Source organism: Erpetoichthys calabaricus, chromosome 3 (genome assembly GCF_900747795.2).
Source record: "Erpetoichthys calabaricus chromosome 3, fErpCal1.3, whole genome shotgun sequence".
Taxonomy (NCBI): Eukaryota; Metazoa; Chordata; class Cladistia; order Polypteriformes; family Polypteridae; genus Erpetoichthys; species Erpetoichthys calabaricus.
The window spans coordinates 270,802,150-270,874,238 of NC_041396.2; the positions used below are offsets into that span (position 1 = coordinate 270,802,150).

Consider the following 72,089-nt stretch of genomic DNA (forward strand, 5'->3'; position numbering starts at 1 on the left):
CGTAGCAGAGCAACGGGCACTCAAGAGGCTCCTATCAATTATGGAGAATCCACTACATCCATTAAACAATGTCATCTCCAGACAGAGGAGTAGTTTCAGCGACAGACTGCTGTCACTGTCCTGCTCCACTGACAGACTGAGACGATCATTCCTCCCCCAAACTATGCGACTCTTCAATTCCACCAGAGGGGGTAAACGTTGAACATTATTCAAGTTATTGTCTGTTTTTTACCTGCATTTTTTTTTATTACTCTTTAATTTAATATTTCTTGCTGCTGGAGTATGTGAATTTCCCCCTGGGATTAATAAAGTATCTATCTATCTATCTATCTATCTATCTATCTATCTATCTATCTATCTATCTATCTATCTATCTATCTATCTATCTATCTATCTATCTATCTATCTATCTATCTATCTATCTATCTATCTATCTATCTATCTATCTATCTATCTATCTATCTATCTATCTATCTATCTATCTATCTATCTATCTATCTGTAGACCTCTGAGACAGGATTGTCTCGAGGCACAAATCTGGGGAAGGTTACAGAAAAATTTCTGCTGCTTTGAAGGTCCCAATGAGCACAGTGGCCTCCATCATCCGTAAGTGGAAGAACTTCAAAACCACCAGGACTCTTCCTAGAGCTGGCCGGCCATTTAAACTGAGCGATCAGGGGAGAAGGGCCTTGGTCAGGGAGGTGGCCAAGAACCCGATGGTCACTCTTTCAGAGCTCCAGAGGTCCTCTGTGGAGAGAGGAGAACCTTCCAGAAGGACAACCATCTCTGCAGCAATCCACCAATCAGGCCTGTATGGTAGAGTGGCCAGACGGAAGCCTCTCCTTAGTAAAAGGCACATGGCAGCCCGCCTGGAGTTTGCCAAAAGGCACCTGAAGGACTCTCAGACCATGAGAAAGAAAATTCTCTGGTCTGATGAGACAAAGATTGAACTCTTTGGTGTGAATGCCAGGCGTCACATTTGGAGGAAACCAGGCACCGCTCATCACCAGGCCAATACCATCCCTATATTGAAGCATGGTGGTGGCAGCATCATGCTGTGGGAATGTTTTTCAGTGGCAGGCACTGGGAGACAAGTCAGGATAAAGGGAAAGATGACTGCAGCAATGTACAGAGACATCCTGGATGAAAACCTGCTCCAGAGCGCTCGACCTCTGACTGGGGCGACGGTTCATCTTTCAGCAGGACAACGACCCTAAGCACACAGCCAAGATATCAAAGGAGTGGCTTCAGGACAACTCTGTGAATGTCCTTGAGTGGCCCAGCCAGAGCCCAGACTTGAATCCGATTGAACATCGCAGGAGAGATCTTAAAATGGCTGTGCACCGACACTTCCCATCCAACCTGATGGAGCTTGAGAGGTGCTACAAAGAGGAATGGGCGAAACTGGCCAAGGATAGGTGTGCCAAGCTTGTGGCATCATATTCAAAAAGACTTGAGGCTGTAATTGCTGCCAAAGGTGCATCGACAAAGTATTGAGCAAAGGCTGTGAATACTTATGTACATGGGATTTCTCAGTTTTTTATTTTTAATAAATTTGCAAAAAACCTCAAGTAAACTTTTTTCATACTGTCATTATGGGGTGTTGTGTGTAGAATTCTGAGGAAAAAATGAATTTAATCCATTTTGGAATAAGGCTGTAACATAACAAAATGTGGAAAAAGTGATGCGTTGTGAATACTTTCCAGATGCACTGTATATGTGTGTTTGTATATATATATGTATTTGTATATTTTCTTTATTTACATACAATCATTAAGTACAGCTTACGATGTAATAACAATCTTAAATCATAAAGAACCAGTCATGCCTCTTATTAAATTGTCTTCTTTTTTATGTAAGTTACAAAAATTTAATATTAGAAAATACATAAGGGTAAGTGAACTCTTAATTATCCATTAAACTGTATTCCTTAATTAAATGTACCAGTTTTTCAGCAGCTTTTTTCCCACATTCTTCAAGGCAGACAAATAGTAATTTAAAAAATGAGAAAGGAGGAGTAATTCCAAAAAGCTTAAGTTTATTAATAAATTTACCTAAAATAATAACATTAATTAAAAGTTAATCTTTTTTTGTATATTTATTTTTTGAAAACGATCTCTAGAAAAACTGTCAAGATAGGAGTTTTTTTTTTTATATAACTATTTATATAGGTCATACTAGAACTGGTTGAGTACAAAAGAAAAAATAAATGATCAGCTGTTCCAGTATCATTGTAAAATTCAATTTTACTACAATCGGAATCACTGTCTTAAAAAATGTAAATGATCAAAACCCTTCTAAGGAACTTTTAAGTGAATTTCTTTAGATTTTGAAGGAACCAAAAGATTCTAATATTTGGTACTTAAATGGTGGACAGTGTTCTCTGGATAACTTTGTGAGATAGAATTCTTATATAAAGTTGGATGTAATAAGTTATTAAAAGATGTACATATGAGTTTGTTTGAAAGAACATCTTTAATAATCCATTACTTGAATTAAAAATGAAAGAAGATGACCAGTTACTTCAACAGAATTTGACAAAATATTCTGTGGAAGAAATGAAATTCTTTTTTTATTAACATTCAGTGCATCGTTTGAACAGAAATCTGGGATAAAACAAGATTTACTTTGTTTTCCAGTTAATGCACTTTAGACCAAGTTCTCAGTTCCATCCAAATGTTACTGCATGGTGACTTGTTTCTGATTAAAACCTATTATTCCACATTGGAGTATTGTGTGGTGTAAAACTGTGAACATGACAAGTTTCCACTCTAATATGTTCTGGTGAAGAGAAGACTATTTAAAGTGCAGCTTGTGTATATTAATGTCACAAGATAGAAGAAGCTAATCCAGTTTTGGCAAATATTACTCTAGGAATATAATGTGAGAAATGATTACTAGTTAAAAAAATTATTCAAACACTTTGATCTTAATAGTACAGTTCAAGCATTTAAAAATCTATAGCTTGATGACCACTATCTTTAAAATCTTTGATTAATTTGTCTTTTCTCATGTAATATTTTTCCCTCCAAATAAAGTCTAAGTTTACTTGATTAATTTTTTGATGTAGTTTTTGTGTGAAATAGCTGAGTAAGCTGGATGGATACAACTTGACGCTTTCCATTTTTGCTAAATAAACTTGGCCCAATATTGAAATATCCCTCTGCAGCCATATATTAAGCTTAGATTTACATTTGTCAAGCGTACCGCAAATATTTAACATTTCACTTGAATCACTGTCTTTTGTAATTTGTGTTCCCAAATATTTTACAATAGATTTAATTAGAATGTTTTAAGCATTGATTACAGGACAACCATGAATTGGCATTAGTTCACATTTCTTCAAATTTAAAGTTAACCAAATGCTTTTCAGTAAAAATCTAATAATTGTACAAGTTTTCAGGTTGTTTTTTTTTTTTTAAAGAGATAACATTGTCCTCTGCAAATTGACTAATAGTGTATGGTTTTCCAAGTACATTAAGTTTAGCAATGTCTGAATTTTTAATATAAATGGCAAGATTTTTGTTACGATAATAAATTAAAGGGGAGAAGCGGCAACCTTGTTTTATCTCACAATTACCTTTGAATCTGTGAAGTCCTTTAAGGACTTGTGAAAATGTATATTTGTAAATGTATTTCTAAATTCTAGCATTTGTAATGAACGTTAAATGAATGGATGCTGTACTTAATCAAAGGCCTTGTAAAAGTCTAAGGTAAAAATCAAACAATCTTCTATTAAATCTCTATAATCGGGAATGTCACTAATCAAATGAATATCGTACGTATATACGTCCTTCATAAAACTTGATTGTGTTTCACTTATGATCTTGGAGAGTCCGGACTTCAATCTATTTACAAGGATCATTTATGCAGTGTTTAACAATGTAATAGGTAACAATGTAATTATTTAACAATCTGGAGTCATTGCCAGGTTTTGGAGTAAGTATTATAATGCCTTGTCTCATTGTTTGGGAAATACTTGGTTTTTTTTTAAATAAATCACAAATTTAATTCTTCCCAAAAGTTTTTATAAAAATTGGCTGTTATGCCTTCTGAAGCTGGAGATTTATCTATGGATAAACACTGTATAGCTAATGGTAGCTCTTTATGTGTAATATCTCATCACAGAGTTCAATATAATCTTTATTGAGATAAGGAAGAAATATTTGTAATATTTTTAATAAATTTTCAGAATCATGAGTAGAATAGGCTGAAGATGATAATTTACTGTTAAAGGGAAATATTTAGCTTTCTTATGAGAGTTGATACATTCTTGATTGCTAATAATACTTTTCTGTAGATCGTATAAATGCACCTTTTACTGTTACTGGATTTAGGAAGTAACTTATTACAGCTAAAAATTATCCTTTACAAGGTTATTAATTACCTTCCAGTTAAAGTGACCATAATACATTAGCTGGTTTTATGCCATCTATTAAGTTACAATTAATCCATGAGGGGAAGCTGTCTTTTTGCATGTCCTTTGGAGGTCAGCTTGCAGAGTCCTCCATTGTACAGCACCCCCGGAGTAATTTTCAGGTGAAGGGCTTTGCTCAAATGCCTAAAGTATTCCTTCAGGAAGTACCAGGATTTAAATCTTCAGCCTTCTAGATGCCAGTGCAGATCCTTAACAACACAGCTATTAGAAGATCTAGGGTTATGACTTGGAATGGAGGAGGACAGGCACTCCAAAATATAGGAAGCTATAAGATTATTTATTTAATGCTTTATATACCATTTACTAGTATTTTATAGTCAATTCTAAAAGGCATGAGTAACAAATGTAACATCACTAAAACTTAGATCTTCAGATTTTATTTTCCTGGCTAAGATTTTTGCTGCTTAGGTAGACCAGTTAGGGTTGCTTTATGGTAATCTAACCAACTAAATACAAAAGCGTGAATTAATTTCTCAGCATCTTGTAACGATATAAGAGTTCTGTTTTGCAGTGTTCCATAAATGGAAAAATTCAATCATAGTAATGTGATTTAAAGTGTAGGTCAGAATCCATGAATACACCTAAATTCTTTACTTCCACTTTGACTTTTAATTCTAAGGGATTGTTTACTTCTACTGTCCCCATTATTTCCATTTTTACTAACAACTAATATTCCATTTTTTTTCCCTTATTTTTCTTGTTGAAATTACTACTCATCCATTCAGAAATACAAGACAGACATTGGGTCAGAGAGCCCGGATCGTCCGGGTCATCGGTATAGCTGTGGCAGTTAACCTTGTTTTGAGATAATCTGGCCTAATGGGAGCATTTAAACTTATGAATTGTGAGCTTTCAATTCATGGGGTCAAGATCTTCAGCTGGTTATTAAGCCCCTGTTGCTTACGCCATGGAGTTAATTTGATCACAGGTAGTCTACACCGGCTTATCTTCCTCTGACATAGAATTTCTGTGTGTGCATGTGTGAGTTGCTGTTTGGCAATTTGTTACTGGATTTAGGAAGTAATATATTACAGCTAGAACTTATCCTTTACAAGGTTATTAATTACCTTCCAGTTACAGTGATACCAGTACCATAATACATTAGCTGGTTTTATGCCATCTATTAAGTTACAATTAATTGTTCTTGGAATCAGAGCAGGTGTACTTATGATTTGATGTAAACGTTTTTGTCTTTCTGTGGTCAGGTTTCTTCATACACATGCAACAATCTTCAGGGTGCGCGCTTTCTTTGTTCAGGAGCTCTTCTTCACCTCCTTGGTTGTACCTTCTGATTGCAAGCTGTACTGCAGTTTCTCTGAGGTTCAGACACACTGTCACTCCTCTTGTTGCTAGAAAAATCACATCTGCTGGGTCAGTGGGTGATAAGTTGGGTACAGTTTTCAGCAAGACAGATGTGTGGCCTTACAAACAGCCTTCCTGTGCTTGGGCACTTGGCAAAGTCTGGATTAAATGCACCTCTCGTCCTATTGCTTTTATTCTTGTATACAGTATAGATGATATTGATCTTAAACACACTGAACACATCAGTGAAGTAGTTTAAAGCTTGTGTCAAAACATTTTTATATTTAAGTTTGAGATTTTCCATAACACTTTTAAGTGTTGCTTTGGCTTACATGATTTGATATAATAAATTCACCATGGATTTGACAAAAAAGCAGTTTTGAAATGACAGATCCCAAATTTCACTTTTTTTAACTCATAAACATAAGTGCAATAGTTTAGCCTTTTAATACTCAACCTCCTTAGCATTATTCAAGCATTACTTGGGCTGTGAAAATCGTGCTAAAAGCGTTGGTCCCAAGTATCACTTGGGCATCTGTACTGATGCGTCTTGTGTAAGCATTAAAACCGAGAAGCACTCGGGCTGTAAAAGTGCTGTCAGTGCTGCCATTCTTTGGAGAAATTATCTGAGTGCAGGTTTTCCGTAATTATGAAATATCTGTACTTTACCAACAATGAAGACTTTGATGTGAATACCCATCCAACACGCAAACTGAAGAAAATTTAGGAGATATACCAGGCCATTGTAGCAAAATTTCGGAGTGTTTACATTCAGCATCGATAAGATTGTCATGAGTTATAAGGGCAGACTGGCGTGGATACAGTACATCGCATCAAAAAGAGCAACATTTGTGAATCTAAAACAAGATACATTTGGAATTTGGCTTTGTACATAGGGAAAGGGACAGTCAGTACGGTGTTGTTATGTCATCGGTGCTAACTTTGATAGATGCTCTGCTGGATCAAGGTTACTGTGTAACCATGGACAAGTTTTATACTTCGTCAGAGCTATTTGACATCTTGCTCTAAAGAAAGATTGATGCATATGGAACAGTGTGTCCCAACCGTCATGGCATGCCTGAGCTAAATTACAGCAAGTTGCGCTAGTGGCTTAGCATAAGTGTAAAGTGCTTGGAAAGACACGAAAGATGTTTGCCTCAGCACTGTACAGGCAAAAGGCAATAAGCAGGTTACAAAGCCTTGTGCTGTGGTCGTCTACAATAGCACAGTGGTCAGCGTAGATCGCATGGATCAAGAATTGACTTTCTATCCTGTTATGCGGAGGCAGCAGAAGAAATACTACAAAAAGATTTCATCATCTGGTGGAACAGTGCCTTTGGAATGAATTCGTGTTACACAAACAAAAAGCTGGCAAAACTGTATCTCATGCAAACTTTACACCAATCATTGCCACACACTACCGCAGTGTTTCTCAGCTTTGGTCCTGGGGACCCACTGTGGCTGAATGTTTTTGTTCCAACCAGCTTCTGTTTTTAATTGGACTCCTGGGCTAATTAAGTGAACTGTTATTTCCCAAGTTCTGTATTTTGGGAACAATATAGAAATTAGAAAACTAAGTTTGGTTAAAAAGAAAATATATATATATATATATATATATATATATATATATATATATATATATATATATATATATATATATATTAAAATGTACCAAGAAGTTATATGGGAATAATGTATTTTTTTCTTTTTAACAATATTTTCATCTTGATTTTCATTCTACTTTTCTAGGCGTTCTAATTGTTTAATTAATCCATTATTTACTAATTAGTGGATCTGATGCTAAAGTAGTTGCAGCCTTTGCTTATTCAGTGTTGTTTGCCAGCGTGTCTGCTCTCCTCATTTTTAATTCTCATTAATAAGATACAACAAAGGGGAAAAACTGCACACAGAGAGGGCAAAATATGATGAAATCAACAAAAGAGAATTAAGCATTTAAATCTATAGCAAAAGCAGACATATTTCTAAATGTCTAATAAATGTAAAAATCATGTTGCTGTGCTTTTCTGAATGTAGGATAAAAGAAAAAATAATCCCAGCTAATTAAATGAGATCAGTGCTATCAGGTGTTCTCACTGATTAGGAATCTGGTTGGAACAAAAACCTGCAGCCACAGGGGGTCCCCAGGACCGAAGTTGAGAAACACTGCACTACCGCTAAAGAAACATGGTCGACCCAGCACATCACGGATCAATCCAGAGTGTCTCATTGATAGATATTTTATTGATTATATACCTCCAGTATAAAATCCAGAAAGAATATCCGAAAAGAAATGCACTATTATTGTCCTGACTGTGACATTGGATTGTGTCTTTCATTGTGCTTTAAGACTTACCACACAAAGGACTCATTGCGTACTGTTTTGGCATCATTATTATTATTTTTCATTTCATATTTTCATTGTTGCTATTATGATTTGTATCATTATTATACTTTTGAAATTTAAAAAAAAATGCAATTTTTCATGACAAAAAATGCAATGCTTTTTACACATTTTTTTGGAATAAAATGCAATGCTAAGGAGGTTAAGCAAGACATTAACTTGGTGTTATGAAACACACTAGACCTTTGATTTAATGAAAAAAAAAATTGCTCATATTTGTCTTGTACAGAAAATTCCTTATAACCAAACGTAGCAGGAGGGAAATAAAGTGAATTAAATAAATAAAGGGAAAAAAGAAAACCTGTTTACAGATACATAAGAGTGTTATGCCAAATCAACATTGATAAATACATGCATTGTCAAGGTTTGAAACATAGTTCTTTAAAATTTATAAAAGGGAGTTGTGGTTGTAGAATAACTTTAGTGCAGACAGTAATATGTTTATAAAGAAGGTAGTGCTCAGTGGGCAGCCTTCACAATCATAAAGACTAACCCACTGCAGATGTCTGGTCAGAAACCAGGGGACATGAGAATACTTTTGGAATAATCATATTCCACCCTGTCAACATTAAATCAGAACTGGCAAAGGAATCCCTTCCTTCTTTATATGCATACAAAGTTAGGGATGTGTGCTTTTTCTGAAAGACAGGTGATGCACTTCTATAAACCATCAGGTACAGTGCCCTCCATAATGTCTGTGCCTTGATTTACCCCTCTACACCACACTTTAAAATTACAAATCAAACAATCAAGATGTGATAAAAGTGCATAGTGCAGACATTTTAAGGATATTTGCATGCATTTCAAGCACTGCATGTAAAGATGACAGACTTTATCTAAATGGTACCCCCATAATGTCTGGGACACAGCAATGGTCTGTATATTAAAGCTGTTGTATTTAGTACTTTGTTGCATATCCCTTGCTTGCAATAACTGTGTACCATACTGTAATTACGTGAAAGAAATAGCACTTTGTATATTTAGAATATCAACATGTTGATATGGAACGTAACAACTGCCCTTCCAAATTAATACTGTGAAATGTAACTAGAATCAAGTTCAAATGAAATAATATCATTTACAAAGGTCGTATGTTGCACATAAATAATATTCACTAGTTGCTCTTAAACAGTAGCTATCATGTTGCCATCTTGGAATCAACAAACAAGCAGCCTTTAACATAACAGGTGTTCGTAACAACAAAATGAACCTTAAATATGCATTACAACACTGATACCATCCCAAAACATTGTATCCTCTATTAACCTGAAGCAAAATCACTTGCTTTATATTTACGCACACTTCAAAAGAAACCAACTATAAACGCATCAGTTTTCTGCTTGCCATATTGCAAGACACCATACTTGTCACCTTGTAAGTGGGAACAATTAGACAGCATTGACTTCCGGCAGTGGCAAAATGGTGCTGCTCACTCTTTTATTGTAATGAATTGAAAAGCAATGTTGGTAAAGTTTTAGGCCCTGTTATTGCCTGTACAGTATTTTGTAGATTCATTACACAGATACGTTTCTTCTGCTGTTTGCTGCTGATTTTTTACCTACTGCGTAGTTAGAAACCAATCATCTATGGCCATTCACTGTACTTTGTATGCTAGTTGCTGTTCCAGTTAACACAGCCAATTGATAAATGGCTCATAAACTTCATTTGCTCAAAACAAGTGACCCAGTAGTAATTTAAGGCAATATTCTCCCTACAATATTTGTTCAACAGCATTGTGGCACACTGGCTTCAAAGATGGCATCGGAGGCTGCAAAACCAGTGACTGACTCTGCATGTTTAAATGTAGTACAGTGCCAAGTAACAGCTTTGCTGGACATAATGTTTGGTTCTAAACTGTTGATCTGATTTACAGTAGTGTACCAGGTTTGATAACGTAGTGCACCACGGCAGCACCTCCACATCCCCAGTGCTTCCAGTTTTTGAGTGCCATTCTGCTCCTCTGGTTTTCTGTCTACTGGCGGTAGCTGACAGTGCCATGGCACTTATATTGGCAACGCTGAGCACAAGGCAGAAAACAAGTCTGGGTGTCCATTTGAAGCTGCTCCTCTCATGGTTGCATGAATTAGAAACATTTACAATCACAGCCTGTCTTTGTATCTTTTCATGGTCATAGTATTTGCAAAAAACCCACACTAATTCTTATTTCCTTTATGCTAAATTTTGTAAGAAGTGAAATTGACCCTTGTGTATTAATAAAACACACAACTGCCTTTTGATTTTCCAAAACCTTCTTGCTGCCATTTGGGTTTTCTTTTGATGAAGTATAGTCTGGTCTCCCAGTGTACTAACACACATTCTCCAAAAGCAGATTCAGTTCCTAAAAGCACAAAAACATCTAAAAGCTGACCATGTGCCGTGATACGAATTCTGAGTGAATTCCTTGAATTCCCTAATATCACTCTTTTTAAACTATAAAAGCGAATGGCATACCAAGGCCTTGCATCCTAAGTTGTTAGTTTCTGTTTTCAATGTTGGGTCTACTTTTTAGTGACCAAAATGTATAAATGCTTCCCAGCTTAAAGAGTTGAGGGAATCTAGAGCAAACTACCATGACGTGTAGTTGAAGCAGAAACCTTGACAACCTTCAAGATGTATGGAAGACACATTGGGACAGCTTAGCCATTAGTGAAACAAACCTGTCTAATGGACTGAATGGTCTCCTCTTGTTTGTCAAATCTCTTATGTTCATTCTCTGAGATTATGCATCTTTTTAAGTACAATTGTTATGGATTTTTATATAAAGGGTGCTTGTCGTATTGTAAAAAGAATGTTAACTGATGGGTTAAATACATGTAGGCTGGAGCATGAATGGAATCTATCAGGCTGGTGTAAGTTAGAGGTTTGTAGAAACTGTAATCCACCACTTCCTACTTCACCAAGAGAGGTTCAGCGATCACATCCAAGGTTCAAAAGACATGCTCAACAAAGCCAAACAAATCATTTTAAAAGAAAAAAAAATTAAATTAAGTAATAATTAGGGGCTCATGCCAGTTTAAAAACTGTACTCCCTGGATTTAATGTGAACTGTGCAGCAGTGTAGATAGAAGAAATGGAAGTGCCTTGCTGACTGTTTCAGTCTATGTTGTCTCATAGGGCTTCCAAAAAAAACACCGAAGAAGCGAAGCTCGTTCTAAGCCTGGGATCACACATCTCTACGGGTCATGATCGGCTAACTGTTTAATCCCTCACTTCATCTCCTCTAATTGCAGCTTTTCGGGCCTACTCTCTCTCGTTTCAGTCCTTTAATCTGTGCTGGCTTTACTACTCTTTCCACTCCTATTTATATTACCTACCTTTTCCTCTTCAGTGACACACCTGATGAAGGTTATACAGCCAAAACATTACGCCTCTTACCTTTTTTTTTTTTTTTTTGCTGTACATGCACCGCTGATGCACCCCTTAACTTTTTTTTTTTTTTTAATTTATCCATGTACATACTGTGTAGTTACAGTGCCTTCAGAAAGTATTTGGACTCCTTCACTTTCTGATGTTTTGTTATTAGATCAGATAAACTTTATTCATCCCATGAGAAAATGTAGATGCATACAGCAGCAGAAACATAAAAAACAAAGATACGGACTCCCAGGACAGGTTCAAATAATAATAAGGGGAGGACCCGGGACACAAACCCATGATCTCCTTGGTGCAGTGGTAGCGCTGCTGCCTTGCAGTATCAGCAGCCTATCGAATAATAAGTCTCTCTATTATAAAAAAAATCTTGGGACGAGACACAGAGAGATACTTTCACGTCCTGAGAGACAGACAAGTCACGTCATACTTACAACCTTTGGAAGCAACTCCCGTGATGCACATGCAAAGCAGGTTAGAGATAATGGAAGTAGGAAAATTTGAAAGTCTCAAAAAAATGAGAGTAAACGGAAAATATTACTCAGTGAAATAACAGAACATCGAAAAAAGATTGAATAGTGTTTGAGGATGTCTGGGGGAGAAGAGAGACGAGGCAGTGAGACAAAAGGACAGCTGCTGTACAGGCTTTTAAACGTTTGAAGTGTTGCACGGAATGCAGATTATGTGGCATGGCTGCAGCAGCCACCCAGCAGCTGATCAAGCAAAGGGGAGTTTAAAAAAAAAAAAAAAAAAAAAAAACAACTGTTATTTGATTCCCATTGTATCACCGTTTAAGAGGGGTTTCGGAGGAGCGGCCATGTCTCCTTGGGGTGCGTTCAGCCCCCCTCTTCACAACAGAGCTGGCGTTTGGGAAGGGGTTGGTAAGCGAAGCTAAATAAACTTAACAAATGTCCTAAAACCATGTACATTTGTTTTTGTTGTCCTCCTTAAACAGCATTCAACACCTCAGACTTTTAAAAATTTGTGCAAATTCAATAAAAAAAATGAAATATCCCATTTCTCATTCCGGTGTACTAAGAGTCACTTGATGAAGGTGGAAAAAATGAATTTAAATAGTTTTATCACAAAGCTGCAACATCACAAAAAGTGGAAGGGTCTGATTACTGCATAAAGGGACTGTATAAACCACACAGCTAACTGCTACACTGCACAATATATAATTTGTCAGTAATTTCACAAATTCACAATAATACTAATATGAATTAATATAAAACGGGCATAAAATATAGTATTAAATATGAAATTGAAGATATGCCAATATAGTATTTACCTTATATAATGCATTACATCCATAATGATGCTGGGACATCTGAAATAAGACGCTTTGCTATTCTCATAAATGTGTACTAAATCATCTGCACTTACAGAAAACGATCATTTAGACTTCTAAATTAAGGAGATAAAAAAGGTTATTAGAGTTTTTAAGATTTACTGCATTTGTACACAGAGTGCTATGTTGCCAGATTTGACAATCAGTAGTAGGGTGTTATGCTGTGTTAGCCATTATGAATGCATTGAGAAATGAAGCAAAATGGCACATTTTATTGGCTAACTCAATAGATTACATTATGTAAGCTTTCAAGTCAACTCAGGCCCCATCTTCAGGCAACTTGCCCCTCCATGTTTTCAGTGCTTGATGGAGTTGGTGCTCCGTGGCTTACATGGGAGCACAGGTTTGATATATCATGATGACATTTTCATTTACAATAAGAAGTTCCCTCAATGCCTTCAGCATTTACGTGAGGTTTTCCAACGTTTCTTTGAATCTGGGCTCAAGCTCAAACGCACTAAGTGCCATCTGGCTCACTGCTCTGTCACATTTTTAGGCCACCGCATTTCCAGTGAAGGCATTCAGCCAGATTTTGCAAGCACAGACAAGGTTGCATCATGGCCTTTCCCACGATCGCCCACTCAGGTCAGAACCTTTGTAGCCCTTTGTTCCTATTAAAGGCAATTCATTTACAGGTAATAATTTGCCCACACTGCTGAGCCCTTGCTTCACCTCACACACAAAGATGTGTCAGTCATCTGGACAGTTGAAGCCTTTCGCACACTAAAGCAAGCTTTAATGTCCCCACCAATTATGGCATTTCCCACGCTGTCTGTTCCTTATTTTTCTATACATGGATGCCTGTCTCCATGCTATTGGGTCTGTCTTTGCAGAACACACTGATGGTAAATAGCATGTAGATGCATGTTCTAGTTATTTCCTCTCAGCTTCAGAAAGAAAGTGGTTAATATTTAACCATGAGTTCTTGCTATTGTCTGGTCCGCCTGTCACTTCCGCCATTATTTAGCTTTCTGTCCTTTCACCACCATCACAGACCACAAACCCCTGGTTGGTCTTAAAAAGCTTCCTTTAGTTTAAGATCCCACAGGATCAAGGGCCCGATGGTCTATTCAGTTAGATCTCCTATGACTGGCATGTTATCCATCACGATGAAGCTAAGCATCTTAATGCTGATGCTCTGTCTCGGCGCCCACCTGACCCTTCCCAGATTGCTCTGTCACCATTACGCATCACTTCAGCAACTCCAACTGTAACATCTTCAGCCCAGGCAGATGTTGCCTCAGCACTCAATCATCTCCAGTCAGTACTTCTGAAAGTCCTACATCACAGCCAATTTCAACCACTAGTCTTGTGCACATTCAAGGATATTGGAACATTGTTGAGCAGCAACAGAAGGACCCTGATATCACAACTGTCCTCTCTTGGCTGGAGAAGGGACACTGACCCCCTCCCTGGAGACTGCTTGATGCATCCCCTCATCTAAGGAAACTATGGTAAAAGTTTGGTCATCTTCTAATAGATAATGGACTGTTGTATCAGCACCTGTGCCAACCCTCTCACAGAGCAGTTAAACAAATTAGAATTCCTACATCACTGATTCCCCACATACTCCATTATGTTCTGGGACACCCTGCAGCTGGTCATTCTGGAATGGCCAAGACAATGGATGGAGCAACACAGTCCTTTTACCTGGCCCTACATGTCTTCAGACATTGCTAATTACTGCCAACAATGTGCTGCTTGTCAGTCCAGGTGGTCCCCTGTACCTCGCCCACAAGCTGCTTTGGTTTCTATCTCACCTGAGTGGCCATTCCAGATTGTTGATGCTGATATAATAGAGCTTCCAGCTTTCACAAAAGGTCACCGCTATGTTTTAGTGCTGATGGATCTTTATGCTGAATTTGTCAGTCTTCATCTGTAAAAGGATCAGACTGCTGTCTCGGTTGCACATTGCATTTTTGAACTGTTTATCTAACAACATGGAATTCCTGAAGCTCTGCACTGAGGCCAAGGTCATCAATTTGGGTAGGACCTCATAAAACACCTTTGAAACTTGTCAGTTTGTAAGCTTTGCTCTTCTCCCTGTCACACACAGTGTGATGGAGCAGTGGAACCGCACCTTAAAAGAGGAACTGGCTAAACATCTGTTTGACTTTCAGTAGGTCAAGAATGGCATTCTTGGCATTGGCATGTAACACAACAACCCATGCCAGCATAGGTTTCACACCTTTATTTTTGGCTCATGGGCAGGAGGCCTGATGTCCACTTAACATATTTAATCATGAAATCGGCTGGCACCCCTGCAGCATATGCAGCCAAACTGAAGGCACGACTGACAAATGCTTACAGATCTGCAACTGCCTTTAGAAAGAAAGCACAACAATAACAGCTTTTCTACTACAATTGCCGTGCAACATACTGTACATGGGCGCCCATAGAGTGCAGGTTAGTGTGGGGGCACAACAAGATTGCCAGAATCGGAGAACCTTAGTAGACGAACAGGAGCAGAGTGATGAAGAAGGTCACTGATGTAGTCTGGTGCAAGGCCATTTAAAGCTTTGAGGCTGTAAAGAGAATTTTATACTCGATCCTGTAAGACACAGGGAGCCAGTGAGGGCAAAGGATGATGGGTGGTATGTGCTCGCTGTTGGTGGTTAGTGTAAAGACTCTTGCAACAGGGTTTTGAATTAGAAGATTTGAAGGGACATCTGCCAGTAGGGAGTTGTAATAATCGATGCAAGATGTGATAAAAGCTTGGACAAGTTTCTCTGCATTAGAAAAGGAGAGGAATGAGCAAACATGGGATATGTTACAGAGGTGCAATTAAGAAAGTTTCTTAATGTGGTTAATGTGGGCAGAATAAGAAAGAGAGGAATCAAAAATGACAGATTCCTTGCATTAGAAGAAGGTCTGATGAGATCACCATCAAGAGTGACTGAAAAGAAGTTCATTTTCTTGAGTTGTGTTTCAGTGCCAATTTGCAGGAGTTCAGTTTTGTTGCAGATTAATTTTAAAGAGTTGTGCTCCATCCAGATTTTAATTTCGCAGAGGCAAGTTGTGAGCTGAGAAAGCCTGATGAAGTTTCATTTTTAACATTGAAATAGAGTTGAGTATCATCTGCATAAAAATGATAACCCAGTCCAAAGCTACAAATAATATGGCCAAAGTAAAGCATATACTGTAGATACAGAAGAATAGAGGGCCGAGGACAGAGCCCTGAGGAAGTCCTTGTGTGACTGGTGCTGAGCTGGAGCTGCTGGTGCCAAGACTAATAAACTCTTCCCTATCAGTCAGATAGGACTTAAACCACTGGAGGACAGTGCCAGAGATACCCAGCATGTTCTCCATTCTGGACGGTAGAATGTCATGTCTGACAGTGTCAAATGCTGCACTGAGGTCTAACAGAGTTAATATGCTGGTTTGTCCAGAGTCTGCTGCCATAGCAAATCATTGGTTACCCGAATGTCCATCCATCCATCCATTTCCCGCTGAATCCGAACACAGGGTCACGGGGGGTCTGCTGGAGCCAATCCCAGCCAACACAGGGCACAAGGCAGGAACCAATCCCGGGCAGGGTGCCAACCCACCGCAGGACACACACAAACACACCCACACATCAAGCACACACTAGGGCCAATTTAGAATCGCCAATCCACCTAACCAGCATGTCTTTGGACTGTGGGAGGAAACCCACGCAGACATGGGGAGAACATGCAAACTCCACGCAGGGAGGACCCGGGAAGTGTACCCAGGTCCCCAGATCTCCCAACTGCGAGGCAGCAGCACTACCCACTGAGCCACCGTGCCACCCGTTACCCGAATGTGACTGGTGAAAATTTAGAAAAGGAACTGGATGGAGTGGGAAGACAAGGAAAGATATAAACAGATGATGGATTTATGTTAGTTGAATTATTTAGATCTTTAATTTTATTACAGAAAATGTGGAGGAATTTTTCACAGACTTCAGTAGTAGAAGGATTTTGGGCCAGATGCAGTTTGAAGTAATTTATTAACCACAGAGAACAAAACCCTTGAGTTATCATGGCCAGATTCTTTTATTTTTGTCATAATGTGTGTTCTTGGCTGTAGTTAGTGCATCCCTGTAAGCCTTTTGGTGGTCAGAAAAAGCCTGGATGTGCACGGTGAGGCCAGTCTTGCGTGACATTCTCTCAAGGCATTGGTCAGCTGCTTTTATAGGCCATAACTCAGAATTGTACCATGAAGCTGAGCGCTTAAAGGAAACCTCTTTATGCTTTAAAGGAGCTGTTTTATCTATTGCTGAAAGAAAGGCTGTGTTATAATAGTTAATGAGACTATCTAGTAATGATGGAATGGAGAAGACAGAAAAAGATCAGAAATTGAACTCGCAAGGATAGAGGGACAGATATTTTAAGGTTTCTGAAAGAAAAATTACATTTACAGGTGAGAGGAAATGAAACAGTGAAAAGTACTGTTTTATGGTCAGAGAGCCCCAAATTACTGCTATAAGTGTTGCCGACAGATAAGCCACATGTGCAGGTCGGGTCCAATATATGATCACCAGAGTAGTTATAAAAATTAAGAATAGGAATTAATTTCTCAGCTTACACATGTAGTAATGTCAATATGGATGTTGAAATCACCAAGAAGAACGAGTCTCTGCGAAAGGGAACTTAAGTGGGTTAATAATTCACTCAGGTCAGATAAAAAAAAAAATGGTACTTTGGGGGAAGATAGAGAACAATGAGTAAGACGGGACCTGAGTTAGTCATCGACAGCTTTAAAATATCCATCTAATTGCCTGCCAATTCAGTGCAGTGTTGTGCTCTACCAAGGATTCGGGAGCAAAGCAGCTTTAAAATATCCCCGAATTGAATAAATGCGTAATAATTTTGCAGTGCACTTTTAGTAGTGTTATTTGTTTTTTTTGGGGTGGGGGGGTGGTAGAACTTCACATTATATTACATCCACCCATGGGGGGGGGGGTAGAACTTCACATTATATTACATCCACCCATGAGCAGAGAGTGCGTGGCTTGGTTCCCCGGAACCTTTGTTGTTGTGCCTTAGTGGCGCATCGGAACATAAGCGCCGGCACGCTGGATAGGCCGAACGGTAAGGCTCGCGCGTGTGTCTGGTCACTGTTGAGACCATTTTTTTTGCAAATTTAGAATTGTAAAGTTAATTTGTATTTTGTGTTTCGAATGCATAACACTGTCCGCGTTGTTTACAATCTTTTCTTCTTGTCCTATTCAAAATTTACATTATTCTAGCAACTTCACGGTGCATTACATTATTTCCTAGTCATCACGGCTGACTGGTGCTGCGAAGTACTTGAACCAGAATTCATTGTGCTTCTAGTCCAGTATCAAGTCACAAGGCTAACAGTTTACAGAAGCTTGTTGCAGTCCACACAGTTCTGCAATCGATTAAGATACCGTAAAACGCATTTCGTTTTGCGACAAACTGAATTTTAAATATTGTCGTAATGTACTCAATGTGGAACATTTTGAATCAACGCTAATGTAGTAGACTACGCCGCTAGTTTCTTTTTTTAAGACGTAACAAATGCTAATTAAGCACAATATGCAAGATGCCCCGAATTGAGATGAAAATAAGATAAGAAAAGAAAAAATGTTTAATATCTTATGTCACAACCTGATCCCCGCACGCATGCTTATTGAAATCCTACATGCGGTAAATTGTGCGTTGAACAATTTGACGGCGTGTGTGATGTAATTACCGAGGCACTGACACATTCCGCGTTCGCTTAATAAAGAAAAGAAAAAAAATCCAGCCAACACAGGGCGCAAGGCAGTAACAAATCCCGGTCAGGGTGCCAGCCCACCGCAGGGCACACACACCAAGCACACAGTAGAGACAATTTAGGACCGCCAATGCACCTTACCTGCATGTCTTTGGACTGTGGGAGGAAACCCATGCAGACACGGGGAGAACATGCAAACACCACGCAGGGAAGACCCTGGAAGAACCCAGGTCCCCTTACTGAGACAGCAGCGCTTACCACTGCGCCACCGTGTTAGGATATAGTGGGTTGGATAATGGATGGATGGAAAAAAAAACAACTAAACATTCCACTTTTACGCCACGGCCAATTCACAATTGAAAGTAATGAAATATATAATGTATCCATTACATTTTGCACTCTCATTGCAGTTTCCCTCAATGGACAATTTGTGTTTGTTTTAAAATAGCTTTAGTTATTAATGCTCATTAATAACATGAACATTTGTTTAAGGCAGGGGTGGGCAGATTCAGTCCTGGAGGGCTGCGGTGGTTGCAGGTTTTTGTTCCAACCCAGTTGCTTAATTAAAAACCAATCCTTGTCAATTATTTAATTGCATGGCTTGCTAGTGCTTTAACTCTGCCATGTCAGGTCATTCTCATATCCTAGATTTATTTTCCTTTCTAAGGATATCTTCCAAGTATTTAATTAAACCAAATAGTGCATGATAAATACACACAGGTGTAAATGAAAACAAGCTAAATGGAGAAATGCTGGTCTCTTTTGTCATTTGCATGGTATTGCTAATTAGGAGCAGTTAAAAACCAAGAATACCGCTGTTTAACACTAAAATAAGCAATAAGGGTTCAAAATCTTAATGAGCGAGACAACTAAAGTGAAGCTGAAGTGTTACTTGAGCAATAAGAGCTTCTTATTAAGCAATTGGGTTGGAGAAAAAACCTGCAGCCACTGCGGCCCTCCAGGACTGAATCTGCCCACCCCTGGTTTAAGGCATCAGTTTTACAAAACCTAATGTAGCCCACCAGATTTATAGAAATAAATTGCTCTTTTTCATGAAAGGTAAACAATGTAACATTGGTTTGCATTGCATTGTGGTGAGTTTCTCCTATGCCATTGTTAATTGTGATTGCCCACTTTAAGGTTAGAAGATTAGAACAATCTAGACGAGAACAGGCCATTCAGACCAGCAAAGCTCACCAGTCCTATCCACTTAATTCTTCCAAAAAATCATCTAGTTGAGGTTTAAAAGTCATTAAAGGTTTACTGTCTGTCACGCTACTTGGTAGCTTATTCCAAGTGTCTATGATTCTGTGTGTGAAGAGAAACTTCCAAATGTTTGTGCGAAACAAGTTTCCAACTGTGTCTCCCTGTTCTTGTTGAACTCATTTTAAAATACCAGTCTTGGTCCACTGGACTAATTCCCTTCATAACTTTAAACACTTCAGTCACGTGTCCTCTTAATCTTCTTTTTCTTAAACTGAAAAGTCTCAGATTTTTCAATCTTTCCTCATAATTCATTCACTGTAGTCCTGGGATCAGCCTAGTCAATCCTCTCTGGAACTTTTCTAGTGCTGCTATACCCTTTTTGTAGACTGAAGACCAAAACTGCACACAGTACTGCAGATGAGGCCGCACTAGTGTGTTATAAAGCTTGAGTATTACCTCTTTGGACTTGTACTCTACACATCAGGGCACTGTATAACCATTCTGTGAGCCTTCTTAATGGCTTTTGAACACTGTCTGGATGTTGATAGTACGGTTGTACACCTTCTCATAATGTGTACTCTCGATTTTCCGACTGCCCATTGTGTATTCAAACCTATCAGTTTTTTTTCCTATGTGAAATACTTTACATTTCCTGACATTAAATTTCATCAGCCACAGATCTGCCAAAGCCTGTATGCTGTCCAAGTCGCTCTGTAATGATTCAGTGGTTTGAGATTATGTGCCACCTATCTTGGTATCATCTGCAAACTTAACCAGTTTGTTATTTATATTCCTACCTAAATCATTCAGATATATTAAAAATAGTAGTGGCCTTAGCACTGACCCCTGTGAAACACCACTCTTAATATCGGCCAATTCTGCACCCAACTACAAACACCACCCTGAGCTCCAAGTTCTTATAGTTTGATGCCCAACCTCATGTGGCACCTTACCAAATACTTTCTGAAAGTCCAGATAATTAATATCATAAGCTCCACTCTGATCATATCCTTTTGTTGCTTCCTTATACTGTAGAATTCCAGCCTCATAGTAAAACAGGACCTCCCTCTTCTGAACCCATGCTGACTGTTCAGAAAAACTCCTGCACTTGCCATGTGCTGCTCAATCTTATCCGTCACAATTTCTTCCATTGATTTTCCTGTGATGCACGTTAAGCTTACTGACTAAGGTTATATAAAAAGAGTGACTGGGCAGATCCAAGCAACTATCTATAATATTCCTTTTGCGTTTGAAACGGAAATTACGTATGATCACGCGATATGGAAATTACGTATGATCACGCGATATGGAAATTACGTATGATCACGCGATATGGAAATTATGTGTGACAACAGAACATATTATAATACAGGAACTAATCACTTCGTTTGTGGGTGCCATTTTTATATCGTCTTTACGAATTGTTATTATTTGTGTGAGAGTTATTTTACTGATATTGAAAAGAAGTAAACACACCATAGAAGTACACCCCGCGTCGTCCTCTCTCAGCCCTCCTCTCTGGACTACAGCGCTGACCCGTCCGCTGCCAGGTGCGTTCTGACAGAGTTTTATTTATTCGTCCACGTGACTGTCACGGAAACTGCCCCATTGTAACTTTTTTTTAGTTGGTAGTACTTGATAGTAGAAGAGATCAGGAAAACAGCTTTGCGTCTTTCTACTTTTTAACTGTGACGAGCTGTAAATAATGTGCGTGAGAACAAAGTGGACGCTGGGAGGCGCGGAATGTAGGGCTGCTCTGCGGGGTCGAGAGCTTCGCAGTTTCGAGCAGCGTCCTCTCTTCTTGCACTGTTTGTGACACTTCAAGTGCCCTGTTGGCTCCTGAGAGAGTGGAAATCTTTGCGAGTGAGTGTGAGAGGCACCATCGAAGCAGGACTCTGTAAATTACCCTGCACTACTACTTACTGTCCCTTAAGGTGAGTTCGGGTCACTAAAACCTCGCAACATTCAAAGTTCCTTTTGTGATGAATTATTTTAAGAAGTAAATCACAGGCACGTAGTGCAAGGTTGTCAGGCAGAAATTTAGACGATCACATAGAAAATGTAATTTCTATACCACAGTGGTCGTGTAGCGCCTTTCACAAGGGATCTACTACCGAGAGATGATCCAAATACATTATAGCTACTGTTAGTACTACTTACCTGTTGTGTTATAGTGCCTTTAAAATGTAGTTTACCCCAAACCACTCCAGTAGTGCTCAATGTATCTTTACTTCTTAAATGTTAATGTTTTACTGTTTAATAACTTATAGACTACATTTTATTTTTTCCCCTTGCACTCAGTGAGCGAAGCCACTGGGTAATCAACTAGTAAACTATACAAATTTGCTATTTTCCAGTCCTTTGGAATCTCCCCAGTGTACAGTGACTTCATAAAAAAATATACGTGTTAAGGGTTTATATATGTACTCACTAGCCTCCTTAACAACTCAATGGTAAATATCTGGTCCTGATGATTTGTTTGATTTCAGCCTATTTAATCTGAGCAGCACTTCTCCAGCTACAGTTTCCAAATCCCTCAGTACCTCCTTAGTAGTCCTGTTTACCACTGGGAGGTTATCTATTTCCTTACTTTTGAAGACCTCAGGAAAAAATGCAGTTTAGAATGTTCATTATTTCACTGTCTGTATCTTTTAATTCCCCTTTACTATCCCTGATGTACTTCACCTCCTCCTTGACTGTTCTTTTACTACTAAAATACTGAAAGAATCTCTTTGGGTCGTCTTTTGTTTTATCTGCTATTAGCTGTCCCCAGCGGCTCTGCCTACATAGTAGTGAAACAGGACAAACTTTTTAAAAATCAACAAAAAAAAAAAGTAATAATTTGTATTGAGAAGCAGTGGCGTAGCTGGGGGTGGGCGGAAGGGGAGGTCCACTCCGGGCGGCATTATTGACCAAAAGGCTCAGTACAATTTGTGTGTTTGGAAAAATATCACTCATGAATGAAAAAAAGTAAAATTCGCTGATTTTTATCCACAAATGCTTCAAAAATAATTTTCAGACTGTCCTTCTGTTTTGGCATCAGACACAGCAGTTGAAATTTATGAGGTAATAGCAAAAATAAAAATTAAACATTACACCGATAATAATTTCTAGGAAGATGAACAACTAATTTACAATTTATAGTTTCGTATCGTTATCAATCCAAATGCGTTCTTGCTCTGCGCAGAAAACATCCCCACCTATCACTTGTACACTACACTGGTTCTAATTTTCACAGCGTAATTAGATAGATAGATTTATATTAAACTAATAATTTGAACACGGCATATCATTGCGTCTATACTATATTCTTGTCTAGTTGATGAATATAAATTATATATGAAAAATCATTGTTGTTTCTCTATATATGAATAAATCTATGCAAAATTTATCTTAATTTTTCTCTATACGTCATTTTAATTTTTTCTTTAAATAGGTTAACATATTCAGATATGTTGAAGGGCAGCAAATTGAAGCTCCACTCCACCCCGAGCGGCACGAACTGGAGCTACGCCACTGTTGAGAAGAATTTATTTTGATAGCTTTCATATCTGAGGGCATCTTGATGAATGGGGGCGAGAATGTAGCTGTGATCTCTTTGCCAAAAATGTAAAAAGTGTCTCTGGCCAAGCGGTAGGTACGCTCCAACTCAAAACGTTGCCACTGTGTCTGCTCGTGTTCAGTTCTGACGGGAGAACGTCCCCTGCATGGGGAGAAGAGCACGTGGCCTTGATATCTCTGCTAATGAGCAGGTACCCACATGTAGCTGTGATCTCTCTCTCAAAAACGTCAAATGTTATGCTTTAACAATCTCTAGATGATGATGTCTGATGAACAAACAGGTATTGCTAGCTAAGCGGAGGCCAGGTACACTCCAATACATGGCGAGAGGTAGAGCGACTCAAACGGAGGCTGGCACGTGAGTGAGGATGGCCCCTCTGAACTCCTGAGGTCCTGCTTCCCCCTCCCCTCGGCCTGCAGCCTGTCTCTCGGATTCGCACCAATAAATTGGTGCCACAACCGAACCATGATACTTAGTGCAATGAGAGAAGTCGCAAAATCAACCGGAATGTTCAAGCAAATTATAGAAAGAAAAAAAAAAACGATCTAAATCCGTTAAGTAGTTCTCTCGTGAAAAGCGGACAGACATGCAGACAGATGTAAGATTTTATATACAGTATAGAGAAAGATATTCCTCTCTAACTGTCTTTTTACCTCCCTAATATCCTTCTTAATGGCTCTTTAATCCATTCTCAATTCCAGTTGTTGCAATCAGGTCACAGGTTGAAAGATTCTAGAATAAAATGCCACCGGGTTCAAATCCTCCTTCACTGCAACTGCTATTAATCTTCTAAAAATGTTCAGTTTTACATGTTACAATTTTATATCAAGGTCAGTTTTGCATTTTGGGTGTGAACTGTTATCATTTGAATCAATCATTAGTGAATTCTAAATGTTGATTTGATTTTTATGTGTAATATGTTTAATGTTTTACAGTAAGTGCTCACTGCTGTATCATATTTATTTGTAATAGGTTTATGTTCTCTGTGATGTTTTTAATGTTATGTTGTGGTGTCTCTACAAAACCTGCTGAGAAACAAAACTACTGAGGCAAAATGTAATTGAATTTAAAAGCTATAAAATTAAAATATTCTTGAGTAACAGACCAGAATTAAAACAGCATCAAATAGTTCAGTTTATGATTAACAGCACATGAACAGAGTGCAGTGAAATTCTTACTTAAATGTCTTACCAAATCACCAGCGTCGTTTGTGTGCACACTCCTCATCTAATGTGAATATTTTTATTGACATACAGTAAATAAATACTGTCAGTTAATTTTGATAACTTTTTTAAAAAAAAAGGAAACACTTTTTCATACATTTTTTATTGAATAAATGAATGGTAATTTAAAAAATTATAAAAGTGAAATATGTGGGAACTGTTTTTCAAAAAAAGAGTCAAATGAGTAGAAAATCAGTAAGCATAAAGATATGTGAATGGCAAATGCATTAAAGTAGCACAATAATACAGTGAAAATGGCCAACAATGGGGCTGTGTTGAAAATTATTAGGGAAAGGGGTAAAAAAAGATATTTTCAGACTTTTGCCTCAGGTTGGGGCCATGCGCTTATAGCACGTTTCTGTACCCACCACACCGAACTGCCTGGATTGAGACCCGAGTGTAGTGGGGTGACACCTCAGCACCACACTGGAACTGTGTGCTGTTTATTTAAAAAAATGTTATCCTAGGTTTTGAACACAATAAACATGAATTATTAAATTTGTCAAAAATGGGGTGATGTTGCTTTAGCTTTATGATCAATAAAATTGTGCATTCAAAAAGATAGCATTCAGAGTCAGAGTTATGTAGCAATATGCCATAAACATCTTGTTATATTTAAATTGATGTTTCCTAGTCAGTCCCTTAACATTTATTCGCAACACTATTTCTATATCACCTTTTCTTACAAGTGTAGCTGAAATTGCGCTACAAAATTATAGTAGCAAAGGAAATTGAAGGCATTATAAAAGTAAGTAAGAAGCAATGGAGATGTCCTTGTCCTTTTTAATAAACTAGCTGACACAGCTGAAATACCCGAGCGGAAAATTGTTTTTTTTTTTTTTTTTTTTTTTTTTTTTTTTGTTTGAGAAAAATATAATTAAAAAAAACCAACTTTAAAAATAAATTAACAAACAATGAAGACTCACTAATGTGCTTGTCTTGTATGTATGTTATCATCCAGCTGACGCTCGGAACCAGCCAACTCTATTTAATTTCAAAAGCAGCAGGGGCGCAGTGATGCTTAAACATAAAGAATGCTGGCAGTCCCCTCCAGTTCGCCCTCTGGTGGTCGTTCTGAGTGTCAACTGGATCATAACATGCATACAAGACCGCAAGATCACACCCCACCCGGTTCATTTCACCCTACAGTATTTTTAGTTCACCAATGAGAAACGTCTACCAAGTCTCATGAAAATCGCTCCAGCCATTCGGAAGTTATGCTGGAACATACAGTTTATCCGGAAAGTATTCACAGCGCATCACTTTTTCCACCTTTTGTTATGTTACAGCCTTATTCCAAAACTAGTCATTTAGCCCGTTACAATAACAGGCGCTAGAACAGTAGTGCATAAACATTAGTAGGAACAGTCTATATTAAATGGCAAGGGACTTTGACCTCATTCTTTTTGTTGGTCGTATTTTTCTTTCTTTCAGCCTTTCTTTTGTTGATGTTTACTTGCTGAGCTGACCGTTCTTCGTGGGCTGCCGCCGTGTATTGTGTGTCTTTAATTTTCTGTGACAGTAATACTGTCTTGTACAGCTCTATTCAATAAGGGTGCGCACAAAAAGGCGAGCTTCAAAAGGGCGACCTCAATTGAGTGTGGCGAATAAAGGCGTTCGTAGATAATTTAGTTCAAATGGCTCTGGAATATGTGAAGAGCAACAAAGGTGCAGATCTTTATTTACGCGCGCCTTTATTCGCTGTGCCCAATTGAGGTCGCCCTTTTGAGGCTCGCCTTTTTGTGCGCGCCCTTATTGAAGGATACCGTCTTGTACGTCCGTGATATACCTTTAATTTTCTCTGGCGGTAATACAGGCGTGCGCGTCGGTAATATGCGTTTAATCTCCTCCGACAGTAATACTGGCTTGTATGTGGCTGTAATATGCGTCACTTTATTGTGTACCTTTAATTTCCTCTCGCAGTAATACTGGTTTGTATTTCCGTAAAACGCCTCTAACTTTCTCTGACAGTAATATCGCGCATTGCACCGTGCCCCGCGCATGCGCACTTCATCAGAAGACACCCACACACGGACACCTGAATGCACGTAGGGATTTTATATATATAGATGGATTAAATTCATTTTTTTCCTCGGAATTCTACACACAACACCCCATAATGACAACATGAAAAAAAGTTTACTTGAGGTTTTTGCAAATTTATTAAAAATAAAAAAACGGAGAAATCACATGTACATAAGTATTCACAGCCTTTGCTCAGTATTTTGTCGATGCACCTTTGGCAGCAATGACAGCCTCAAGTCTTTTTGAATATGATGCCACAAGCTTGGCACACCTATCCTTGGCCAGTTTCGCCCATTCCTCTTTGCAGCACCTCTCAAGCTCCATCAAGTTGGATGGGAAGCGTCGGTGCACAGCCATTTTAAGATCTCTCCAAAAATGTTCAATCGGATTCAAGTCTGGGCTCTGGCTGGGCCACTCAAGGACATTCACAGAGTTGTCCTGAAGCCACTCCTTTGATATCGTGGCTGTGTGCTTAGGGTCGTTGTCCTGCTGAAAGACGAACCGTCACCCCAGTCTGAGGTCAAGAGCGCTCTGGAGCAGGTTTTCATCCAGGATGTTTCTGTACATTGCTGCAGTCATCTTTCCCTTTATCCTGACTAGTCTCCCAGTTCCTGCTGTTGAAAACATCCCCACAGGATGATGATGCTGCCACCACCATGCTTCACTGTAGGGATGGTATTGGCCTGGTGATGAGTGGTGCCTGGTTTCCTCCAAACGTGACGCCTGGCATTCACACCAAAGAGTTCAATCTTCGTCTCATCAGATCAGAGAATTTTCTTTCTCGTGGTCTGAGAGTCCTTCAGGTGCCTTTTGGCAAACTCCAGGTGGGCTGCCGTGTTCCTTTTACTAAGGAGTTGCTTCTGTCTGGCCACTCTACCATACAGGCCTGATTGGTGGATTGCTGCAGAGATGGTTCTCCTTCTGGAAGGTTCTCCTCTCTCCACAGAGGACCTCTGGAGCTCTGATAGAGTGACCATTGGGTTCTTGGTCACCTCCCTGACTAAGGCCCTTTTCCCCCGATTGCTCAGTTTAGATGGCCGGCCAGCTCCAGGAAGAGTCCTGGTGGTTTCGAACTTCTTCCACTTACGGATGATGGAGGCCACTGTGCTCATTGGGAACTTCAAAGCAGCAGAAATTTTTCTGTAACCTTCCCCAGATTTGTGCCTCGAGACAATCCTGTCTCAGAGGTCCACAGACAATTCCTTTGACTTCATGCTTGGTTTGTGCTCTGACATGAACTGTCAACTGTGGGACCTTATATAGACAGGTGTGTGCCTTTCCAAATCATGTCCAATCAACTGAATTTACCACAGGTGGACTCCAATTAAGCTGCAGAAACATCTCAATGATGATCAGGGGAAACAATATGCACCTGAGCTCAATTTTGAGCTTTCATGGCAAAGGCTGTGAATACTTATGTACATGTGCTTTCTCAATTTTTTTATTTTTAATAAATTTGCAAAAATCTCAAGTAAACTTTTTTTATGTTGTCATTATGGGGTGTTGTGTGTAGAATTCTGAGGAATAAAATGAATTTAATCCATTTTGGAATAAGGCTGTAACATAACAAAATGTGGAAAAAGTGATGCACTGTGAATACTTTCCGGATGCACTGTACATACTTACACATACACACAAATTGACTTAATGAAACGGGACAAGCTTTAAAAAGCAATAGACGCTGGCAATGTATCTGATCGTGTTCTGCTCTGACGGAAAAGCGTTCCCCGTGTGGCGAAAAAAGCACATGCCCGTGATATCTCTGGCAATCAGCAGCTACCCTCTAAAACACATGTAGCTCTGATCTCTCTCGCTCAAAAAGTCAAACGTTACTCCTTAACAATCAGTAGATGATAATGTCTGTTGAACAAACGGGTATCGCTAGGTAAGCGGAGGCAAGGTACACTCCAACACGTGGCGAGACGTAGAGTAACTCGAACAGAGGCTGGCGAGAGAATGAGGAAGGCCCCGACCCCCTGCTCTCGGCCAACAGCCACTCTGTTGGATTTGCATAAATACATCGGTACCACAAGCAAACTATGGTACTTAGTTTGATAGAGAAATCACAAAATCAACCGGAAAGTTCAAGCAAATTATAGAAAACAACCAGATCTAAATCCGTTAAGTAATTCTCTTGTGAAAAGCAGACAGACATACAGACAGAACACGCTTGGACCGTTTTTTAGCGAGCACCTATGGGCCAAAGGTAACCTACATTCCAAATTTCAAGTCCTAAGTACTCATGGTTCAGGAGATTTCGTGATGAGTGACTCAGTGATATTTGGCTTTTTATATATATATATATATATATATATATATATATATATAATTTATTTATTTATTTATATGTGTATATTAGGGCTGCAACTAATGATTATTTTGGTAGTCGACTAATCGTTCAATTTATTTTTCGATTAGTCACGATTATTTCATGCCTGACTATTTTGAAGCCTGCGACCTGTGGTTGCACATCCTGTTCTGGACTCCAGGCCATGTCTTACCTCATCTGCTCACGTCTGTCAACCTGTGAATGTCACCCTGATGTCTCTGCATTAACATGATTAAAATTAATAATAATCAAAATAACCAGTGAAACATATGAATTTGAAAATAATCAGATGTTTTTATATTCGTGTGACCATCACAATATAAAAGAAATACATTAAACAGTGCAAACTGAAGTGCACATAATCTTTAAACAAAAGATGTGCATTTAAATTAACCAAAAAATACATTGTTAAAACTGAAACGTTTTTCATATTCTAGTAATAAATGACAAAATGTAGACATAAACTACTGTATATAATGTGTAAAGCCTGAAGTACAAAGATCAAATAAACACTTTCACAGAAGGTTCAAGGATGATACAATAGCTTCTGTGGTGCAGCGGTAGGAATTGCTGACTTATAATCAAGAGTCCCCAGGTTCAATCCTGACTGCCTCGTATATTTACTGTTTTGAGTAGTGAGTTGCTCTTATTGTTAATATTATACAGTAAACACATTTGATTTGCATCTGTAACAGCCACTGTATTAAATGTATAGTACTTGTAAAAGTTAACCTTTTTTTTTTTAACTTTTATTCTCTCAGTCACGATCACGATACATATTACCGCCCCCCCGCCCATGCGCCCCTGCCCCCCCAGGGTTCTGACGCTGTTAACTTTTTATCTGAAACTGGGAATAACTGTAGATGTGAGTGGTGCTTTGAGACAGTTGAACTGGGAATTCCCTGATCTGGATGGATAAAAGCTGACACACAAACGGTGGCAAATCTGCCTCCTTTGTCTCATTGTCACTTGATTTTTTTTATTCAATTTTATTGAGTGTTCCTGCTTACGCTGAATTAGTATGTGCCTTAAGGCCCGTGATGTCAAAGCCGCACTGACAAAAAAACAGAGACACAGGTATATATATTTGGAATTATTTATTTTATGACCTTATAGTACAATTCGGAAAACATTGTGGCACAGATGCAACATTATTCATATGAATTTGCGTACCTTCTTGCGGTTGTAATCAATTACCGTGTTTTTTTTTTTCCCCCGATCTTGCCCAGTCTGCACAGGACTCCAGGACATACAGAGGAAAGAATAGAATGTTCCTCTGCAAGGTGAGCCATGAACACTCTTCTTTTCTCAGTGGACCACGTAAATGCCTTGCACAGTACATGTGCTTTGATTGTCACCAGGTCAAGCTTTTTATAGCGCAAGCAACCCGGCCACCTGCGTGCTGCTGCTAGCACTGAATAAGCTCATGCCTTCTGGCGTCAGCGCGCAGCACCGGGGGAAAAAAAAAAAGAAAGAGACAAATATATATCACATTTTGAAGAAATCATTGTATGACCTGAATAGTACCAATCAGAAAACATCATCACACTAATGCAATATTATTTGAAAACGAACAGATCGGGTGTAAATTTGTTACTTGTAAAAGTTAGCTTTTTTACTTTTATTTTCTCAGTGTCATTCACGCTCTCCCTTCCCTCCTGATCTGACCCTAACTAACTAACAGCGCCAGCATAAATTCTCAAGAGACGGCGGCATCACATTTTCAGGATGCTTTCGTTTCAGATGTTCATGCATCGTGGTTGTGCTGCCGTGAAAAGAAAGCTCCGCTTTACATAATCCGCATTCAACTTTTTTTTCTTTTTCGGTGAAGTACTCCCACACTCTAGAAAGTTTCTGTCTCAGTTTTTTTCTGTCTCCTTCCCCCCTCCTCTATCCGACTTGCCATTGCAACCACGTTTATTTTCCTCTACATTCTTCTGCTCCTCAGATGATGTTCTTCGTTGGTAGGACTGTGTGCAGTCTTGACAAACAATAACAAATGATACTGCCCCAGACGTTCATGTAGTGCATTGCAGTTACAAAAACCAATGTGGTTCTTTGTGACTGGAGCCTCTATTGAAGGTTCTGTTTATGATGCGTCGACGATTTTATGTAATTGACGTTGTCGATTACGTCGACTAATTGTTGCAGCCCTAGTGTATATGTATTTATGTATATGTGTATATGTATGTATTGTAACAGTTGGGGGCGCTATTGCTCCCTTGAACCCTCAGGTACCACGCCAAACACCAGGTAAAAGTATAGTACTTCCTATTTTTATTATAATATTGTGCACTAAGCACCCTCCACTCCACACTACACATACAATACTCAATCCTAATACAATTCTCACTCCTCCTCCTCCCCCAGACACTTAGCCACTCTTCCTCCCAGCTCAGCTCAGTGTTCTGGTCTCTCACAGTCCTTTATATAGTCCGTGACCCGGAAATGTTTCCTCTCTCTCTCTCTCTCTCTCTCTCTCTCTCTCTCTCTCTCTCTCTCTCTCTCTCTCTCTCTCTCTCTCTCTCTCTCTCTCTCTCTCTCTCTCTCTGTGTCCATGTGACCGTGAACACTTCCGGGTCAGATAAAAAGCTCCTTTTTTTCAACCCGGAAGCATGTCGTTCCTTCTGGTCATGTGATCAGGACGTACCACCGGGTTATAGGGCATGTAGCATTCCGTAAGCCTCCCTACAGCGGCTCCTGGTGGTCCCCATGGTATCCAGCAGGGCTGTTTATAAAAACTACATGGTCCATGAGGCCCTGCTGGAATTCGGGGAGCCTCCATCCTGCTGGGAGGGCTCCACCTGGTGGTTTGGAGGTGTGGGCCGGAATATATGGCCGGCCATTCCTCACAGTATATGTATATGTATATATATATATATATATATATATATGTATATACAGTTAGGTCCATAAATATTTGGACAGAGACAACATTTTTCTTTTTTCAATTACTTTTGAGCCCCTGAAATGAAGGGATTGTGTTCAAAAAATGCTTTAGTTGCCTCACATTTTTCTGCAATCGTTTTGTTCACCCCACTGACTTAAAGCTGAAAGTCTGCACTTCAACTGCATCTGAGTTGTTTCATTTAAAATTCATTGTGGTAATGTACAGAACCAAAATTGGAAAAAAGTTGTCTGTCCAAATATTTATGGACCTAACTGTATATATGTGTATGTATATATGTGTACGTATATATATATAATGGTTGAAATAGTTTACTGTCAAATAAATGCAAAGAGTACGCGACACGTGTTTCGCCCTCATTCTGGGCTCATCAGGCGTACACACTCCACTGCACTCCCTCTCGGGAATCAAACCTCGGACGTCAGCGCCAGAGGCGATGCCCCTAACATTGCGCCACAGCGTGTGGTTTGTTTATTTGACAGCATGTAGATCGGGGTAATTACATTCACGGCATTCGTAGTCTGTGTCACAATCTGATTGTATGGGTGGTTACCTACCAGGTAACGCTTGTGGTTGGCCAGCAATCTGCTAACATCCGCCACGGTGCCCTCAGTTAGTGAGGAGCAGATCATAGAATGGTTGAAATAGTTTACTGTCAAATAAATGCAAAGAGTACGCGACACGTGTTTCGCCCTCATTCTGGGCTCATCAGGCGTACACACTCCACTGCACTCTCTGTCGGGAATTGAACCTCGGACGTCCGCGCCAGAGGCGATGCCCCTAACGTTGCGCCACGGCGTGTGGTTCGTTTATTTGACAGCATGTAGATCGGGGTAATTACATTCACGGCATTTATTTGACAGTAAACTATTTCAACCATTCTATGATCTGCTCCTCACTAACTGAGGGCACCGTGGCGGATGTTAGCAGATTGCTGGCCAACCACAAACGTTACCTGGTAGGTAACCACCCATACAATCAGATTGTGACACAGACTACGAATGCTGTGAATATATATATATATATATATATATATATATATATATATATATATATATATATATATATATATATATATATATATATGTATGTATATGTGTATATATATATATATATATATGTATGTATATGTGTATGTCGTGCCTCCAAACCCACAGACAACACGCCAAAACACCATGTAAAAAGTCCCAGTAATATTTTTAATAATTACAATAATGTGCACAAAGCACCTCCACTCCCACAATACACAATAATGATCAATAAATCAATACAATAATCAAATCCTCCACTCCACCCAGCAGCTCTGTCACACTTCCTCCCAACTCCGGCTCAGTCTGCTGGGTTTCCCACAGTCCTTTAAGTAGTCCTTGACCCGGGAGTGCTCTTGTCCTTCAGTCCCCATGACTTGGGAGTACTTCCAGGTTATAACAGAAACAATCTTCGTGTCTCCCTGCAGTGTCCCCTGGCGGCCCCCATGGTATCCAGCAGGGCTGTGAAACTGAACTCCATTGTCCATGATGCCCAGCGGGAATTTGGGGCACCTCCATGTTGCAGGGAGGACTCCATCTGGCAGTGTGGATGTATTGGCCGGGATAAACTGCCGGCCATCTCTCACAGTTCTTCCCCCTCAGCGAAGCCCAGTGGGGCGTAGCGTCCAGTCTCACGAGGGTCGTCTTCCTCCAGGAGGAGCCTCTGGCTGTGGCCCTTCCTTGGCTTTGTCCTGAAAAATAATCACGGGAGAACGGAGGGGAGACACTGTATAAATGCTTCGCTTTCTCCCCGGTTCTCTGTGGCCAGTTTCGCCACATATGGCCCAGCCGGTGGCATTCATAACACAGCCGCCTTCCTCCTGCTTGTCTCTCCCTGCGACACTGAAAGCAGTTTGGAAACTCTTGCTTCGCCCCTTTTGCCACTAAGGAGGAGTCATCCGCCACACATGAGCTCATAGATCCATGTTGTAATTTATCAGAAGATCCCCGTTTCTCTTCCGGGATCTCATTTTTAATGTGGGGCTTTCTTACAGTCTGAGTCTCTCTATGTTTAAAAGAGAGACCCTTCGCTGTTTGAACCCCTTTGGATTTAAGGATGACTGGCTCCGACGTCTTCAGGATTGCTTCGCTCCTCGGACACTCGGGTCATCATACCAGACTCTTTTGTAGGGCTTGAGGTTACTTGGCACGTGCTACTAATTAATCGCGGGCCCGTTTCACTCTGCGTCCCTATATCATGTACGGCAGGGGTCCCCAACCCCCAGTCCGCGGCCGTCTGACAGCCAAGCCATGAGAGAACTGCTGGCAATGGAGACTCACTCAGACTTTTCAGTATGCTTGGTGGGGCGGGGCTTTGCAGCAGCACAGAGAGAGGAGAGAGACCGAGGTGAGAGAGTATTACAACAAAGTATTTTTATGGTCCCGACAGTTTCCCCATATGACACGAGTCTATAGAAATCTCGTTACTACGAAGTACATTCAGCAGATACTTTCATTACAATGAAGTGACCTTGAAATGCCTGAATGAATCATCCACAGAGCAGTTAGATCTGTGGTCGCAGCTCAATTGTGCACATTTGCACAACGATCCCCAAACAGATACATTGTAAAAAAAAAAATGTCTTTCTTCGAACTTTCCTCGTACTTATTTTTTTTTTTTTTTGCTGTTTTTGTTTTCTGTGGTTTTCAGTGATTCCTTTTGCTTATTGCTTGTCAACATTTGAAAAACATCCATTGGAATTTAACTCATTGTCACCCTCCTTTAGAAACGGCAGACATGAAAAAACGATAACAGTGTTAATGTTTGTGATGTGCAATCTGTTGGAATGACAAATGCAATACATATGTCTTTGTTATATGCAAAAAAAGAAGAAAAATCTCAGGTTGCAAACATATGCGAACTGCTTTTTAACTTAATAATAATAGAAATGTAATGTAAATTGTGTATAAAACTGCCCTTCAACCCGCCCTGAATCCTCAACCGACCCCCTGGTACCTGGAAAAATTTGCTTCTAGTAAAGTGGTCCTTGCTGTCAAAAAGTTTGGGGACCACTGATGTACGGTACCGGTAACACTTACCTGTACCGCTGAATTAACCATTACGAGAGGCTTCCGACCCAATCGCCGCAGGTAATCTTCCACCCTTTTTAAAGGCGCTTTGGCCACTGCTCCCAGCTCCTCCATGATCTTTTTAATATTTGTTACAACCTGTAAAAAAAACTAGGGGCTGGATCAGTTTTTCTAGCTCCCGCACATCCATATTATTATTTAAATCGGCCGGAGGTAGGTTTGAGCCATCATCAGCCCTACCTCCCGGCCGTGAGCCAATGAGCACGCCCGCTCCTGGCACGTGCTCTGTTGGGCTTCGCAATGGCAGCTGGGATTTGGAGTTTTTTATAGAGGTCCGCGGTGCTGTCATCGGCTGTCTGCGATCCGCCTGTTTTAATTTATTGGTGGACCGATCAATCATTTCCCGGACCTCCTTACCTTTACATGGGGTGAGCAATGCTTCGCTCGCCTCCCCCTTCCCCTTCGGAAAGTCCAAGTCTGTCATTTTTTGGGCGAAGTAGAACGCAGCAGGACATGGACCTTCTCCTTCCCAGAATCCCTCGGGGTAGGCCACATGTCCCTTGCCGGCACACTGCATGCGGAAGTCCTCATCAGTCGTACTACCGTCTTCGGGATTAAATTCTGACTCCCGCAGAACCTCCGGATGATCTTCTACGAGGTATGAGCACGGAACAAAATGCATTACTTTAAAAATGTTCTCAATTTCTCCCCCGGCACATACCTCGTTTTGGTCGCCATTATCCAGAAGCTTCTCCCGATATGCGTAGCCGCTCCGTGTCTCCTCCTGAGCGCAGGCAATGTCGAGCACTTGACTTCTACTTGGGTTGCCGGTCTGTTTCGTCGTCTTCTTTCCCATGATGGTCTTGGTGAATGGGTATGGCGGGTTCCTGCGTGTCGTGATGCTGTCTTTTGGGTTTTGTGCACAGAAACTTTTTCTTATCAGGTTCTCTGCCAAACAGATGGCCAGAGAATCCTGCCGACTACGCTGTCGCACCTCCAAACCCGCAGACAACATGCCAAAACACCAGGTAAAAAGTCCCCATAATATTTTTAATAATGACAATAATGTGCACAAAGCACCTATGTGTATATGTACAGTGGTGTGAAAAACTATTTCCCCCCTTCCTGATTTCTTATTCTTTTGCATGTTTGTCACACAAAATGTTTCTGATCATCAAACACATTTAACCATTAGTCAAATATAACACAAGTAAACACAAAATGCAGTTTTTAAATGATGGTTTTTATTATTTAAGGAGAAAAAAAATCCAAACCTACATGGCCCTGTGTGAAAAAGTAATTGCCCCCTTGTTAAAAAATAACCTAACTGTGGTGTATCACACCTGAGTTCAATTTCTGTAGCCACCCCCAGGCCTGATTACTGCCACACCTGTTTCAATCAAGAAATCACTTAAATAGCAGCTGCCTGACACAGAGAAGTAGACCAAAAGCAAAAAGAACATTAGGGCTCGTCTCAATTTTGCTAAGAAACATCTCAATGATTGCCAAGACTTTTGGGAAAATACCTTGTGGACTGATGAGACAAAAGTTGAACTTTTTGGAAGGCAAATGTCCCGTTACATCTGGCGTAAAAGGAACACAGCATTTCAGAAAAAGAACATCATACCAACAGTAAAATATGGTGGTGGTAGTGTGATGGTCTGGGGTTGTTTTGCTGCTTCAGGACCTGGAAGGCTTGCTGTGATAGATGGAACCATGAATTCTACTGTCTACCAAAAAATCCTGAAGGAGAATGTCCGGCCATCTGTTCGTCATCTCAAGCTGAAGCGATCTTGGGTGCTGCAACAGGACAATGACCCAAAACACACCAGCAAATCCACCTCTGAATGGCTGAAGAAAAACAAAATGAAGACTTTGGAGTGGCCTAGTCAAAGTCCTGACCTGAATCCAATTGAGATGCTATGGCATGACCTTAAAAAGGTGGTTCATGCTAGAAAACCCTCAAATAAAGCTGAATTACAACAATTTTGCAAAGATGAGTGGGCCAAAATTCCTCCAGAGCGCTGTAAAAGACTCATTGCAAGTTATCGCAAACGCTTGATTGCAGTTATTGCTGCTAAGGGTGGCCCAACCAGTTATTAGGTTCAGGGGGCAATTACTTTTTCACACAGGGCCATGTAGGTTTGGATTTTTTTTTCTCCCTAAATAATAAAAACCACCATTTACAAACTGCATTTTGTGTTTACTTGTGTTATATTTGACTAATGGTTAAATGTGTTTCATGATCAGAAACATTTTGTGTGACAAACATGCAAAAGAATAAGAAATCAGGAAGGGGGCAAATAGTTTTTCACACCACTGTATGTATATATATATATATATGTGTGTGTGTGTGTGTGTGTGTGTGTGTGTGTGTATATATATATATATATATATATATATATATATATATATATATATATATATGTATATAATAGTTTGCTCTCAAATAATGCAAAGAGTACGTGACACGTGTTTCACCCTTATTTGGGCTCATCAGGTGTACCCACTCCACTGTACCCCTTGCAGGGATTGAACCTTGGGCGTCAGAGGCAAGGCCCCTTTACGTTGCGCCACAGCATGTGGCTCGTTTATTTGACAGCCTGTAGATCGGAGTAATTACATTCATAGCATTCGTAGTCTGAAACACAATCTGATTGTATGGGTGGTTACCTACCAGGTAACGCATGTGGTTGGACTGCTGCCATGCCCTCTCAGTTGCGAGAAGCAGATCATAGAATGTTACGTAGTTTACTGTCAAATAATGCAAAGAGTATGCAAGATGTGTTTCGCCCTTATTTGGGCTCATCAGGAGTACACACTCCCCTGCACCCCTCGCGGGGATCGAACCTCGGACGTCAGCATCATAAGCGAAGCCCCTTTATGTTGCGCCACGACATGTGGTTTGTTTGACAGCCTGGAGATCGGAGTAATTACATTCATATTATTCGTAGTCTGAAACACAATCTGATTGTATGGGTGATTATATACATACATACATTAACAGGGGCGTGGTGATGCTCAAACATAAAGAATGCTGGCAGTCACCTCCAGTTCGCCCTCTGGTGGTTGTTCTAAGTGTCAACTGGATGATAACGTACATACAAGACCGCAAGATCACCCCCCTACTCCGACCCTCACCCTACCCAGAAGAGGGTGGGTTAGGGCTGACCATTAAGAAACGTGTAAGAAGTTTCATGAAAATTGCTCCAGTTGTTTGGACGTGATACTGGAACATACATACATACACACACACATTGACTTTTATATATATATATATATATATATATATATATATATATATATATATATATATATATATATATAATATAAATAAAATAGATATAAGATGTTATGCCAGGGAGAAAGGCAAAGTTGCTGCCGTCAAGGATACTGGAAATAATAAATCTCTGGGATTCCCAGGTCAAAGCCCACTCAATTTCCTCTGCACATCCCAACATATGCATACACTACTGGTCAAGTTTTTTAGAACACCTCAGTTTAATGTCACAATATTTCATGTAATCAAGGCATAGAACAAATAAACAATGGAAAATAAAATAAATAAAGCAAGGCATCATTAGGTGTATAAAATTGTATTCAAATTTTTGATTTATCAAAGTAACCACCATTTGCTGATAGTCATATGAATAAGTTTGGGAACCCCTCTCAGCCTGCATAATAATTTACTCTACTTTCAACAAAAAAGATAACAGTGGTATGTCTTTCATTTCCTAGGAACGTCTGAGTACTGGGGTGTTTTCCAAACAAAGATTTTTAGTGAAGCAGAATTTAGTTGTATGAAATTAAATTGAATGTGAAAAACTGGCTGTGCAAAAATTTGGGTCCCCTTGTAATTTTGCTGATTTGAATGCATGTAACTGCTCAATGCTGATTACTTGCAACGCCAAATTTGTTGGATTAGCTTGTTATGCCTTGAATTTCATAGACAGGTGTGTCCAATCATGAGAAAAGGTATTTAAGGTGGTCAACTGCAAGTTGTGCTTCCCTTTGACTCTCCTCTGAAGAGTGACAGCATGGGATCCTCAAAGCAACTCTCAAAAGATCTGAAAACAAAGATTGTTCAGTATCATGGTTTAGGGGAAGGCTACAAAAAGCTATTTCAGAGGTTTAAACTGTCAGTTTCAACTGTAAGGAATGTAATCAGGAAATAGAAGGCCACAGGCACAGTTGCTGTTAAACCCAGGTCTGGCAGGCCAAGAAAAATACATGGGCGGCATATGCGCAGGATTGTGAGAATGGTTACAGACAACCCACAGATCATCTCCAAAGACCTGCAAGAACATCTTGCTGCAGATGTTGTATCTGTACATCTTTCTAAAATTTAGCACACTTTGAACAAAGAACATCTGTATGGAAAGGTGATGAGAAAGAAGCCCTTTCTGCACTCATGCCAGAAACAGAGTCACTTGTTGTATGCAAATGCTCATTTAGAGGAGCCAGATTCATTTTGGAACAAAGTGCTTTGGACTGATGAGACAAAAATTTAGTTATTTGGTCATAACAAAAAGCACTTTGCATGAAGGAAGAACAACACCGCATTCCAAGTAAAACACCTGCTACCTACTGTCAAATTTAGTGGATGTTCCATCATGCTGTGGGGCACTGTGGCTAGTTCAGGGACTGGGGCCCTTGTTAAAGTCGAAGGTCAGATGAATTTCAACCCAGTATCAACAAATTCTTCAAGATAATGTTAAAGCATCAGTCACAAAGTTGAAGTTACGCAGGGGTTGGATATTTCAACAAGACAATGACCCAAAACACAGTTCGAAATCTACAAAGCCATTCATGCAGAGGGAGAAGTACAGTGTTCTGGAATGGCCGTCACAGTCCCCTGACTTGAATATCATCGAAAATCTATGGGATGATTTGAAGCAGGCTGTCCGTGCTCGTCAGCCATCAAATTTAACTGAACTGGAGAGATTTTGTATGGAAGAATGGTCAAAAATACCTCCGTCCAGAATCCAGACACTCATCAAAGGCTATAGGAGGCGTCTAGAGGATGTTAAATTTGCAAAAGGAGGCTCAACTAAGTATTGATGTAATATCTCTGTTGGGGTGCCCAAATTTATGCACCTGTCTAGTTTTGTTATGATGCATATTGCATATTTTCTGTTAATCCAATAAAGTTAATGTCACTGCTGAAATACTACTGTTTCCATAAGGCATGTCATATATTAAAAGGAAGTTGCTGCTTTGGGAACCCCTCTTAATTCTTTGGATTTTTGTTGATTATTGGCTGAGCTTTCAAACTTTTTCATATGACTGTATAACAGCCAAACATACCTATGGCATTCTTTCTATAAAAGAAGTTAAATATCAGTCAGATAAATCTTCCCAACACTGTTGCAGATGTTTCCACAAATGTGTTGCACTTGTAGGTTGCTTTCCTTTCACCCTTCTGTCCATTTCATTCCAAACTGACTCAATAGGGTTTAAGTCTGGAGACTCTGCTGGCAATTCCGTGTTTTGAAGTGTGCCTTCTTGTTCTTTTCTTTCAACGTAGTTCTGACATAGTCTGGTGGTATGTTTTGGGTCATTGTCTTTCTGTAGGATTGTGACAGTGCGGGTTGGCTCCTTGCTCTTTGTTCCATAACGGGAGCCTCTTAAACCCAACACTGTTGATAGTCATGAAAGGGATGAGCATGGCAGATGAGAACAAAACACACCAAGCAAGGGGATGGTGAAAAAAAAAGAAAAAAATCCACAAAACAAATGTCCCAAAGTGCAGTGCTCAAAATGTCAATAAATAAAAAATCCATAAAATGAAGTGAACGTTGGAGGTTAAAATCAATAAATAGATAAATCGGTTAAAAATGAGGTTAAAACAACGCAGTGCAGGAAACTCATTAAAAATTTCGCAAGCCCTGGTGCCCTCCTTTAAAACTGATGCCTCCCCTGCTTATCCTATTCGGACATCGCAGGTGCAAACTCCCAACTTCTGCCTGCCTGCTGCTTCTTCCGTCTTTTAACCTCCGCTCTCTTTTCTTGATTCTTTTTCTTTTTCTTAACGTGGACTCCCCTTTTATATGCTGGGGAGTTGTTGCAGGTGTGATTGCCTGATTGCCGCCCTGGGCTGATAATAAGGCAATCAGACTGCCTGCATATGCTGGCAAGGCAATGCATGGATGGCTGACTGTCCCGCACGAAACCGGAGACGTGGTGTCTTCACCTTAGATCGCTCGTACCTGTTCCCCTCCCCAGCATGAGCACGTTCATTATTTACTTATTAAAACTGACAGTTTTTCTGAGCCGCGGACCCGCTATACCACAAGGATCAACCCCTGTCTTACTAGACCCAGACCAGAAGATATTGGATGGTGCTGCAAAATGCTGTGGTTACCCTTTTGATTCAGAATGCCAGTTACTCTCTGCAAGTTGTCAGCTCTGCCGACAGTAAAAGTACCCCAGACCATCACACTTCCTCCTTCATGTTTGACAGTTTGTGTTACACACTAAGTAACCATCCTTTCACCAACTCAACAGCACACAAACACCCTGCATGATGTACCGCAGATTTCAAATTTTGATGCAGCGGTCCATAAGACTTTCTTCCAGTGTGCAGTAGTCCACAACTGGTATTTCATGGCACAGGTAGTGCTGGGCAGTATGACCAAAATTCTATATCACGGTAGTTTTCAAAATTATACCGGTTTCAAGGTATTTGACGGTATTTTTTTCCCATGCGTGAGTGGATGTTAACCACATTTTCCACTGCAATTACTGGCTAAAGATAACCTATTCCACTGTCATGAGAATTGTACATTGTAAAAAAAAAAAAAAAAAAAAAAAAACATTTTAATGTGAACACAAGTATTAATCCAGGTTTGCATGGCCCCATAAAGTGATAGTTTTCAAGGGGGTGGCACTAATGAAGAGAAGGAATGACACTGAATGACAGATGCAGTCAAAATATAGAGCCTTTTTATTGAACAAACAACTTGCAAACAACTTAAACTAAAATTTTGACAACATATTTTCAACCATCCAAAGAGGCATTTGGACTTAGTAAAATATCCAGAGGTACTTGTCAAAAGTTGTATTGCACTGAACATGTCTTAGAAAAGGAATAAATAGTAAATATTTTTTGTAAACCAACTACACTTTGTTAATGTTAACAATCTCTTTCCACTGACACGTTAAAGTGACTTTTTAAGCAACTTTACAATCATTCAACTGCATAATATTTAAACTAATAAATAATAACAAAAAAATGAATAATAGTGCAACTTCCAGTAATACTATTACAGTGGAACCTCCGTTCACGACCATAATTCGTTCCAAAACTCTGGTCGTAAACCGATTTGGTCACAAACCAAAGCAATTTCCCTCATAGGATTGTATGTAAATACAATTAATCCGTTCCAGACCATACAAACTGTATGTAAATATATATATATTTTTTTTAAGTTTTTAAGCACAAATATAGTTAATCAAACCATAGAATGCACAGCATAATGGTAAACTAAATGTAAAAACATTGAATAACACTGAGAAAACCTTGAACAACAGAGAAAACTAACACTGCAATAGTTCGCGCTATAGCGCTACCAACCGCTGGCTAAAAACACTTTTTTAAATTTTTTTAATGAGTTTTAAGCACAGGGAAAAAAATGAACATTTGAAAAAATCCGTAATTTAATAAACCACCAAGAAAAGTAACATCGCTGTAAACAGAAGTGAAAACAAAATCAAGCCCAGTGCATTCTTTAACTGCCTTCCTACCTTATGCGTCCAGCTCTCTCTCTCGCGCTGCCTGTGAGTGTGTGTGTGTGTGTCGTGCTCTCTCACTCTCTCTTACTCGCTACACAGAGAGAGACTGAACATGTACAAACCGAAAGGGAAACTGGCTTGTTCGTATACCGAGTGTGTGGTCGTGAACGGAGGCAAAAGTTTGGCGAACTTTTTGGTCGTAAACCGATTTGTACGTGTACCGAGACGTTCGTGAACCGAGGTTCCACTATACTTCCAAGACTTCAAGCCCAGGTGCATTACACAGTATTCACCAAGTTAAAATAAAATTAAACAAGTGCAACTTGGTGATGACATTTTAACCAACTGAACCATCATTAAGGCAAACTGCATTAATATGGAACTTCCTTCAAGCTAAGCTATATACATAAATAATAAAACTGCAACTTGCATTTATAATGCTATTTGTGGTATAGCCCTACGGAAGCGTATTAGGGCCACAGCGAAGAAAAAAAAATACTATATGTTGAGAATAAAGTCGACATGTTGACTTTATTCTCGACATTTCTACTTTATTCTCGATGTTTATGTCGAGATTAAAGTCGACATTCCCACTTTATTCAGTTTATTTTGCCATTAAAATAGAATGTCGTAAACTAAACTTCATCCTAAAATCAATCTAATTTACTAGATTTTCTCAAACACCGTTGTAAGTTAATGTAGCACATTAAATGCTTTGTGTTAAGTGTTCCCCCGACCCAGTTGTTAATCGCTACGTGCTTCTTAAAATGACTTCCTCTTGCGATAAAAGGAGGCGCAGGCAGCGATCGCCGCACAGAGTACATTAATTTCATGATATTCCTGCTCTCTGAAAATGTAGAATGCTAAGATAAATTTTCATGATGAAATGCATTACAGCAGGTATTAAACATACACGGTAGTGCTGCTCCCTCACAGTAAGGGGTCCCCAGGTGTACGTTCAGTGTAGAGAACTTTATGGCAGGTTTGACGAGGCTCCAAAACACTGGATGTATGAGTTGGTATCGCACAGGTTTAACTTAAAAAATATTGGGTTTGTGATCTGGTGGTCGGAGACACAAACACAGAATTCAATGGATGTTCTTCTGAGCGGGCTTTCTTTATTGCATGTGTGCTGTCTCTGTCTGACGTACCAAACCCCCCGTTCCTATCCTTCCTTTTTCTTTCTCCACATAACCAATCACCACACGATAAACATCTTTGTGAATTTAAAACTAGTTATAAACTTAGCCCACGAAGTGTTCAGAACTTTAAAAAACTCCTTGTTATAATTGTTTAATTATGCCATCCATTCAGGGTTGCGCCCATCCCAGCAACCATTGTCCGCGAGGCAGGAGCAAATCCTGAACAGGGCGCCAGCATATTGGAGGTGAATATGAGCAGCACATACAGTACACTAGCAGGGCCAATATAGCATAACAAAACCCCACATCCTACATGACTTGGAAAAAACTGAAGCACGGCGAGTAAACCCACCAGAAAAACATGCAAATTCAAGGCAGAGAGCACCCGGAACCCCCTTGCTGTGACACAGCAGTGCACCCTCCATGCCACCGTGCCCCCACATGATTAATACATGCTTTATTGCATTTCATCATGAAAATATCAAGTATTTATATTAGCATTCTGAATGTTCAGAGAGCAGGAACATCATGAAATTAATGTATTCTGTGTGGTGATCGCTGCCTGTGCCTCCTCATAGTGCAAGAGGAGGTCAGTTTAAGAAGCATGTTGCGATTAACATGGCTCGGGGAACACTTAACACAAAACATTTAATGTGCTACATAATTTATGACGGGGTTTGAGAAAATCTAGTAAATTAAATATTCATTTTAAGATGAAGTTTAGTTTACGATGTTGTACTTTAATGACAAATTACGAGAATAAAGTCAACATGTCGACTTTATTCTCATCATAAGCGTCAAGATTAAAGTGGAAATGTCGAGAATGAATTCAACATGTCGTCACACTATTGCACAGTACCGGAAAAAAAGTAAAATAAAACAAGTACAACTTGGCTTGCAGTATTATCCAGTAGTATAGAAACCGTATTCACACATTTGAACATAATGGTCCACATCCGACCTTTTAAAACCAAAGTATCTCCAGACAACAGACATTTGTCTCCTATTTTCGGCAAATGTTCTTCTGTGTCATCATGTTCAACTTTATCGTCTGCTACAGCTTCAGTTTCAGAATGTTCTCTGTCAATTTTTACCGTTCAATATCTCCATTAACGCATGTACTCCGTTACATGCGTGTTTAGTGGTGCAGCAGTGAAAAACGTCCCCCCCCTTAAACAATTTCCCTCTGTGCCATGTTCTGAACGTTGTTTAGGCTATTTAAACCAGTGTTGTGGTATAAGAAAAATCCATATCATAATAATAAACGGTTTTTGGTATGAACCGGTATACTGCCCAGCATTAGGCACAGGCAAGCCTTACTTTTTTATTTTGTCCTTTAAGGAATGGCTCTCTTATTGCCACTCAGCCTGTGAAACATGCACCACAAAGTCTCCTCATAAGAGTAGAAATTGAGACTTGCTTTTTTTTGACTAATGTTAAGTTGTTGTGCTTGAAGCTGTTGTGCTGTGAGGGACCTTTCACACAAGCTGGTGACCCTTAGAAACTTTTCTTCTGATTGGTTTGTGACTTTGGGTGTGCTAGATCTCTTCCTATCAGAGAGTTATCCAGTTTCTAGTTGCCTTTGGAATGTTTAGGACACCACTGTACTCAGTCACACTTGGATTTTTTTTTGTTGCAATTTCTCTTAATGAAAGGCCTACACTTCTAAGGGTAATAGAGCTCTCTCTCATTTCATTTGTTATTTGCCGTTTTCTTGCCATTATCACTGGAATATCGTCCAAGTAGTACATCAGAGGTTACAATAACACTGTCTGGTCCAACTCTGGATTAAAACAGACTGAGGGTTTTCTAGTAATAAACATAAGTTGGGACACTTGTGCAAATTGTTTGCTTCAATGTCCAAGGGTCAATTTACTTTAATTGCTGCATAACATCTGTAGGTTGTAACCAATCAGTTGTTCTCTGAAGAAGGCCCATTTGTAATATTCTGAACTTTCCTCTTTTGTTCAGTTTTTGCTAACCTAAACTTTAAATTTAAACCTCTGGCAATTTCCTGCTTACCTTTTCGCCATTTTAGGTCAATGGAGTGATTAAATCAAGTGATCAAGTTTGAAGAAAAACCGAGGTGTTCTAAAACTTTTGACCAGTAGTGTAAATGTGGCCGTCTCAGTCCAATCACAATTCAGTTTCAGGATATCCGGTGAAACCTTTCTTATCTCCAGCATCACAGGCAATTGAAGTTGACTTAACAAATGGCAGAGATGCAGGGAGTCACTGCAATAAAGTAGAAAAAGAAAATGGAGACAAAAAACAGCAGAGGTTACTGTCTAGTGCAAACCTTACAAACCGTATACAGTGCCGTTTATAATGTATTACAACCGATGCATGTAATTAAAAAAAGCCAAATTAGAAAAGTGGGCCATTTGAAGTTTTTTGAAACGCTTGACATTTGTAGCCTGGCACTTTTGTATTGGCAAAGTATTCCAGATTTTTGCTTTATTAGTACAGAATGCTGCCTCACCAGTTTTTATACTTTATTTTGTAATAAAAAGCAAAGCAAAGCAATGTTTAAGGAGCTAAGAGTAGACTGAGAAATGTAGGAGGAGAGGCACTCCAAAATATAAAAAGGATCTACAATACTCAAATGCCTTATATAGAGTTAATATGAATTTGAAGTCAATACTTCATGAGACAGGTGGTCAGTTTTGGTGGGACCAGGCAGATGCCACTTCATCACTTGGATTCAGATGGAGGATTCTGGAGGGCATGGCACACATCTGTCCTTTAACTGCTGCCCCTTAACACAGTCGAACTCTTTCACATCACTATAACTGTGAAAAAGTAAACACAGTAGGTAAATGATGTTCATTCACTTAGTTCAAACATTAAGAAAGCCTACCCTTAATTCTTGTTCTGCCTCCTTTCTTGGTATACCCATAGAGCATTATCAATGAAAACTGTCAAAATTGCCAAAGGTCTACTTAGATCAAAGTCTAACTAATAATTTTTTTTTTTTTTAAGTTACTCTGGTTTGTTGTTGGATTTTTAAAGAAAACAGATTTAATTGTCACTATATGTAGCATCACCTTTTTATTTTACATTATACTATGGAGCTCTGCCCCCTGCTTGCTTTGCTCACCAACCCCCGGGTTTGGTCCAGTGGAAATACAATTTATTTGTTTTGTGTTCATGGGAATTGTTACATATGCATTATGTTCACTTTTTATTTTAAAACTTCCGTAAAAATTTCTTTAAACACTTTTGTTCTTTTGAGTTCCAACATACTGAATCTTTTAAATGTGGTCCGTGAGACATGTAGTTAATGACTTTGTACTATAATTCAGGATAGGTTTCTCTGTTTGGAATCTCAGCACAGACAAACGGATCTACATCATCAGTAGTTAATAATTTATTTGCAAAGTAACCAATAAATGCATGTGAGGCAAAATCTGTTTTTGAAATTCAATGTTGTCAATGTATGCTCTGATTTGCCCAAATACCATTTCAAATTTATACAATAAAAATAAGACTTTCAAATAAAACAATCTACTTATGAAAGTGGGAATATCCAGAGCCAATGTAGCCAGTGGCATTGTTCTCAAGAATCTGTGGATTTCTGGCCATTGTGGATTGCATGTCATTGTAATAAATAAATCTGGCTAGTTCGGGAATATTGCCATTGCATCATGGTATAACTGTTGCAATGCTCTTGAACTACCTTGATATGATGAAGGTGATATTACTGCTTTACCTATTTTGAATTTGTCTGAAATATTGATGTTTGAATTTTGAACATGATCAATGAGCCCTTGCATATGTTCCGTTCTAAGTTTAGCTTGATTTGATTTAATAAAGAAGAGACGATTAGCTTTGACTTTTAGATACGCATTAATAATGTAATGTTGCGATAGACTTTGAGATGACAGAAGTGGGTTAAATACATGGGAACGTATCGTTAATTTGGACCCGAAATATTGTGTGAATGTTATGCATTTATCTGAATGCATTTGTTTCATATTGTACGACCCTCCTGTTTCGCCATCTGGGAAAAGCAAAGGAAAGAGTAAAGGATCTGAATGTGGCGATGTATTTGGCAGAAATGACGAATCATGGTTTGCTTTTGGATATACACGAATATCTACTCTGTCTTTGATAAGCCCGTCTTTCGAAATTATAATCGCTGACAATTCGTCACATGTGGGTTTAAAATAAATGTGACTGTGATCTTTCGGATTCAGATAAAAATCCAAGACAATTTCTTTGTCCATGTTCTCTAGATAAATGTCGTGTAAAGTGCGATACTTTTGGACGTATGGATTTGTATCCATTATTGGCTGTATAATTTCTAGTATGTTGGATCGTTTCTTTGTTGCAGCTCTTCTCCGTGATCATAAAGATACAACTGACCAAATTGTGTTTTTTTTTCTAAATTAAACTTGTCGTAGCTTTAATTGTTGCAGGACCACAGTTTCTCATAGCGTATGGTCCATTATTGTGTAAATCAACGTTTTGAATGATGGTAACGCGAAAAGATTATTGTAGACACGTATTTTTTGCCTGTAGTGTTGTGGATTTCCCATTCACCAAAAAACAAATCTTTTAATTCTCGCGGATATGCCTCTTCTTTGGGAAGTAGCAGTACTTTTCCCTGATGGCAACACGAATTCTCTGATCTACAAGTCTCCAACTTAAACTTTAAAGACTTACAATATCTACATACTTCCGACATATCACCTATGTCCATATATTCAATCTCTTTTTGCTGTTTTGTTATTTCACTGAGTAATTTCAGTTTGTTAGCGCGAATGCGATCTGTACTGTCTTTTTTTTTTTTTTGACACTTTAGAATTTTAGTTCTGTCATATTTTTGAACTTGCTCTGTGTGTGTATGGCGGCAACTTTTTTTTTTTTTTTTTTTGAGTCTTTCGAATTCCACTGCTTTCATAATCTGTAACCTGCTCTGCGCGGCGCCACTGTTTTCGAACGTCTTTATGAAGTTTTACTGTGTCTCCAGCGGTTTTGGGTCTTTTTTCGACGCGCTGCTCTTTCTTCTTCGCTTGGTCGTGTCATCTTCAACTTATCAATTGTTTTACAGCTGCTCTTTTTTCTTCGCTTTTTAGATGACCATGATCTTGTTTGAAAATGGTTGTAAAGTAAGTAGGGCAAATGGTTGTAAGTAGGGCAGGGCAACAACTGAGAGGGTTACATGATTGTGATCTTGTTTGACAAGTCACCATCTCACGGAAACATGCTTCCAATGGATGTCAGTATGACGTGCCTTGACCGTGACTTGACCGTGTCGCAAGAAGTGAAAGTGTCTCTGCCTCTCTGAAGTGTCTCTCTTCAAGATCAAATCTTGTTGCAGGATTTTCTTTTATGCTGGATTGATATGCAGTAGGCATTATGTTACAATCTCTGTATATTTAAAACTTATAATGTGATGTGTGCACAGATGCAGTTGCATGTAGACATCTTAGTTTTCCTCTCCTGTCTTAGTTTTTGTTTAGGCTAAAATTAAGTCTTGGTTCTTTCATAGTCCATCAATAAAGCACAATAACTTAAGAAAAGTTATTTTGCAAAATTGAATAACATCCCTGTTTTGTGTTTGTTGGTATTGATGTAACTAATCAGTGTGTTTGTGAGGATTCACACACTGAGGCTTTCCTGTCTAAATTTAAAACACCAGGGTTAGTTACAGGGCAGAATATGTAAACACAGATGACCATATTCAAGCCTCAAATTATTCCAGATCAAGTAATAAATATGGGCAGTTTTAGCAGGAATTGTGCACAAATTACTTCTAAAACTGAAAGCCTCCGTAGTCTTACCTCTAGAAATAGCATTCGTCATCTTGAATTGGGAATCTTAAAAGCAGGAGAAAAAGACATCCAGTTGTGTCTTGGAGTTTGGGTACACTAGCATCTGTTCAGCCACTTGGTGGGCTGATTACTACCAAATATCCTGTAGGGTCAAGGAAGAAAACACAAAAAATGGGCATTCTGTTTCTAACTGCAGCAAAGAGAAGTAAGTTATTACTAATGAGCAACTCCCTCACCCATTGTATTTCAGTTAAATGTATGGGTATGTACTCCTCCTAAGACAACATCTTAAACATTGAGCCCATGACATCTCACAACAGCAGGTGCCCAGCCCTGTACCACATCAGAACCATACCACATTTTTACACCAGTCTAGTGTCAGACGTTCACGCCTAATTCTATTCTTAATTCGACCCCTAGATTACATCGTTTTGCTTTATTTAAGGACAACAGGTGTGGAAAAATGTAAAAAAAAAGAAAAATCAAAATACCAGCAAATGCTAATATGATGTTACTGTAATATGATGTTACTGATGTTACTGTCTCTGGCACCCCCCTGCAACATTATTCATTTATTTTATTTTTAGATGTAAGACAGAATGCCACACAATCATTTGTTAGTTTATTTCACTGGCTGTAACATAAAATGCAAAAAGGGTGTCAGTATTTGGATACCATGTAATACATACGTTTTCTTATATTTTAATATTTAAATGTATAACACTATATGGAGAAAATTCTGATCTCACAGCGGCCACCACAGAACTGAAAGTGCACCCAATCTAACCTGCTTTTCCTGTCTTTAGGAAAGTTCCATTTACATTACAGGGGTGTCAGTGTTAAATACCTCTCAGTTCCACAATGGCACCGTTTCCCACTAAAATAAAAAAATGAAACTTAAAGAAAATATCCCTGGCCCTTACAATCTAATTAAAAAAAGAAAAAATTATATATGCTATATGGCCATAAATGGAAAGCTAATTAACCTCCGTTACATTACAACATTTATCCATTAATCCGTTAACCCTAATATGGAGAACTAGTATGACATTCACCATTAAATCAAGGGGTTATGAAGGTTGTATTGCAGCTGAAAATGCAAATCCTTATCGCCTTTTTTATCACTACGATATATGTACATAAAGATGTATATATGTCACAAAGTATTAAAAAAAAAAAAAAATTATAAACTTGACTGACATGTATTTCAGTCCTCCTTTGTTCAACTGGAGTTAAATTTTTCAGGTGACAAATTTCTTTTGAGATGTTATAAAATTCAGAAGTTCCCATCTTTTCCAGTAAGAAGCGATGAGTCCAGTTATAGACAGAGAAAAACGGCAATACGAAAATGACTCGCAAGTGTGATTCAAATTTGGCGAATACCGTTGGTTGTAAAAACTTTACACATGTGCAGTACAAAGCCCACTGCCTTGGATAAGGGAGTTTTGAGGATGGACCGATCAACAAATACTAAAGTCTGTTCTAACCAAAGCAACTGTTGCTTGGATGTCTCCAATCCTTAGAACAGATCAAGAAGTAATTTTCAGTTTCTGGTTAGTTCACGGTTTCAGATTTAGCTTGAGAGAGGTTATTTCAATTGCATTCAGAATTTTCCTCTGTTACACACCAGAAAGATGCTCTACTCAGCAAAGCAGATTCTCAGTAGTCAGCATGAACGATTGAAACGGCTTTGCACATGTACCCGGTGTTTAGGCCTGCCTGTGGTGGTCTGAGCAAATCTCCATCATACACACTCCTGTTGCAAAATATTTTAAAATACAAAAGTGTGATATCTGTCCACTTGATGAGGCAAGTCAGTAACAGATAATGCTCCAATTTTCCAAATCAGTTAACTAAATTACACCTAAATGTTATGCTATGTATATATTTTGTGACTTCTTAAAATAAAGTGCTTATTTAACAAAATTAAAATACCTAAACAAACTTAAAAAAAAGTTTTCTGTCTCACAAATGTGAGATTTTGTGCCCTTTTTCCATGATGATGACTAACTTAAAAGGTGATAGAGCCGTCATCTTGGAGTTGTGTGCTGAAATAGAGCCTGCGTTACAGTGACCATCACGCAGAAATCACAATATCCCTGCTCTGTTTTCAGGTTTAGAAAATGGATGGATGGATAGACAGGCATCAGAATGTGTTGCACGCATTATTGAAATCTGCAATAAAATTAGATTTTCTGTTCGCTTCATTGTCCTTCCACCTGAAGTTGGTAAAATTCCAGCACCGAAAAAGTCTGCATAGGACTTAAAGATGCTTGAAACTTTCTTTAACTTTAAGCCAATTTTCACACCTAGTCTTTTGTAAATCCCACCTTTTGTGTAAGAACTGGCTTACACATGTTACCTAGCTTAGGCAAGTTTTATACGTGAGATCTCTAGTTAGTTAAGCTGCTGTTTCTTAAAGGTAAGCTAGTGGGACTGACTCTGAAGTGGATGCAACCTTTCAGCATTGAATGTCCTGGTGTCTACCCTGTTCATCATTAATTGTCATTTTTAGGATAAAATTAAGGAAGCAAATACCTCACAGAAAGGTAAATTAGTAGAAAATATACAAATATTTCTAAATTTCTTATACATGTCAAACATTACACTACTTTGTTTTTCTAAATGCTAAATTAGAGAAGAAAATAAAAGAGCTGCTAATTAAACAATGAGATCAGTCATTGATAGTGAAACTGGTTTGAGCAAAAACCCGAACATGAGGCCCATGGGGTAGTGCACTGTACCATTCAAGCACATTTTCATTCTGTGGTTTTAATGGCACAGTCTAGTGTTTTATGAATATTTTCAATTGATTTGGTGTATTGTCTGTAGATTGAGTCCATGTGTACATTTTTTTCAAAAATTGCTTCCATCTTGTATTCATGTTTAACCTTCTTTTGAGGTGTGTTTGAATCTAATGTGATAAGCACCTTCTGTAATCAGCATGTGTGTCTGCCTTTCTCTGTATCTGTTTATCTGTCCACATGAAACAACTTATTCCTAGTGGACTGAGTTTGTTGAAATTTTTTACAATTGTTCCTCAAGAAAATTTGTCAGTAAAACTCCAGTTTTGTTAAGATTTCTCATATACAGCAATCTGTGGACATTTTTGAAATTTCAAAGTCTACCGTTGAAAAGCATTGGTGGATTTTCAAACTTGCTTCTCTTAAAATAGAGAAAACTTCTGTACGACTTCAATTGGAAATTAATTTGCTGTTTCAAATTGTCCTTAGAGAGGGGTCATTTCAACTTGTATATTTTGTAGATTTTTTTTTACCCGTCTTGACAGCCTCTCCCAGTACAAAATAGTCAAAAGTTAAGATAGTCAACCACACAAGGTGCTGGAACACCAACTTCAAACACTAATGTCCGCTTTTTGTGGCAAGTAACCCAGAAAAGTCACTTACCCAAAAATGAATCTGAGAGGAAAGGAATTTTGTGAGCGATTCTCTGTAAGCACACAGTAAACAAATATGTACCCCATATTTGTTATATTAAAAACACCCCCACAGCTGCATTATTGGCACATTTATAATGATCCAGTATTTCTCTGACACTATACTTTACTAGCCAAGCTCCAGACCTGCTCCCAATTAATGTCCAAAGCAGCTGACAAATGATCCATTGAGACATCTACAGAGACTTAAACAGAACATGTTTGAAAGTGTCCAATGGAGAGTTAAAGAGAACTTTAAACTACAATCACTTGTAGACCCTCAGCAACTAACAGGACATCAATTGATGACATTTTTGTGTCACTTGAATTGGAATCTGCTGTCTGTGAATGCTGTTGAGACACTTTTTTAGGCTACACTTTTACCTCTATGACATTGTAAAGTGCTGTTAAAAATCATGTATTTAATGTGGTCTACTAACTCATGTAATTGTATTCTACTATCAGTTATTTTTTAATATTGCTCATTGTTACAAAAATATTCAATAAACAAAAATGTTGTAGCTGACTCTTAGATGAAGGAACTAAAAAATGTAAAATGTTCCAATTTTCAAATCAGTTAATTAATGCGTATTTGACATTAGATGATTTTTTCCAGTGATTTTCTGTTGTAGCCTTCACATAATCTTAGCCAGTCAGCTGGAGGCAGTCACCGGCGCTCTTCTCTGAAGCGGATTGTCTAATGTGAGTTATCCAATGACCGAGGCAAACTAGTCTGCAACTGGCTAGGATTAAATCAGACAGGTTTGATTTTCTGTTTGGTCGCAGGTGTGGAGTGTTTGTGTGTGAGAGTTGAGAACCAATGAGCGTTTGTCTGGCGGCGCAGTGCACAGAATGTAGTGACAAGGCGGGTGAAAACGCAGTAACTATTAACCCTTCACAAAGCACCAGTACAGCCTCGGCTTCGTCAGACAGCAAGGAGGCTGTAGACCTCACAAACAGAAGAGAAGCTCATCTATCTGATGCCTCACATTTTACATACCATAACAGAATGGAAAAGACAAACAAAGGGGAGAGATTGCTGCTAAATATGCTGCAGCTGTTAACACTTCATAAAGTGCTGGCTCTGTCAGGCAGCACACTATTGGCTGTCAGAGAAAGAGGCAAGCATGACTGTGCTATAAGATTGACGTTCAGTCAGATAATGTCATACGGGCTGAAGTTTTCAGTCATGTGATTTGACCTGGTGCAGTGACTACACTTGACAAATCTGACACAACAAAAAGTCATGTAATGTGACATAGGATTTAGTCTTCAAATGCCCCTGAATGTTGCACCATGTGGACATTTTCTAAATTATTTTTGCTAGTTCCTAAATTGAAATTACTGTACTTGTTTGTAACTGTGAATTAAATTAAGACTGATTGTCACTTTTCTTTTAAACAGCTTTAAAACTGTGCACTGCAAGAAATGAGATAAAGTGTCAGAAAAGATCTGAACATGGAGAATGATGGAAGACACCTTATCCTAAATGTGCACCTGGGTCTGCCATTTCCAGAGCCTGAGAACAACATTAGCCGCCATACTGTGGTCCATGGGGATTATCTCTACTACCACTATGGCTGTGATGGTGTGGATGACCGGGGCTGGGGTTGTGGATACAGGACTCTGCAGACCATTTCTTCCTGGGTGTGTGCCCAGACCTCAAGTGGACAGTCCCCTCCTGGCCTCCGACAGATACAAGAGGCTCTGGTGACAATGTCAGATAAGGACAGAAGTTTCATAGGCTCACGAAGCTGGATTGGATCATTTGAAATTGCTTTGTGTATAGATTATTTTTATCAGCTGCCCTGCAAAATCCTTCACTTGAGGAGTGGTGCTGATTTGAAGGCCAAGTTTGAGGAGCTGTATGAGCATTTTGATCGCCTGGGGTCTTTGGCAATGATGGGTGGGGACAGTGATAGTGCTTCCAAGGGTATTTTAGGGCTGTGCTCTGGAAAGCATGGACATTATATGCTGGTACTAGACCCCCATTTCTATGGTCCTCCAGGATCAATAAGTACAAATACTGCACAAAAAGAAGGTTGGATTTCATGGAGGAAGATTGAGCTATTTGAACGAGAGTCCTTCTATAATATATGTCTACCGCAGCTTGCAGCACAATGATTTATTCCATTGGCATGCCCCTGTGTGTGTGTTTTTTTTCCTTTTGGTACATGTTTAACAATGTTTGTCTTGCGTTGAGTTTACTACTTGAATATGCAGCAAGTTGTACCACTACAGAGTGTTCTGTACCAAAAACACAAAGCAAAATACTGTATGTTTTAAGATAAAGGACTATGGCCACAGAAAGTGGACACGTGTATGTATAACTTTATAGAATTATTTAAATGCTTAGAAGTAGACGTTACCTTTGGCTTCTCTGCCACTGTGTGAGGTGTTTAGTGGACTAAGATGGCCTATTGACTTGGCTTACTAGAAGTAGCTAAAACAGAAAATGATCTGTAGGACACAACAAATGGCATGTGCTAGTAGCAGCAGTAAGATCTGTGGTAGCAGTATACAGACAGGATAATTATGGAGGAATTGGATCAGTTCTTTATGTAGGGGCTATGGGACGGGGGCTCGTCCAGTTGGAATCATTTGACTCCTTTCATCTTAAAATGAGTTTGTGTGCTGTTTGTGATACACAAGAGTGGACACCGTTTGTAACTTCTGTGGTTTGCCCTTTAAGCTTACTAAGTGAAGATGTTTTTCCCCCAGCCCTTTGCTCGTTGTATCAAACCTAAGTGACCAAACTGCAAAGTCTGGCAACTAGACCAGCCTGTATAAGCCAAACTGTTGTTCCATAACCTGACAACATAAAGGAACACTCCACCTAAAAATGATATACATTTTTATATGCCACTTACCCCTTGTAGTTTATAGTGTGGTGTGAGAGAAATGTTTAATCTCATGTTTACATTCAAAATAGATATAACAACATTTCTGATATAATAGGGGACAATGGTGGGTAGCGTTAGACAACAGCAAGTGATATCAAAAAGTTTATGAAAAAAAATCTCACGTTACCTGTATAACATAATCAACATGTCAAGTCATTCAGTCGTGTAAATCCAGGGTCTTCAACCTCATGACACCCCAAAGAGATGTATTTAAGCACCATCGCTAACGAATGTGAGATGCACTCGGATGCTCCCGAGCATTTGAATTGAAGACCTGCCTCACTCATTGGGCAGGAGTCCAGCCCAGTACCAGCTATTAATTGACTAACATTTACATGATATCCACAGAAAGTGTGCACTGAGACATGAGTACAACTAAAGATTAAAAGTTAAGGTACGTAAAGACAAGAATATGTCTCATCCCTGTGCATATCTCAGATGCTTCAACAAGCAGAAGGTTAATTAGATAGCCCGAACACCATCAGACAGACACCGGCAGTTCTACAAAACACACGTTTATTAATAAAGTCTCCGCACAACACACAGTGCCCCTGCACCAATCACCCTTATACGGGCCTTTATACGTCCCTGGGCCGCCTTTCATCCTCACTGTTGAGCTTCATCCTCTTCCACCCGACTGTGGCCTCTCCACTGTAGGAAGGCAGCCCCTTTTATATTCACCAGGATGTGCTCCAGGTGCTCCCTGACGTCCTTCCAGTGGCACTTCCTAGTGTGGCGGAAGTGCTGCATGAGCACCAGGAAGCACTCCTGGCGTCCCTGGAAGTTCGTCCGCCAGCACTCCCAGGTGTGGCGGAAGTGCAGACATCCCAGACTCTACGAAGTTTGGGATGCCCCCTGGCGGTGGCCACGGGCCCCAATGGGGTTGAGCCTCCATGCACCATTACCGTGGTCCCCACACTAACCAGGGCGGTTGCCACCTCGTGGCCCAGGGGATGTATAATTCACCTCCTGGTCCTTCCAGTTGTCCCGGCTGGGTCTGACCCCCAGCCGCCTGCCACAGCAATATTTTAGTAAAAATACATGTGTTTGGGACATTGCAAGCATATAACTGGACATCCTAATATGTGATAAATGTGACACGAGTAATTTGAGTTTTTTTTGTTCATGGACCTTGATTTTTTTGCTGTTGTCCACCGCTGGCTTTCATTGAGCCATATTATATCTCCATTCTGGATGAACATTTGAGAGCAAAATTTTTTCTCACCTATCACTACAAACTACATGGCATAAGTAACAGATAAAGGAATACTCCACCTAAAAGGATAGCTCTTTTTAAGTGTTTGGTTTGAGCTCCTAATTTGAATTTTTTCGCTATAGCAGTGCCTGGTTCATTGGGGACCCGTATTCAATTAAAACACATTTTTCTTTCATTACATGCTTTATGATAAAATGGAGAGCAGGTACTGATGATGTACTGACTTAATCAAAGGTTTTTATTTGGTGGTGCTTGTATTTTAAGTAATGTATTATTTTCTCACATTCTGTATATTATTAACTACAGATGAGCTATACATGTTAACATGGCATACATAAAGAAGATGAATTCTGAAACCCAGTTAATCCAAATTAGTGTCATGAGGGAACAGAGCCTATCCCAGGTGACACTTGTTATAAAGTAGGAACTAACTTTGGACAGGGTGCCAAGTCATCACAGGGTAGATTGGGCCAATTTAGAATGGCTTACTGTATCAACTGAAAATGCATATGTGATGTGGGAGGAAAACCTACACAAATGCCAATTGGGTTTGGGGTCCATAAGGCATTTACAATGCCTAGTGTAGACTGAGTGTGAAACATATTGTTCATTTAAATGCACTTATGACTGCAGTGTTTAAGCTACAGGTCGGGGTGTTCCGCATCCAGAGGCAGACTAAACACCTTCAGTGAAAATGAAGCTAAACGTAGCTCAGTTTCACAGCATTTCATGTGAAAGGGTGATGAAGCTCACTGCAAACTACTGTGCAGAAATGATAAAGCAGTACATCACCTGTGCATTATCACATTAAAAAAAAATCCAACATGTTGCTTGTGGTGCTAGATTGTAGTGGCTACTGTATCATTGGCAGTAAGGAGAAACACTCATGACCAGTAGTCAGAAGAAACCACGCAGAGGATAATGATAAAGCAAGTTATGAATAATGTGGTTAGTCGGAAAGACTGTTGACAGCTTCTCGTGTATTTTGAGCCAGGGTCCCATGTTCCATCTAGAGGCACAGTCAAGCATTCTACCAAAAAGATACAACCATAAGCAGGCAGCCACAGCCAGGAAGCTGGCACTAATAACCAAGAATGATACCACAGTCCTGAGCCACGGCATAAAAAGACACCTGGCCAATGAAATGGTGTGAACTACAAACACACGGTTTTCATGCCAGATGTACGACTGCCTCGCTGAGAAGCCAAGTGTTTCTGTGTACCTGGACTTGCAGGCTAAGTGATTGAGTGCATGTTCAGGATAACACACCAGTTATTGGGCATGCCAGTTCTCCCACTTCCATATGCCAGGTCTTGGCAGCACTAATACAGTTCCAGTCAGTTAATGGACTTAGTATTTATCTTGATGGTAGTGAGAGACTAACTAAACATGCACAGTTTTGCTGCCCTGTTGTATTTTCTTGCCTTTGGTGTCCATGACATGACTTATGGGTCACGCTGCCTGTCTGTTTTCTGCTGCCCTCACGGAGTGTAATGAAAGAATGTGTAGGAAAGGGGTGGGCAACCTATGGCATGCGTCAACACTTTCACTGTCGACAGGAAGGTCAATTGTCACATCTACAAAATGATTTGATATTTCTCATTAAAACTTAAGTGTAGTAAAATTTGTTAAATATTATGTATTCTCTGGTGTCAATGTCCACTATAGTAATTAAAAAAAACAAAAAAAAACGGCAGAATAAATCAGTAAATAAAAAATAATGCTTAAGCGCAATACTCCGCATGCGTGCACCCCTCACTGGGGAGACACACACACATATGCTTAGGAGCCACTGCCTAAACCTTCAAATTTACGTTGCCTTGTTCTAATGTGATGCAAAATGGCAGGCAAGTGTGTTTGTCAGCCCATGTGGATGAAGGAGTGCAGTTTTGTTGCAACAGGATTGAGCCATACGCTGTAAAAAATGTGACTTTAAATTTAAATTACTGGCTACTAATTGCGGGTGGCACGGTGGCACAGTGGGTAGCGCTGCTGCCTCGCAGTTGTGAGACCTGGGGACCTGGGTTCGCTTCCCGGGTCCTCTCTGTGTGGAGTTTGCATGTTCTCCCCATGTCTGTGTGGGTTCCCTCCGAGCGCTCCGGTTTCCTCCCACAGTCCAAAGACATGAAGGTTAGGTGGATTGGCAATTCTACATTGGCCCTAGCGTGTGCTTGGTGGGTGGGTGGGTGTGTCCTGCGGTGGGTTGGCACCCTGCCTGGGATTGGTTCCTGCCTTGTGCCCTGTGTTGGCTGGGATTGGCTCCAGCAGACCCCCGTGACCCTGTGTTCGGATTCAGCGGGTTGGGAAATGGATGGATGGATGGAGTTTGTAAATAAAAAAAAAACTAGTCTCTGATGCAACAGTTAAATGACTAGTAATTCAGCTAATGACCATTTTGCTGTCACATTTTTATCCATTAATAATATTTCTATGTTTTAACAGTACAAGTTCATTTTGCCTAGCGGGAAAGGAAAGGTTACTTTTGTGAAGACGGGTGTGCAACAGGCTCACCAGTTACAAAACAAAATACCATAAATCAACTTCTGTAGCCACATAGAGAAATAATTTTGCTAGACATCTTCAAGTTTTTGTTTCTCACAGTGCAAATGTTTAGAAACTTTACAGTGCGCTCCTTATGCAAATATACTAACTCTATGCAGATTTAGTTGTCGGGCCGTGACACAGCAATTACTCATTAAAGTTGTCCTGCACATTAAAGCAATGAGTTGATATTTCGTCTATCTGTATACTTGTATATGGTTGAGATGACAATAAAGTTCACTTTGACTTTGACAGCTAGAACACTGCTTAAATGTAAGTGTATGTGCATTTATCTGATTAAAATCATTGCTTTAACCATTTATTGTATTACAGTATTTTGACGGTGTAAATAAACAGTTAATGTAATGTATGTTTACGGTTTTTTTTACAGTTAATTCTACTACTTTCCCCAAAATTTACGTTAAATTGAGTTTTGAAGGACCCTAAAGTCCTTCTCCTGTCCACCTCACTTTTTGGTCACTTACTCTTTATTTGTGGTTCTTTTCGCAAATTAAAATGTTTTAATATTTGTACAAGTTTCCCTCAGTGTCCTTGTTGGCAGAAATTCACTTTTAACAGTCATCTTACCTCACATATCGGGGAAATGGAATGAAAAGGCACGAACTGAAAATATCCCAGCAATGCAGCGCGGACCACACGGATCTGCCGTTTTATGACAGAAGATGTTTTAGCCTGCTGTGAGTACACGATACGTTTTCAATATGGTATTTTAATGGGAAGAATTACATTTAACTCCTGTGACAGGATGGCAGTTTTTTTTAAAGTTTATGTACTCTGTATTTTGAAAATGTATGCAGGGTTAATATGTGTCCCCTGTTATCCGGCCATATCTCTTTTTTCACTAGTAAAATAACCGATCGGACGGATTTTCATAAACGATAAAACTGTTCAGGTTTTTATGGCAAAATCAAGAAAGATCCAGTGAGGAGATCATTTGTGCAGCTGTAGGGACTTCAGCATTTAATTGTACAAATCATCACAGCGGCTATAAGTGAACAGATGGTATAAGTGAACTAATGAAGAACATTTCAAGTACACTCAGAAAAACAGAAGCAACTGTGAAGTCAGTAATTTCTCCTCATGCAGTTAAAACTGTGATAGACAGAATGGCAGGCATTCCTTTTTCTGGTTTGGCTACTGTTGCACTGAAGATGTTTCCTCTAATGATTTGGTATTTCGATGGGGAAAGTGGTGAAATACAAACTAAACTTCTGGACAGTCAAAGCGAATGAGACAATGCAAACTAGATGCAAAGTTTGGTCTTGTAGAAAAGACTTTTTCAGGTGAAAACTGCCAAGCCATGTGATTGTTCAAGTGTACCACCAGGAGAAGGCTGTCCTTCAGAGTATCAGGGGATACTTGGCCCCATGAGGCACTTTCCTCTCTTCTTTCACTATCATGTCCTCCTGCGGCCAGAAAGGTACCAGAAACCAAACTGGCCGAGATGCCCATGGACCCATGTTTCTCTATTATTAAGGTATCCTGACTGGGACGCCTGCCATCCTGTGTTGTACGTATAGATGACTATATATGAGGTCTGTCTATTAAAAAACAAGTGTGTTTTTTACTCTCTTAAACAAAGCAGGGAGGACTGATTATGAGCACTTGCCATGCAGGTTTAAACCTGTCCAAACAGGCATGACAAACGACAACACTCTCTACCATTTAGCTGATTGTCAGTCACCGTTTAATACAGTTGTGTTTCCTCTTGTGTGACGGAATCATACCAATTTTAAAACTTGAGAAACGTGTCAATTTGAAATAGTAAAACTGAAGAAAACACTAAAGGAATCTTTTCAAATGGTTACTGAGGCTTATGGGGAAGGCTGCATATCTTATGTGCGGGTGTTTTTGCCGAAATTGAAATCGGTGCTTAAAGGAACATGTTTTAAGTCAATGGATGAAGTAAAGAAGAAAACGTCAGATGCCTTGAAACAGCTGATGACAGAAACTGATCTGCTCTACACCTTCGACCACTGGAAACCAAGAGTGCATCGGTGAATAATTGTGAATGGGGAGTATATTGAAGGAGAAAAGCATTAGAATTGTTATACAAATAAAAGTGCTTTATCGTGTCAATCTCATTAATAAATAGACGGACCTCGTGTACAGTATGTATGTGTGTGTGTATGTGTATGTTCTTTGATTCATCAGCAGCTTCAAAATTTACAAACATTCTAAGCAACTAGTCCGTTTGTAGTGCTTACTACAATAGTCAGAATAATGTAAATAGTAAGGTGGAAAATTGAATACTAAGGTTAGAGCTGCTGCTGACATAGTCACACCTGAAAAGATAGTTAAAAAATCTTCTAGCACTGTTATACCATGGAAGACCCAAAGAGTGTCTGATCTAAAGAGAACATGCCGGAGAGCTGAGCGTAAATGGAGAAAAACTAAACTAACTATCCACTATTTGAACAATGCTAGTAATCCCACAGTCTTATTCTCTAAAATTGATCATCTGCTAAATCCAGGTCACTCAATAGAATGCCTCCAAAATACTTCCAGTGAAACTTGAGGCTTTTGCTGTATTTTTTAATCAAAAAATTAATGATATTAGAAATAATATAGTACATCTCCCCAACACTGATCCTCTTAAACCTTGGTACTCCTATTATAAAGAAATTAAATTCTTTCACCAGGATAGATCTACTTGATTTATATAAAATAATTTCTCAACTGAGACCCTCCACCTGCGTCCTTGACTCAATACCAACAAGTTTTTTCAAAGAAGTATCAGGCGTGCTATTTGACAGTATTCTTGACATAGTAAACTCGTCGTTAGATACGGGGTCTTCTCAGATTGTCTTAAGACTGCTGTAGTTAAACCCCCTGCTCAAGAAAAATAAACTTGACTCCTCTGCTTTGGAAAATTTTAGACATATTTCTAACCTGCCTTTCTTAAGTAAAATTCTAGAGAAGGCAGTTATTATGCAGCTTAATGATCACCTCAATAAACATACTATTCTTGATAAGTTTCAGTTGGGTTTTAGAACAAATCACAGTACAGAAACTGCACTCGTTGAAGTAGTAAATGACTTGTGGGTAAATGCAGACAGAGGCTGTTTATTTGTTCTCATCCTCTTAGATCTGAGTGCCGCATTCGATACCATTGATCACAATATTCTTAGAAATCGCCTTAGTCAATGGGTGGGCCTCTTTGGCAGTGTCTTAAATTGGTTTGAATCCTACCTGGCAGGTAGAAAATTCCTTGTTAGTTGTAGTAATTATACTTTAAAAACACATGATATTCTATATGGTGTTCCACAAGGCTCCATCCTGGGTCCGCTGCTCTTTTCGATTTACATGCTTCCATTAGGTCAGATTATCCCGGGGCATATCGTGAGCTACCACAGCTATGCCAACGACATACAGTTGTATTTATTAATAGCGCCTGATGACTCCGACTCTCTTGATTCACTGATACAATGTCTTACTTGTGTTTCTGAATGGATGAGTAGTAATTTTCTCAAAGTAAATAGAAAGAAAACAGAATAATGGATATAATGAGGTTATTAGAAATAAACTTGATGCATAGGATTAAAAGTCAAGGCGGAGTTAAAGAATTTAGGGGTAACTATTGACTCTGACCTGAATTTTATATCACATATTAATCAGATTACTAGGACAGCATTTTCTCACTTAAGAAATATACCAAAAGTTAGACCTTTTATAACATCGCAAGATGCTGAAAAATTAGTTCACGCTTTTCTTTTCAATTGGCTAGATTACTGTAGCGCACTCCTCTCAGGACTACCAAAAAAAGACATCAATCGATTGCAACTAGTGCAGAATGCAGCTGCTGGAATCTTAACTCGGAAAAGAAAATCCGAGCACATCACCCCAGTTTTGATGTCACTGCATTGGTTACCTGTGTCATTTAGAATTGACTTTAAAATACTGCTTATGGTTTACAAAGCCTTAAATAATCGCTCCAAATCGTAACCTTAGATCTTCAAATGAGTGTCTGCTTATAATTCCAAGAGCTAAACTTAAAAGAAGTGGTGAGGCGGCCTTCTGCTGTTATGCACCTAAAATCTGGAATAGCTTGCCAATAGGAATTCTCCAGGCTAATACAGTGGAGCACTTTTAAAAAACTGCTGAAAACACATTACTTTAACACGGCTTTCTCATAGCTTCATCTTAGTTAACTCCTGATGCTCTGTATATTCAATTAATTATCATTATTATTCATTGGTGGCTCCAAAATTCATATTAACCCCCACTTTCTCTTCTGTTCTTTTTCCGGTTTTCTGTGGTGGCGATCTGCAAAAGTGCATACACCTGACGAGCTATCTATCTATCTATCTACAGTCATATGAAAAAGTTTGGGAACCCCTCTCAGCCTGTATAATAATTTACTTTCAACAAAAAAGACAACAGTGGTATGTCTTTCATTTCCTAGGAACATCTGAGTACTGGGGTGTTTTCCGAACAAAGGTTTTTAGTGAAGCAGTATTTAGTTGTATGAAATCAAATCAAATGTGAAAAACTGGCTGTGCAAAAATTTGGGTCCCTTGTAATTTTGCTGATTTGAATGCATGTAACTGCTCAATACAATACAATACAATACAATACAATTTATTTTTGTATAGCCCAAAATCACACAAGAAGTGCTGCAACGAGCTTTAACAGGCCCTGCCTCTTGACAGCCCCCCAGCCTTGACTCTCTAAGAAGACAAGGTAAAACTCCCAAAAAAAACGTGTAGGGAAAAAATGGAAGAAACCTTGGGAAAGGCAGTTCAAAGAGAGACCCCTTTCCAGGTAGGTTGGGCGTGCAGTGGGTGTCAAAAGGAGGGGGTCAATACAATACAATGCACAGAACAGAACAAATCCTCAATAAAAAATAAAAATTTTTTAGAAGTACGGAGCAGAATTTAATAGTAGATAATAAGATTTGGATAATTTTAGACTCCTGGAGACCTCATCCATCAAGCTGCCTCCCCCATTTGGCCAATCCACGGGTAAAACAGTGTTGGGCCAGCCAATCCGATGAAAGGACCCCTCTTTCTCATGATTCCTGCGATCCTCCATCAGGGATAACTTTACCTTAGGCAGGCAAAACAACTTGGCAGGTGGGCCATGACACCAAGTGCCACATTTGAGTACCAAGAAGAGAAACAGAATAGGTGAGGGTTAGTATCCAATTCTAACTATCATGTTACTTATATTTTAGTGCTAATGACTAACAACAGAGATGCAGTCTGCACAGTTAATCAGCAGCTCTAGTCAGGACATGCTAAACTGAAGTAGTGAGTCTTCAGCTGGGATTTAAAAGCTGAGACCGAAGGGGCATCTCTTATAGTAGCAGGCAGACCATTCCACAGTTTAGGGGCCCTGTAACTAAAAGCTCGACCTCCCATTGTTATTTTATTAATCCTTGGAATCATAAGCAGACCAGCATCTTGAGATCCTAATGTGCATTCTGGTTTGTATGTCATGGTAAGTTCAGACAAGTAAGCCGGACCTTAACCATTTAATGCTTTATATGTTAAAAGAAGGATTTTGAAATCTGCCCTAAACTTAACCGGGAGCCAGTGTAAGGATTTAAGAACTGGAGTTATGTGTTCGTATTTGCTTGTTCTTGTAATAATTCTTGCAGCCGCATTTTGTATTAACTGGAGACTGTATAAAGAACAGTTTGAACATCCAGTGAAAATGCATGAATTAATTTCTTAGAATCCTGTTTATTTAGAAAGCGCCTTAATTTCCTAACATTTTTAAGATGGAAGAAGCATGTTTTCGACAACTTTGTAATATGCGTTTTAAATGACATTCTAGAGTCAAAGATAACTCCTAGATTGCGGGCTGATGCAGTAAAATTAATTGGGATTCCAACTGAGTTAAATGATGACAAAATATTGTTATGATCAGTGTCATTCCCTCCAACAATTAACATCTTTTATCTGTATTTAAAGACAAGTAGTTCTCATTCATCCACTCCTTTAATTCGCTAACACAACTAATTAAAGACAACAACGGAGTAACTTCATCTGATTTAAATGAAAGCTATAACTGGGTGTCATCTGCATACGAGTGAAAAGTAACATTGTTTCCTAATGATAGATCCCAGTGGAAGCATGTAAAGTGAAAACAGTAAAGGTCCCAGTACTGAGCCCTGCGGGACACCATATTGAACTTCTGTGTATAATGATGGAGTACTGTCAGCACATTTCTATACATATTGGAATCGATTTGATAAATAAGAACTAAACCAAGCGAGCACGGTGCCTGTAAGCCCAACATCATTTTCTAGCCTGTGTAGTAAAATAGAATGGTCAATGGTGTCAAATGCTGCACTTAAGTCCAACAGCATAATTACAGTTGAGTTTCCTTCATCAGAGGATATCAGAATGTCGTTTACAACCCGCGTTAGTGCCATTTCTGTACTATGACCAGTGCGAAAACCAGACTGGAATTTCTCAAATAAATTGTAATGCGTAAGGTGTTTTAGAGAGAAACGATAGATTTGAAATAGGCCTATAATTATTTAGTATGTGTGGGTCTAGGTCTGACTTTTTAAGTATATGGTTTAATGACTGACACCTTTAGTGCATCAGGTACTGTGCCATGAAATAATGAACTACTGATAATGTTTAGAATAGACGCTGCAAGAACATCCATTGCACTTTTTACTAGTTTTGTTGGCACTGGATCTAGGGAACAAGTAGTGGGTTTCATTTTAGAAATTAAAGTTAAGACTTCCTTCTCAGTTACAGGATTAAAATTACTAAAGTGCCGAATGCAATGTGAGGCAGGGTCTGCTAAGCTAGTATTTGGTTTGTATTGTGATGCAGAGATCTGGGATCTTATATTTTTTAATTTTCTCATCTGTACCGCTAATATCTGTTTGTATTTTGCACTGTTGATCTGAATTTCCATTTATTAATTTAGTCACTGTTCTAAACAGTACCCGAGGATTTTTATTATTGTTATCAATTAATGTAGAATAGAATTCTGAGCAAGCTTTAAAGAGGGCTTTTTTATATTTATTAACACTCTCTGTCCATGCAATTTGAAAGACATGTAGCTTTGTTGTTCTCCATCTGCGCTCCAGTTTTCGACGCTCTAATTTAAGAACTCGAGTGTTTTCATTAAACCAGGGAGAGTTTCTATGTGCTTTATCACTTTTGTTTTAAGGGGAGCCACTGTGTCCAGAGCATCTCTCAAAGTCACATTATAATGTGATGTTAGCTGATCTAAATTGTTTTCCACAATTACACTCGACTTACTCAAAGTATCTATAAATTTTGAAGCAGAATTACAATCTAGATGTCGCACTGTCTTTGTTTTAATCTGGGAGTGTGTTGACAAGGGCAGGACTAAATCAAATGTAATTAAGTAGTGATTGGAAATAACTTCATTTAATGGAGTGATATTTAAATTTTGAATTTGAACTTTGTAAGTTATAATTAAATCTAATGTGTTGTTATGATTATGAGTTGGACCTTTGACAATCTGACAAAATCCTACTGAATTTAACAAATAAGTAAAACATTTGCTAAAAGTGTCAGTTTCCACATCAATGTGTACATTAAAATCCCCCATCAGTACTACGTGATCATAATTTATAGCCAAATCAGATAGAAGGTTGCTAAATTCAGTCATGAACAATGAATATGGCCCTGAATAATACTGATTACTTGCAACACCAAATTGGTTGGATTAGCTCGTTAAGCCTTGAACTTCATAGACAGGTGTGTCCAATCACGAGATATAAAGGTATTTAAGGTGGTCAATTGCAAGCTGTGCCTCCCTTTGACTCTCCTCTGAAGAGTGACAGCATGGGATCCTCAAAGCAACTCTCAAAAGACCTGAAAACAAAGATTGTTCAGTATCATGGTTTAGGGGAAGGCTACAAAAAGCTATCTCAGAGGTTTAAACTGTCAGTTTCAACTGTGAGGAATGTAATCAAGAAATGGAAGGCCACAGGCAGAGTTGCTGTTAAACCCAGCAGGTCTGGCAGGCCAAGAAAAATTCAGGAGCGGCATATGTGCAGGATTGTGAGAATGGTTACAGACAACCCACAGATCACCTCCAAAGACCTGCAAGAACATCTTGCTGCAGATGGTGTATCTGTACATTGTCCTACAATTCAGCGCATTTGCACAAAGAACATCTGTATGGCAGGGTGATGAGAAAGAAGCCCTTTCTGCACTCACACCACAAACAGAGTCGCTTGTTGTATGCAAATGCTCATTTAGACAAGCCAGATTCATTTTGGAACAAAGTGCTTTGGACTGATGAGACAAAAATTGAGTTATTTGGTCACAACAAAAAGCGCTTTGCATGGCGAAAGAAGAACACCATATTCCAAGAAAAACACATGCTGCTACCTATTGTCAAATTTGGTGGAGGTTCCATCATGCGATGGGGCTGTGTGGCTAGTTCAGGGACTGGGGCCCTTGTTAAAGTCGAGGGTCGGATGAATTCAACCCAATATCAACAAATTCTTCAGGATAATGTTCAAGCATCAGTCACAAAGTTGAAGTTACGCAGGGGTTGGATATTCCAACAAGACAATGACCCAAAACACAGTTCGAAATCTACAAAGGCATTCATGCAGAAGGAGAAGTACAATGTTCTAGAATGGCCGTCACAGTCCCCTGACTTGAATATCATCGAAAATCTATGGGACTTTCTAAAAGTAATCAAATGACAAATCAGCTTCGAAAGGTGGAGCATGCTGGGACATTAACAGTTGCGAAAGATGCCGTCCACTTGTAAACTAAACATGTGTATTCTGGTGACGACCATAAGTTAAGTCAGTATGGAATGTGGAGTGTTTAACTGAAATGGTGAAACGTCCGTTTTAAATCTCACTGAAAATGTTTATACTTATATTACATTTATACTTATATTAAATAGTCTAAAGTTGTTTTCTTTTTATACTTATCAATATATAAATACTGAATATAGTGAAATATTTGATAGGGTTGCCGTGCTTAGTTTTTTTCGTAGCTTTTCATTCATACCCTTAGTGTTGTGTCATTTTTCCATTTTTTAAATGCGCAAGAGAATGAAATCGTTCTTTAGATTTCCAGCTTTGGTGGATCCCCTGTCTTATCAACTTCTCGTTCGCCTTCTTTCCAAGTGAAACACCCTTGTGAATAGAACGCCCCCCGACCCCACATTTTGACCCCGATTGGCTGATCACATTTATTTTATGGCACGATTAAAGCGTGGTCTCCCAATTGAAATGCAGTACACACGGAGGAGCCCACAGGAATTAAATTGCAATGCGCATTGCGCACGATAATTGTGTGCCATAGTGAAAAGCAACTGATTTTTTAGATGACATGTTTTTAATCATGACACGATAAAAGTGTGCCCATATTAAATGAACCCATTCTCATACTGTATATATTGCATTTCAAGTGTGTTAACACTTTGGATTGCATTTAATTTTGGCAGAAATAATCATCCACACACTCTTGGCTTCTTTTTTTATTTGTGACTCCTGAAGAGAAAAACAAAGACGAAAATGACGCCTTTACGGTCTCCAGTTCAGTCAGCAATACCTCAAGTTCGCATGCACTCGAGTTTTGTTTTCTGTGTTCTCGCATGGTTTGTAGCAAAAATATCAATTAGGACGTGGACAAATTTATATGGTGATTAGATCATGAATATTCAAAAATGGCAATTATTTAGCCACACATGGTTACTGGGAGTCAGTGACAGGGAGGGGCTAAAAGTGAGTGTGCAAGCGCATGGTATTAACTTGATCGGTGATCTGCCCCGGCACGTGGCACGCGTGCAGTTTTAAAAATCTGATCTTTATTTGTGTCCCTTTTGAGTCTAAATTAAATTTTAGTATGAAATCTAAGGAATGCTTTAGAAATGTTGGAGAAAGTGGGCATTGCCCATTCTGCCAAACTTTAGTGGCACATCAGGCTTGTTAAGGCAGCAAATTTAACAGGGATGCAGCCTTCCCTCACTTGCATTCCAAACTAAGTGACTGAACTCCAGCTTGTACCAGGATCTGCCTGTATTTGAACATTTCTGGGTCATTAGCTCTGTCTCAAAAGGTCACATACTTGCACACTGTGACGTCTCCAGTGATATTATGGACATAATGAGAAACACTGAGGGTGTGCGTAAAGCAAAGTTGCACGGTGTGTCATCACACAAAGAGTAGCAGAGCATCGAAGAGATTATCACTGAGTATCGATGAGCATCGTCTTCGCTTGTTTTCCTGAAGAAATGGCTTCAAGTCGCACTTTGAGCGAGTTTTTGGCGGCTATCTACAAAAAAAGTGATAAAAACCTGGCTGGATTTGAGTCCAACTGAGACAGTAGTTCAGAATATACTCCTGAGTGAGTAAACTTGCTAAACTACTTCTGATATTATTGTCATTCGTGTTTAGTTTCGTTTTGATTGGTGTGGATCGTTGTTACTCAAAATTATTATATGTAATGTTATATTGACAATGGTACTATCAATCAGCCCTAATGTTCATTATATAATGCATAACATGTATGTATTATATAAAATGCGTATGTATATTACAATGCATATCTCTTCATCTCCATTTATTAGTGTTGCATGAAATTGTCTACAAAAAGGCGTTATTTTTTACATAAAACTTTTGTGCTTATATGTATGTGTGTGTGTGTGAGAGCAAAACTTTTCATTTATGTGTGTATAAGCAAAACTTTTTTTTTAAATATGTGAGTGTGTATATGTGTGTATATGTATATAAATGTGTATGTGTACATATATACGTTGTGAGACTTTCCCGGACACCACCAGTCGGAGACCACATCTTTATAAAATGCACACGTTTATTAAACATTAATAAATCCAGTGTCACACAGCACACAATGCACACAGCAATAATCACCCTTCAATAACTCTCTTAGTCCTTGGCCACCTTTCCTCTCCTCCTGGGAGCTTTGTCCTTCTCCCACTCCCGAATCTGGCTCTCCGACTGTAAGGAGGTGCTCCAGGTGTCCGATGACATCCATCCGGCAACGCTTCCTGGTGTGGCGGAAGTGCTGCCCTTTGAACCGGAAGCACTCCGGGTGTCCCTGGTAGGTTCCTCCACCATCTTGCCGAGTGTGGCGGAAGTAACAATATCCGGGTCTCCAGAGGCTTAAAGCGCCCCCTGGCGGTGGCCACGGTTCCCAATGGGTCAAAGCCTCTTTGCCCCTTTCCCGTGGTCCTCTTTTAATCTAGGGCGGCTGCCCCCTTGCGCCCCGGAAGCTGTTATTGTCCCTTTCCGGTCCCTCCAGGCATCCCGGCCAGGTAATGATCCCAGTTATCCGTGACAATGTGTAAATATATATATAAGATAGATAGATACTTTATTAATCACAAGGGGAAATTCACATACTCCAGCAGCAGCATACTGATAATAAAAACAATATTAAATTAAAGAGTGATAAAAAATGCAGGTAAAATTAATTAATGTGTATATGTGTGTACAGTTAGGTTCATAAATATTTGGACAGAGGTAACTTTTTTCTCATTTTGGTTCTGTACATTACCACAATGAATTTTAAATGAAACAACTCAGATGCAGATGAAGTGCAGACTTTCAGCTTTAATTCAGTGGGGTGAACAAAACGATTGCATAAAAATGTGAGGCAACTAAAGCATTTTTTTAACACAATCCCTTCATTTCAGGGGCTCAAAAGTAATTGGACAAATTAAATAACTGGAAATAAAATGTTCATTTCTAATACTCGGTTGAAAACCCTTTGCTGGCAATGACAGCCTGAAGTCTTGAGCTCATGGACATCACCAGATGCTGGGTTTCCTCCTTTTTAATGCTCTGCCAGGCCTTTACTGCAGCGGCTTTCACTTGCTGTTTGTTTTTTGGCCTTTCTGTCCGAAGTTTAGTCTTCAACAAGTGAAATGCATGCTCAATTGGGTTAAGATCAGGTGACTGACTTGGCCATTCAAGAATTTTCCACTTCTTTGCTTTAATAAACTCCTGGGTTGCTTTGGCTGTATGTTTTGGGTCATTGTCCATCTGTATCATGAAACGCCGCCCAATCAATTTGATTGTATTTAGCTGGATTTGAGCAGACAGTATGTCTCTGAACACCTCAGAATTCATTCGGCTGCTTCTGTCCTGTGTCACATCATCAATAAACACTAGTGTCCCAGTGCCACTGGCAGCCATGCACGCCCAAGCCATCACACTGCCTCCACCATGTTTTACAGATGATGTGGTATGCTTTGGATAATGAGCTGTTCCACACGTTCTCCATACTTTTTTCTTGCCATCATTCTGGTAGAGGTTGATCTTGGTTTCATCTGTCCAAAGAATGTTTTTCCAGAACTGTGCTGGCTTTTTTAGATGTTCTTTAGCAAAGTCCAATCTAGCCTTTCTATTCTTGAGGCATATGAGAGGCTTGCACCTTGCAGTGCACCCTCTGTATTTACTTTTATGCAGTCTTCTCTTTATGGTAGACTTGGATATCGATGCG

At 39.3% G+C, this 72,089-nt stretch overlaps 1 protein-coding gene across 1 annotated transcript; it reads left to right on the forward strand.

Annotated features, from left to right (window-relative positions):
- Positions 1-17,827: 17,827 nt before the first annotated feature.
- On the forward strand, positions 17,828-59,997 carry ufsp1 (UFM1-specific peptidase 1 (non-functional)). The gene is made up of 2 exons (XM_028798285.2): positions 17,828-17,915; positions 54,376-59,997. The coding sequence occupies exon 2, from the start codon at positions 54,430-54,432 to the stop codon at positions 55,093-55,095; it is 666 nt and encodes a 221-aa protein (XP_028654118.1). The 5' UTR covers positions 17,828-17,915; positions 54,376-54,429; the 3' UTR covers positions 55,096-59,997.
- Positions 59,998-72,089: the final 12,092 nt, after the last annotated feature.

Excerpts from the sequence above, each read along its gene's own strand:
- ufsp1 (XM_028798285.2), top strand. The coding sequence starts at position 54,430 with ATGGAGAATGATGGAAGACACCTTATCCTAAATGTGCACCTGGGTCTG.